The sequence below is a fragment of the Tasmannia lanceolata genome, unplaced genomic scaffold, assembly GCF_043159265.1.
Source record: "Tasmannia lanceolata isolate RefF3 unplaced genomic scaffold, GAP_Taslan_0.1 ptg000012l, whole genome shotgun sequence".
Classification (NCBI taxonomy): domain Eukaryota; kingdom Viridiplantae; phylum Streptophyta; class Magnoliopsida; order Canellales; family Winteraceae; genus Tasmannia; species Tasmannia lanceolata.
Genome location: NW_027518689.1, coordinates 36,529,218 through 36,601,306, shown reverse-complemented (window position 1 = coordinate 36,601,306; position 72,089 = coordinate 36,529,218). Strand labels below are relative to the sequence as shown.

The window sequence follows — 72,089 nt, the reverse complement described above, 5'->3', positions numbered from 1 at the left end:
AATTTAGGATCATTCCCCTGCTAAGTTGAAAACCTGAAAAGGCGGCTTAGGCAAAAGTTAAGGGGTGGCCTGCTGAGTCGAAAACCTAAAAAGACGATTCAGGCAAAAGTTAAGGTTGAGCGGTCCGCCAAGTTGAAAATCTAAAAAGGAAGACTTGGTCGTGGTAAGATTGGGTTCACGCCAGAAGAATTATATCAATCTCTGAACTCACGGTAGGTCAGGCAAAGCTAATAATAATGATTCCTGAAACTAGGGGCATTAATTTCAAAGCAATCCGAAAGTTGATAGAAAGATATATGAAGTATCACTGTCTTAAAAATAAGTGAAGATGTTTATCAATGGAGAAATATTCTTTAAAAGAGGTTAGCCTAACCCAAAAGAAAATACTGATAAGTCAGAAGCATCACGAGATTACTTGAGTAATCTTTCTTATTTTGTCTTTTTATTACGAATGTCTGTGGTTCTGTTTTTTTTTATTTTTTATTTTTTTAGACAAATTTACGTACTCTATTTTTAGAATTGTAGGGTGCAATCACTCTGAAGGCAGGTTTATTAACAGGTTCCGAGAAACTGGAAAAAGGCGAGATTGCCGCGAATGGCGAAAAATCTCTAAAGAATGATCTCTGGTCAATGAATGGAAGAAGGTTAGAATGCCTCAAATTGGGGCAGGCTGCTAATGAAGTGGCATCTCATATTCAAGCCTTGAAAGTCCTTTGCTGCATGGTAGTATTGAATCCTTCGCTTCCAAAGTTGTTAATTGGAGATTTCAATTTCCTTTTTTTGATAATCTCTGTCGAAGCTCAAATTCTCTGAATCCATTGGAAAATGGTCTTTTCTCTTTGAACATCATATGAATATGGTGTCTAATTTCCTTGAAATCCGTATAAATACGTCATTTCATTCTCCCTGAGTCCATTGGAAAATGGTCTTTTCTCTTTGAACATCATATGAATATGGTGTCTAATTTCCTTGAAATCCGTATAAATACGTCATTTCATTCTCCCTGAGTCCATTTGAAAATGGTCTTTTCTCTTTGAACATCATACAAATATGATGTCTCATCTCATTGGAAGCCGTAAAAATGCTGTATTTCATTCTGAGTCCGTTCAAAAATGGTCTCTTATTCCCTTTTGAGCATCATACAAATATGATACCTCATATCCTTGGAACTCCGTAAAAATACGGTATTTCATTCTCTTCAAGTCCATACAACTATGGTCTCTTATTCCCTTTTGAGCATCATACAAATATGATACCTCATATCCTTGGAACTCCGTAAAAATACGGCATTTCATTCTCTTCAAGTCCATACAACTATGGTCTCTTATCCCCTTTGAACATCATACAAATGTAATGTATCATTTTTTTGGAATCCGTATAAATATGGTATTTCATCTTATCCAAGTCCATTAAAAAAAAAAAAAAAAATGATCCCTTAATTTTCTTTGAGCATCATACAAATGTGATGTCTCATTTCCTTGGAATTCATATAAATATGTTGATTCATTCTCTCCAGGTCCATTCGAAAATGGTCTCTTACTCCTTTTTTAGTACCGTATAAATACGGTATCTCATCATTTCTCAGTCTATTCTAAAATAGTCTCTTATTTCTCTTTGGGATCCATACAAATATGGCTGCTCATTCTTTTGGGAGACCGTACAAATACGGTCTCTTAGCCTTTCGACCCCGTACGAATGCAAGGCCTCCTTCTTGTTGAATCCATTCAAAGTGATATCTCGTGTCTAAGCCCGTTCAAAAATGAGGCTTCGTTATTTAAAAAAAAAAAAAAAAAAAAAAAACTTTTTGAAAGTCATTCTCTCTAAGACCATTTGAAGATGGCGTCTTGTTTCATCTGAAACCGTTCAAAAACGGTATTCTTTTCCCTCTGAAAATTCATTTGAAAATGGTATCCCGTTCCTTCGTTGCCCGTTCGAAAACAGCGCCGCATCATAATCATTTTTGTTCTCGATTGCAAGATTTTTGCACCTAGAGTAAATCTGATTCTCCGTTATTCTAAACTGCCATCTCATGGTGTTTAGAGTAAGCGATTGTGATATATGTTCAAATTCTAGGATTTCATCTAGGGTCTTGCATTAAGTTAGGTTGCGTTGTGTCTAGGGAGTCATTTGTCGATCAAAGCTACGCAAAATGGCACTGTCACTTTTGCTTTGAAATTCGATAACTACGTCATCTCTACCAAAGAGGGGCATCTGTAGACACCCCATTTTGCTCCGCTCTGATCAACAAAGAAATTAGGGTTTCGCTGTCAATTTTTCAGAGTTTTCTATTCCGGTGTTCGTCCCTTACGCTTTCTCAAATCTTTCTGGTCATTCCTGCAATGTTCTGATTTTTTTCCGTTGAGTATTGAGAAGGTTTATTCATGAGAATCCGAGCAAAAGAGAATGTGGGACCCGCTGGTGTGGGACCCGTTTGTGTGGGACCTGCTAGTGTGGGACCTGCTAGTGTGGGACCCGTTTGTGTGGGACCCGCTGATGTGGGACCCGTTTGTGTGGGACCCGCTGATGTGGGACCCGCTTGTGTAGGGCCCGCTGATGTGGGACCCGCTTGTGCGGAACCCGCTGATGTGGGACTCACCATTAGCATGACTTAACTTTCTCTACCATTTCCACTAACTTCATTTTTCCCTTTAAAATAACACCATTATCTCCATTACCATTATATATTCCATTATCCCCACCACCATTCCCACCATTACCATTATATATTCCATTATTCCCACCACCATTCCCACCATTACCATTATATATTCCATTATTCCCACCATCATTCCCACAATTACCATTGTTTATTTCCATTATTCTCCACCACACCCACCATTCACATTATATATTCCATTATTCCCCACCACAATTCCCACAATTACCATTATATATTCCATTATTCTCCACCACACCCACCATTCTTATTGTTTATTCCCATTATTCTCCACCACACCCACCATTCTCATTGTTTATTTCCACCTCTCCACTAAGTTTTTCACTATATAAAGAGAGGTGATGAGAGGAAGAAAAAAAAAAAAAAACAACACATTGTTTTTGGATAGTTTTCTCTTTCTCTCCCTCAATATCTCTCACTCTCTCACTCTCACACTATCATTATCTACTTTCTCTCCTTATTTGTTTCTCCCCATCTCTCTCCCTTGTTCCATATAAAAAAAAATATAAAAGAAAATAAAACAAAGAAAAAGAGAAAGAAAGCGGAAGCGGATCAAGCGGCGGTGCGATTTTCGAATTTTTCGGCTCTCGGATTCGGCGAGGATTTCGATCACAGGTAGGTACTTAATTTTTAGATTTTTCTAGAATTATTTGGTATATTTGCATGATTTTTAGTATTTAATTGGATTTAGTTGAAAATTAAATATGTATGCTCAAAATCATGATCTCCATGAGTGTTTCGAAAATAAAATATATACTAAATGAATTCCAAAATTAATGAAATTTCGTGGGAAACTAATATGATACCAGTACATTCTACCATGAAATTTTGAGAATTTTGAGAATTTGTTTGGTATATTATTTTATGCTTTCTTTGAAATTTACCAGCTTTTGGAGGAATTGTTACTGACATCAGATCACAACTAAAATTCTTAAAATTTTTACAGTAGTCTTCAATCTCACATTTCCAGTTACTGTAAAAGTTTCAAGTGATTTGGATCTGTTTTCATATGGGATGTAGGGTTAATTCATAATCTGGTCTGAAAATTAAAAAATCTGAAACTGATAGTAAATGGTTTCCAAAATTCATGAAAATTTCTCAGTATGTTATTTTTACTTATATCTTATTAATGTAGAAATTTCATTGAATGTAGATTCATATTTCTAGTGGTTTCTGTGTTATTTGTGCAATCTGGTCAATCAATTGTTAAATCGAAATTAAATATGAGCTTAATGTAAAAATCTGTAAAACTCTTTCCGTAAGCTACATTTCATCATATCTTGCTGCTGTAGAAATTTCAACTCATTTCGAATTCGTTTGCTACAATTTCACTTGTAAAACCGCTCATATGCTTAAAATTGATAAAATCCATGGAAAATTCGAAATTAATTGAAAATCATATAAAAATTCCTAAAGAACTTTAAAATTCTGTCACATGTTCACTCCTTAATCCATTGAAACAGAAATTTTAGGATCTTTAGATTTTCCTGGAAAAATGGCCAGTGCATCCATAATCGTATCCCAATTGCAACTTGATCTTTGACAATTTGAATATTTAAGTTATAGCATGTTGTTGGCTCCGAGGTTGGTGTCCACGGAAATCCTGAGATTCTGCCAGGCAATAAGATGCTATAACCTAAGTATTAAATTGCACAAGGAAAGAGCGCACGATTCCCTCCTTTGAATGCCATTCAAGGCCGAAATTGGTGAACCCTAGAACCATTGGTAATCCTTAAATGTCTAGAAACTGAAAATCTTCGAAATCTGAAACTCATTAACCTCGAGAACTTAAATCGATTTATCTTGTGTCTTTCGGAACCATTGGATTATGGTTTCCAATCTAAGAACCATTAGAGCCCAATTTAGGAACACTGGTGTCGTGCCGTGTCCTAGGTTTTAGGGAGTCCTAGAGTTAGGAGTCCAGCCTCATCACGGACGCTTGCTATGAATAGCAACCGTACCATAGGTCTAGTTACACTAGTCTGTAGACACCCACATTTTGCTTTACTTTAACCAACAATAACCTAATATATGTTTTAGGTCATTAATATCTTGATCTGACTTTACGGATCATCAATCGGGACAAAATAAGATAGGGTCACTTCATACCCCGAACCCTGATTCCATTCCGAGACCCGATTTCCGTAAATCATTAGATCAATGGCAGATCTTGACCTGGGTCTAACCATCCAAAACCACCTAACCTCTCCTCTCATCCTAACCATCCAAACCTCACCTAACCTCACCTAACCTCTCCTCTCATCCTAACCATCCAAACCTCACCTAACCTCACCTAACCTCACCTAACCACCTAACCTCACCTAACCTTACCTAACCTCACCTAACCTCACCTAACCTCCTATCCCATTCTCCTATAAATACCCTCTCATCCCACCATCCAACAAAAAGAAGAAAAAGAACCCCTCTCTTAGAAAATTCATCACTCTCCCTCATCTCTTCAAGGGTTCGGCCATCCTTGCCGGATCGGGTGATTTTATACGTTGGGTGATATATATCAAAAGCAGTCATTATCAAGCAAGGAATCATCTTCAAGGAATTACCATCAAAGAAAAATCAAACACAAAGTGGGTTTCCAAAGAGGTAGGCATTTATTTCAATTCTATGTAGGGTCTGTTTTCATGCATATCTTTTACTTTAAAAGAAAAACCATGTTAGGAAGCATGTAGGGTCTGTTTTCCCCCTGGTTAGCCTCTGGTTAGACTCTGGTTGCACCCAGGTTCGCTGCTGGTTGCACCCAGGTTCGATGCTGGTTGCACCCTGGTTCCCTACGGATTCGCACCCTGGTTCCCTGCTGGTTGCACCCTGGTTCCCTACTGGTTCGCACCCTGGTTCCCTACTGGTTCGCACCCTGCTTCCCTGCTGGTTGCACCCTGGTTCCCTACTGGTTCGCACCCTGGTTCGATATTGGTTCGCACCCTGGTTCCCTGCTGGTTCGCACTCTGGTTAGACCCTGGTTGCACCCAGGTTCGCTGCTGGTTGCACCCAGGTTCCCTGCTGGTTGCACCCTGGTTCCCCTGCTGGTTCGCACCCTGGTTCCCTGCTGGTTCGCACCCGGGTTCCCTGCTGGTTCGCACCCTGGTGCACCCTGGTCCGCACCCTGGTTTGTACCCTGCTTCCTCCTAGTTAGACCATGGCTAGTCTCGGGTTTGCTCCTAACTTAGACCCGACTCACTTGACCCTAACCATTAACCCAATCCAACCAAGTCATATCCCAACACAATCCGAGTCGCATGTCTGAATCCATTTGGCCGAATCTCATAAGCCCGCCCACTTTGAATTCCGAAAATTCAAACCCTTGATGATTCCAATATGCTCAATTCTTTGATGCAAATTCCCAATTCCAAAATCCCATTGCTATATCAATGTTTTTGAATCTCAAGTCCAATGCTCAAATACAAACCCGATTCCTGATCCAAATACCAAACCTGTTTTCCAAAATCCAAGCAACCTCCCCAGTGGAACTACGTGTGGCTTGATCCCCATCACGGGGTACGTAGGCAATTTGGCACTCCCAAGTTCAGTCGCACCTTTCTCTATCTTTCCCATTCCCTCACACTATTCATCATCTCGATTCATCTCGTGTCTCTCGGAACCATTGGATTATGGTTTCCGTCGTAAGAACCCTTAGAGCCCAATTTAGGAACAATGGTGTCGGGTCGTGTCGTGTCCTAAGTTTTAGGGAGTCTTAGGTTTTAGGGAGTCCTAGAGTTAGGAGTCCAGCCTCATCACGGACGCTTGCTATGTATAGCAACCGTGCCATAGGTCAAGTTACACTAGTCACCCAATCTTTCCCTAGGACAAGCCTAGTAAACTAGGATGTAGGCAAACCTGCATTAGTCTAAGGGACCATTTGCATTTAGATGAGAATCATATAGCATCTTAGATGAAATCTTAAGATAATAAAATCCTCAACTTGAATTAAATAACTTCTCCTAAAACTGTTGAAACAGTCAATCCCGTCTAGGTCGGTGTCCTAGTTGAGTTAGGCATAAGTAGCTTAGCTTAGGTGCACCGAACTACGTCGACTCTGATCCCAGTAAGGCTTGGGTACGTAGGCAGCTTGGATGTCTGATGGCATACCACCCGCGAGTCGGCACCACAAACAAATTGTGGTGTTTTGTATATTAATTTTCTTGTAAATGCTTAATCAAATCACTTAGGACTTTCCATGAAATTAGAATTTTAGGAGAACTTTCACATAGATTGAATCCAGACAAATTAATAAATCAAGATACACATTTAGGATTCACATTGAAATTAGATCATAGGATGCATGTCACTTAGTTCGCACATTAACATAGAGTTGAATGAGCCATTTAAAATAAATTTAAAAGAGTTAGCTTTTGGAATCGAAGACCGATTATCGGGCAAGAATGGTGCATGTGGTGGATAACTCCCCATACCTTCCATTCTCGTAACCAGGTAGCGAGTCTAGATTTCTGGTTAATTACGGGTCCTAGATCCCACATCTAGGTGGCGACTCTGTCAGTCTCTTTCGTGTGGAATTCGGATTGCCTTAGTGATCCCAAGTTCACAGGAAAGATTAATTCAAATCAATAATAAAATGCACACGCCAATCGCGTGGATACGAGAGACCAAGAGAGAGAGAGCGGCGGCTCGCGCCCCACACCCCTCTCGCGGGATCAGGGTACCACAGTTTGGCGACTCTGCTGGGGATCACCTAACTTCATTAAAACTTCAAAAGATAATTCATTTGAATTTAATTTTAAATGGCTCATAAAAACTCTATACTTGTTAGATTAGTTTGTCTTGTTTTATTTTCTCATCACATTTTACTCAAACTTAATTTAACAAAACCTGAAGGCATCATAGATTGCGCAAACATATTGCACACACTTACATCACTTGCATCTAAACCATGCATCTCACGTGCACACACATCCTATTTTAGGAACCCGGAGTGTTATCTAGCATGGTTGACTGGGATTTCATCACCTGGTGCCTCTGTGCTAGAGAAGCATTCCACCCTTAGCCTAGTACCTTTATGGTACGTAAACGGATCCCTTGTTCACGTACTGATACGCCGGACACTGGTACAGTATATCGAACATGGATTCGCGCTAAGGGAACTCTTGGCCTTACCCCTAGATTAACCCACACATGCATGTAATATACGAACACATGTGCATCACGTGTGTGAGCCTAGTTTAGGATATTCTACCTATTTGTGTCTAGATTAGGCCGTAGTCCATCTTCTAATGGCTACGATCGGTCCTTAGATACACGAACAAAGGCATGAGTCGAGATTCTCTCTCCACTCCGATAGATTAGGATTAGGGTTGATGCCTTCAGGTAACACTGATAAAATGTGAAAAAAAAAAAAAAAAAAAAATTTCCCTTTGGGTTAGGATATAAATCCCATAATTTTCAAAGATCTCATAGGATTAGTCATTCATGATCTATCCGTTGAAAGCAATCTTATGCTATCTCATCTAATCTTTTGATCGTGCGTCTTTCGTTCTTCTGTCATACGATTCGATCGTATCTTCATGCCATCCCCTAACTGGCAGATGCAGAATCTCACAATCTTTCGATTATGCGTTCTCATGATCTGATCATGCCTGGTCCAGATAATCCAATCTTGCTTGTACCCCTGGTCTGTTCCTCCTCTAGGGGCTACCTTTTTCAAGATTATTTTGCTAAGTCCTTCAGAGTTCACTCTCAGAATCATTGAGCTAGGGGCATTTCCCTATGCGAATCAGTCATCATTGTCCAAAATTGAAAGTATCAGCCATGATGATGTTCAGAACGAACCAGCCTTCGCCGAGCCTTCAAAGCCAAACAGTTGCAGCAGTTAAAGTTTTAGTCACTTACTATTTTATGTTGAGTCAGTCATCATGGTCAGTATAATTGTTGAGTCCGGTCTTACAGTTAAAGGTCAATGCCTAGTCCAGGCAAGTTATCTTCTGTTTCTCTTTCTTATTTAGAGTTGTGAATCGTGAGCATGTTCAGGATAGGTCGTCTGATGTAATAGCTTTTCTTTAAATAAAATTTCAGTCAGTTCCAAAAAGTTCACTTGTGTCTGTTCTTAAGTGTGCTTCTGATCTTAAAATAAGACTCCCTCCTCAAATGGGGACAAAATTGACGAAACTCCACTTGAGTCACAGCAATTACTTGAACGAGAGGAGGAGCGCCAATCCCAACCTTTCAAAGATGAAATTGAAATGATAAACACTGGCACTGAAACTTTGATTCAGTGAATGCCGATTGAAAATACATTACCCTCTAAAGAGTGTGAAGAATTGATAAAATTATTTCAAGAATAAGAAGATTGTCTAGAAAAGCTACAACCGATACCAGGGGCAAGACATAGATGGAAAGCTCAAAGAAAATGAAGAAAGTGAGAAGATATATGCTATACAAGGGGCATAGAGTGGAAACAACTTTCATATTTCCAATCAATGACCTTGGTTCTCAAATTCATAAAGCCAACAAATTCAAGATGAAAAGTTCAAAAGCAAACAATGAAAAGTGATCATCAGATATCGAGAGTACGAATCCATAGATGGAGGATGTCAAAGAACAAGTTTCGCTCTATGAAAGTCAAAAGCACGTATTAGAATCTTGAAAGAAGAAGATCCATTATCTCTTACCTGGAAATGCCGTCAAACTCCGCGAAAAAAAAAAAAACAAAAGAGAAAAAAAAATAATCAGTACCAGAGGGACTCTAGTAACCTAGATCGATTCCCAATCTGAACATCGAAAGGCCTCCTTTGGCCGATTAAATCCCAAAATCAAAACCCAATGTCAAAAGAATACCGATTTGCAAACCCTTCGAGCCTAAATCAAATTTTCTTGAAAACCCATCAAACTTGGGGCATTCCCCCGAACTACGCGAGACCTGATCCCTATACTGGGGTACGTAGGCAACTCGGTTGAACCGAGTTCGGTCGATTCAAAAAGGAAAAGAAATTCAATCCTTTCAAAAAAAAAAGAGAGGGACAAGTTCCAAAAGAAGAGAAGTTAATTGTTCCAGAAAGAAAAGAAAAAAGGAAAAAAAAATCAAACAATTTATCTTCAAACTAGGGGCATTCGCCCTGAACTACACACGACCTGATTCCTACCTTGGGATATGTAGGCGACATGTTCACAGGTTCGGTCGAAATCTTTGTTGAGCCTTAAGCCATTCTTTGAAAAGCCCTATCCTACCTATAAAAGTCCTTCTGGTGTTCAGAACTAATGAGCTAGGTCCTGAGATACAATAAAAAAATGAAATGATGATGAATAAGAAAAATAACGGAGTTTGAAGATCTGCTAGACTGAAAACCTGAAAGGGCGGTCTAGGCAAAATTTAAGATCATTCACCTGCTAAGTTGAAAACCCGAAAGGGCGGCTTAGGCAAAAGCTAAGGGGATAGCCTGCTGCATCGAAAACCTAGAAAGGTGGTTCAGGCAAAAGTTAAGGCTAGCGCGGTCCGCCAAGTTAAAAACCCTGAAGAGGTGACTTGGTCACGGTAAGAGAATCAGTATAAGAAGGCAACAGCCGGTATCAAGACTGAAGATCAACTGAAGTTCAAGCAAATTCAAGTGATATCCTCAAAACTGGGGGCATTGAAGCTAAGCAATCTTAGGGGTCGTAATTAAATTCTTGAGGCATTACTGTTTCGAGGAAGAAGTCCAGTGTTTACGATTTCAAAAAAAAAAAAAAAAAATTCCTTGAAATGATAGATTTACCAAATAAAACGTTAACTAAGTCAGAAGCATCACTGTGTTTGTCAGTATAGTCAGTCAATCTTTGTTATTCTAAGTTCACTCCTTCAGGGCTGCTCAATCCTTTGAGTAGTGCCTTTCATCTAAGTTTTCTCTTTAGAAAGAGTCAATCGTCGTTCCTATGTCCAAATGATGTAACTGTCTTGGTGAAGGAGGCCCGGCCTAGGCAGCTCCCTGCAATTATACCTGAAAGGGTTCGAGAATCTAGTCAAACAGCTACATTTCAAAGAAGATCAACTCAGAAGAGTTCAGAAGTAGAAACATCAGAAAGCCCAGCTTCCGTAAAAAGATCATACCCCAGGAAGGCACCTTAAGCTTGGAAGAGCCCCAGATGCAATGGTGGTTGAGCCAATTTCTCAGAAAGACGAACCATTAAAATTCGGAATCTCCTTCCAGTTTGTTAAATACTATCCTGGTCAAGAAATATTTATCTAAACACCTGTCAAGAGGCAAATCCCACTTTTCCATGATTATATCCGAGAGAGCCATTGTTCTAAATTACCAATCTCAAATGTCTTGTTCAAGGTTTCAGTTATCAAAATCCCCAGAAGACAAGACCAACAGTCTCATTGAGAAAAATCTTGTTGAAGTTTCATAAAAGTGTTCCTAATCCATCCTTGTTACTAATGGTTCTTCGTTCATAAGGTTGGTCGTCTCATCATTCGTCAAAGTCTTGGTTTCCACTGTCTTTACTGGGCGCGATCTATAATGTCCCCGATTTCATTGAGTTCAAAAAAAAAAAAAAAAAAAAAAAATCCAAAATTCATCAAATCCAATTCTACGTCAAATTCAAATTCATGAAAACCTCTAAATTCTTCGAGCCCGTTTGTGAACGGTGCCTCTTTTCTCGAGGCCATTTGTGAATGGTCTCGTCTTCTCCTTGAGCCCGTTTGCTGACGGTACCTCATTTCCCAAAAATAAAAATTCATCAAATCCAATCCCTGATTCAAACAAATCCAATCTTACGTCAAATTCAAGTTCATGAAAAATCTCATGTCCTCTTTGAGCCCTTTTGTGAAAGGTGCCTCATTTCTCGAGTCCATTTGTGAATAGTCTCGTCTTCTCCCTGAACCCGTTTGTGAACATGTTTCTCATTCTCTGAGTCCATTTGTGAATGGTCTCATGTCCTCTTTGAGCCCGTTTGTGAACGGTGCCTCTTTTCTCGAGGCCATTTGTGAATGGTCTCATCTTCTCCTTGAGCCCATTTGCGGACGGTACCTCATTTTCCAAAAATAAAAAAAATTATCAAATCCAAATCCTTAATTAAATAAAAAATAAAAAATCCAATCCTACGTCAAATTCAAGTTCATAAAAAATCTCTAAATTCTTCGAGCCCGTTTGTGAACGGGGCCGCCTCATTTCTCGAGTCCATTTGTGAATGGTCTCGTCTTCTTCTTGAACCCGTTTGTGAACGGTGTCTCATTTTTTGAGTCCATTTGTGAATGGTCTCATGTCCTCCTTGAGCCCGTTTGTGAATGGTGCCTCATTTCTCTAGTCCATTGGTGAATGGTCTCGTCTTCTCCTTGAACCCGTTTGAGAATGGTGTCTCATTTTCTGAGTCCATTTGTGAATGGTCTCATGTCCTCTTTGAGCCCTCTTGTGAAAGGTGCCTCATTTCTCGAGTCCATTTGTGAATGGTCTCGTCTTCTCCTTGAACCCGTTTGTGAACGGTGCCTCATTTCTCGAATCCATTTGTGAATGGTCTCGTCTTCTCCTTGAGCCCGTTTGTGAACGGTGCCTCATTTCTCGAGTCCATTTGTGAATGGTCTCGTCTTCTCCTTGAGCCCGTTTGTGAACGGTGCCTCATTTTCTGAGTCCATTTGTGAATGGTCTCGTGTCCTCTTTGAGCCCGTTTGTGAACGGTGCCTCATTTCTCGAGTCCATTTGTGAATGGTCTTGTCTTCTCCTTGAGCCCGTTTGTGAACGGTGCCTCATTTCTCGAATCCATTTGTGAATGGTCTCGTCTTCTCCTTGAGCCCGTTTGTGAATGGTGCCTCATTTCTCGAGTCCATTTGTGAATGGTCTTGTCTTATCCTTGAGCCCATTTGTGAATGGCGCCTCTTTTCTCGAATCCATTTGTGAATGGTATCGTCCTCCTTGAGCCCGTTTGTGAATGGTGCCTCATTTCTCGAGTCCATTTGTGAATGGTCTTGTCTTCTCCTTGAGCCCGTTTGTGAACGGTGCCTCTTTTCTTCGAGTCCATACAACTATGGTCTCTTATCCTCTTTGAACATCATACATCTATGATGTCTCATTTCCTTGGAATCCGTACAAATACGGTATTTCATTCTCTTCGAGTCCATACAACTATGGTCTCTTATCCCCTTTGAACATCATACAACTATGATGTCTCATTTCCTTGGAATCCTTACAAATACGGTATTTCATTCTCTTCGAGTCCATACAACTATGGTCTCTTATACCCTTTGAACATCATACAACTATGATGTCTCATTTCCTTGGAATCCGTACAAATACGGTATTTCATTCTCTTCGAGTCCATACAACTATGGTCTCTTATCCCCTTTGAACATCATACAACTATGATGTCTCATTTCCTTGGAATCCGTACAAATACGGTATTTCATTCTCTTCAAGTCCATACAACTATGGTCTCTTATCCTCTTTGAACATCATACAACTATGATGTCTCATTTCCTTGGAATCCGTACAAATACGGTATTTCATTCTCATCGAGTCCATACAACTATGGTCTCTTATCCCCTTTGAACATCATACAACTATGATGTCTCATTTCCTTGGAATCCGTACAAATACGGTATTTCATTCTCTTCAAGTCCATACAACAATGATCTCTTATACCCTTTGAACATCATACAACTATGATGTCTCATTTCCTTGGAATCCGTACAAATACGGTATTTCATTCTCTTCGAGTCCATACAACTATGGTCTCTTATACCCTTTGAACATCATACAACTATGATGTCTCATTTCCTTGGAATCCGTACAAATACGGTATTTCATTCTCTTCGAGTCCATACAACTATGGTCTCTTATCCCCTTTGAACATCATACAACTATGATGTCTCATTTCCTTGGAATCCGTACAAATACGGTATTTCATTCTCTTCAAGTCCATACAACGATAATCTCTTATACCCTTTGAACATCATACAACTATGATGTCTCATTTCCTTGGAATCCGTATAAATACGGTATTTTATCTTGCCCAAGCCCATTCAAAAATGATGCTGCATTTTCATTAAGAATCTTTCAAAAGTCATCCATTATTCTCTCTGAGACCATTTGAAAATGACGTCTCATTTCCTCTGAAGCTGTTCAAAAGCGATATTCCTTTCCCTCCGAAAATCCATTTGAAAATGGTATCCCATTTCTCTCGTTGCCAGCGGCACCGCAGCGGGTTTGTTTTATTGCATTCCAATTCTAGGATTTCATCTAAGGTCTTGCATTATATTAGGTTGCATTGTGTTTAGGGGGTTCCTTTGTCGATTAAAGTTACGCAAAATGGTTCTGTCATTTTAACTTTGGTATTCGATGACTACGTCGTCTCTACCAAAGAGGGGCATCTGTAGACACCCACATTTTGCTTTACTTTAACCAACAATAACCTAATATATGTTTTAGGTCATTAATATCTTGATCTGACTTTACGGATCATCAATCGGGACAAAATAAGATAGGGTCACTTCATACCCCGAACCCTGATTCCATTCCGAGACCCGATTTCCGTAAATCGTTAGATCAATGGCAGATCTTGACCTGGGTCTAACCATCCAAAACCACCTAACCTCTCCTCTCATCCTAACCATCCAAACCTCACCTAACCTCACCTAACCTCTCCTCTCATCCTAACCATCCAAACCTCACCTAACCTCACCTAACCTCACCTAACCACCTAACCTCACCTAACCTTACCTAACCTCACCTAACCTCACCTAACCTCCTATCCCATTCTCCTATAAATACCCTCTCATCCCACCATCCAACAAAAAGAAGAAAAAGAACCCCTCTCTTAGAAAATTCATCACTCTCCCTCATCTCTTCAAGGGTTCGGCCATCCTTGCCGGATCGGGTGATTTTATACGTTGGGTGATATATATCAAAAGCAGTCATTATCAAGCAAGGAATCATCTTCAAGGAATTACCATCAAAGAAAAATCAAACACAAAGTGGGTTTCCAAAGAGGTAGGCATTTATTTCAATTCTATGTAGGGTCTGTTTTCATGCATATCTTTTACTTTAAAAGAAAAACCATGTTAGGAAGCATGTAGGGTCTGTTTTCCCCCTGGTTAGCCTCTGGTTAGACCCTGGTTGCACCCAGGTTCGCTGCTGGTTGCACCCAGGTTCGATGCTGGTTGCACCCTGGTTCCCTACGGATTCGCACCCTGGTTCCCTGCTGGTTGCACCCTGGTTCCCTACTGGTTCGCACCCTGGTTCCCTACTGGTTCGCACCCTGCTTCCCTGCTGGTTGCACCCTGGTTCCCTACTGGTTCGCACCCTGGTTCGATATTGGTTCGCACCCTGGTTCCCTGCTGGTTCGCACTCTGGTTAGACCCTGGTTGCACCCAGGTTCGCTGCTGGTTGCACCCAGGTTCCCTGCTGGTTGCACCCTGGTTCCCCTGCTGGTTCGCACCCTGGTTCCCTGCTGGTTCGCACCCGGGTTCCCTGCTGGTTCGCACCCTGGTGCACCCTGGTCCGCACCCTGGTTTGTACCCTGCTTCCTCCTAGTTAGACCATGGCTAGTCTCGGGTTTGCTCCTAACTTAGACCCGACTCACTTGACCCTAACCATTAACCCAATCCAACCAAGTCATATCCCAACACAATCCGAGTCGCATGTCTGAATCCATTTGGCCGAATCTCATAAGCCCGCCCACTTTGAATTCCGAAAATTCAAACCCTTGATGATTCCAATATGCTCAATTCTTTGATGCAAATTCCCAATTCCAAAATCCCATTGCTATATCAATGTTTTTGAATCTCAAGTCCAATGCTCAAATACAAACCCGATTCCTGATCCAAATACCAAACCTGTTTTCCAAAATCCAAGCAACCTCCCCAGTGGAACTACGTGTGGCTTGATCCCCATCACGGGGTACGTAGGCAATTTGGCACTCCCAAGTTCAGTCGCACCTTTCTCTATCTTTCCCATTCCCTCACACTATTCATCATCTCGATTCATCTCGTGTCTCTCGGAACCATTGGATTATGGTTTCCGTCGTAAGAACCCTTAGAGCCCAATTTAGGAACAATGGTGTCGGGTCGTGTCGTGTCCTAAGTTTTAGGGAGTCTTAGGTTTTAGGGAGTCCTAGAGTTAGGAGTCCAGCCTCATCACGGACGCTTGCTATGTATAGCAACCGTGCCATAGGTCAAGTTACACTAGTCACCCAATCTTTCCCTAGGACAAGCCTAGTAAACTAGGATGTAGGCAAACCTGCATTAGTCTAAGGGACCATTTGCATTTAGATGAGAATCATATAGCATCTTAGATGAAATCTTAAGATAATAAAATCCTCAACTTGAATTAAATAACTTCTCCTAAAACTGTTGAAACAGTCAATCCCGTCTAGGTCGGTGTCCTAGTTGAGTTAGGCATAAGTAGCTTAGCTTAGGTGCACCGAACTACGTCGACTCTGATCCCAGTAAGGCTTGGGTACGTAGGCAGCTTGGATGTCTGATGGCATACCACCCGCGAGTCGGCACCACAAACAAATTGTGGTGTTTTGTATATTAATTTTCTTGTAAATGCTTAATCAAATCACTTAGGACTTTCCATGAAATTAGAATTTTAGGAGAACTTTCACATAGATTGAATCCAGACAAATTAATAAATCAAGATACACATTTAGGATTCACATTGAAATTAGATCATAGGATGCATGTCACTTAGTTCGCACATTAACATAGAGTTAAATGAGCCATTTAAAATAAATTTAAAAGAGTTAGCTTTTGGAATCGAAGACCGATTATCGGGCAAGAATGGTGCATGTGGTGGATAACTCCCCATACCTTCCATTCTCGTAACCAGGTAGCGAGTCTAGATTTCTGGTTAATTACGGGTCCTAGATCCCACATCTAGGTGGCGACTCTGTCAGTCTCTTTCGTGTGGAATTCGGATTGCCTTAGTGATCCCAAGTTCACAGGAAAGATTAATTCAAATCAATAATAAAATGCACACGCCAATCGCGTGGATACGAGAGACCAAGAGAGAGAGAGCGGCGGCTCGCGCCCCACACCCCTCTCGCGGGATCAGGGTACCACATAGTCACCCGATCTTTCCCTAGGACAAGCCTAGTAAACTAGGATGTAGGCAAAACCTGCATTAGTCTAAGGGACAACTTGCATTCAGATAAGAATCATATAGCATCTTAGATGAAATCCTAAGATAATAAAATCCTCAACTTGAATTAAATAATTCCTCTTAAAACTGTTGAAACAGTCAAATCCGTCTAAGTCGGTGTCCTAGTTGAGTTAGGCATATGTAGCTTAGCTTAGGTGCACCGAACTACGTCGACTCTGATCCCAGTGAGGCTTGGGTACGTAGGCAGCTTGGATGTCTGACGGCATACCAACCGCGAGTCGGCACCACAACAAATTGTGGTGTTTTGTATTTTAATTTTATTGTAAATTCTTAATTAAATCACTTAGGATCTTCTATGAGATTAGAATCTTAGGAGAACTTGCACTTAGATTGAATCCAGACAAATCAAGAAATCAAAATACACATTTAGGATTCACATTGAAATTAAATCATATGATGCATGTCCCGTAGATAACATATTAACATAGAGTTGAATGAGCCATTTAAAATAAATTTAAAAGAGTTAGCTTTTGGAATCGAAGACCGATTATCGGGCAGGAATGGTGCATGTGGTGGATAAATCCCCACACCTTCCATTCTTGTAACCAGGTAGCGAGTCTAGATTTCTGGTTAATTACGGGTCCTAGATCCCATATCTAGGTGGCGACTCTGTCAGTCTCTTTTATGTGGAATTCGGATTGCCTTAGTGATCCCAAGTTCACATAAAAGACGAATCTAAATCAACACTAAGAAGCACACGCCAATCGCGTGGGTATTAGAGACCAAGAGAGTGCATGGCGGCTCGCGCCCCACCCCTCTCGCGGGATCGTGTCCCACAATATCACATGCAAATAGGGTTCAAATATCAAAGCATCAGACACAAGTAGAGGACTTCAATATGGATTTTAGAACCTAATAAGTGGCCATGGCAGCACATTCACGATTTTGAATATTGTTGTCATGCAATTAAACTCTTTAGATCTCCATGTAATCTGAAATTGGAATGAGGAGGTTTTATTTTTTACGGCAACTGTTTTCTGTTGCTGCAATTAACACTAGGGATTAGAAGTCTGGCTCTATTTGCAAAAGAAATGATTTGAGGCTAGGTGAGGTTTTTAATGTCACTACCGGAGCTTAAACCCAACGGCTAGTAAATGGGAATCAATTGATTAAGGGAGCTGATATTCTCACCCCTCTGCAGTACGCGTTCGCCCCAATATAACGTGAACAGTGGGCAACTTCAACGCTTTTTGACGTGAATGCGTACTGCAGAGGGGTGAAAATATCATCTCCCTTGATTAACTCTGCTAGAGAAAACACACTAGATTATAGTGGATCTCTTACAGCCTGTTTGTTTCAGATTGTGAGCCCAAAACCTATTATTGGCCTCAAAATTACATTTAAATTTGAGTCCGATAATAGGTTTGGGCTAACAGTAGGTTGTCACAATCTCAAACGAACTGGGTCTTAGACTAACTGATCTAAGGAGTAAATATGTTGAAGCTTGCAGATCAGTTGCTCACATGGCTAATTCACAGCCACATGAAACTGAGATGAAACTCTTCATAGACCTCGGAGAATTCATTCACCGCCTGTTTGGATACCTCATATTTTGTATTTGGATTTGGAATTGAATTTTGAGTACAAAATGAATAGATTTGCCAGCTCATGTTGAGGGAGACAGAGAGGGAAAGGGGTACTTCCTACCGCAGGGGAGAGGTTGAGGGGAAATGAGGGTGAAGGAAACTGCGTGGATTTCCAATTACTTATTTCCACAGCTTATTTGGAAATCTGATTTTTTTTCACTGTCAGTGGCTGAATTGGAAATTCAAGGATTTAATCCGGATCCAAATGTCAACACAAAAAGGGCTGCAAATGTGAGAATTCCAAGTCAAAATCTTCTCCGCATCCAAACGGGCCATCAATTCATTTACAATCCTCCTCCTAAAACATTAAGTCCCTGTTTTTTTTAGATTATGACAACCGAGTCCCCAACCGGTTGTTGGACTGAATGCTGGGAAAAAGCAAAAAAGCATATTCAAACGTTATTCAAAAATTTGAAGTTTCTCAAAATCTCCACAAATGCTGGGAAAATGGGTTTTTAATAGGCCCTAAATGGACTAAAAAGCCAGTATCTAATATAAACGACTAAAATAAGCTCTAAAAATAGGAAAATGACTATGCTACAAAATTACCACTACCACCACATGTGTAAATGAACAAATGCAATAAGCCTATGCTAGGGAAATATAAAAGGCTGATGCAATAACTCCAAGGGGATGCTCTTGCATTAGAAACGTTAGGATGTTCAAGGGTCTAGTAAAGTCTCCTCATTTCCTCTTCACCAAGGTGCTTGAGCTGACCATCTCATGGGTTAGGGCTCTTCCTGGTATCAAATTCATCTTAGCAGATGACATATGACGGGGATGGAAGGAAGTTCGCTAAAACAATTAGCAGATGCGCCGGTGGCTCAATTATGGGTCCTACCTAAGGAGGGATATTTAAAGCTAAACTTCGATGGTTCTAGCTTGGAAAATCATCGGCAAGCAAGAGTAGGTAGTCTCCTTCGTGATGACGGAAGTAGTACGAGTTGGGCGTTCTCATGTCCCATTTGGATTGCAACCTCCAATGAGGCGGAGATTAGGACTTTTCCATCATGGAATAAGGTTGATTAATCTCAATATCCTTAATCGGGTCTTCGTGGAAGGGGATTCACTCAACGCGATAAAATGGTTGGAGGGGTCTCTTCCTCATCCATGCTGGTTTGCACATTGGATTGATGAGATATTGGACCGTGCGAAGGGTTCTTCGATCTCTTTCCACCATGTGAGAAGATCGACGAATAGCAAGGCGAATAGGCTAGCGGGAGGCTCCCTCGAAAGCAAAATCGGAAGTGTTTGATTTTGTCCCTCCTTGTTGAGTTTCATCTTGTGCTTTCGTTTTCTCTTCTTCATTTCACTTGTACATTGATCGTCACGATTCCCTGTTTTTTTTTCTTTTTAATCCAATTCTTTACGATTCAAAGAAAATTCGAAGACTATCTTTATTGCATATGAACAATGAGGAGTCATTTTTGGAGCCATTGAAGCCAAAGGATTCAAGATGCACACGTAACCTTCAGAACCACTCCCTTGGTGCATGGTGTAAGCCATACAATGCTTTCTTAAGTCACAAACAGAAGACATGTGACGACGACATGTGACGGGAGTCAAAAAATTCCAAAAGGGTGGGTCATGAATACCTCTTCATCAACTATGCTGTGTAGAAATTATTTTACATCAAGTTGACGTGTTGAGGACAATAGAAATTGCTAGTCAAATGGTACATGGGTATTACTGTATTAGTACTCAACTTAATGCTCCCCATGGCCCCTCTTTTTTTTTATATGTTTATATTGTATGGGCTTAACATCAAATGTTTAACCGGCCATATCTGGTACTTACATACTTTCAAGTCAATAGAGCACCCAAATTTGACTTTCCTGCAACTTTTCAGGCAATAGAACACCTACCTTCCAATCCTTTCCTTTCTCATTAGCCACGTCACTTTCCTTTCCTTTCCCAGGGTCCTAAAGCCACCGAACACACCCTTTTAGGGTTCTATTTTCAATTCTTTTTTTCGGGACACCCTTATCTATCAGCTCTCATTTGATTTTGAAGGCTATTATAATTCTCAAAATACTCTTAACAACAGCCAATCAGAAATGTATTTTTCCCAATTAAATATGATTACGACCATAGTTAGCAAAATTCCGTTTTAAATGGCTTTTAAAAAAAAAAAACGCGTTTTATTGGTGTGCCGTTTAAAACTTTTACAACAAATAAAACTCCATTTTTTTTTGGCAAACGTTTCAAACACGTTTAAAATACGTTTTAAAAACTTTTTTTGCCAACTTTTCAATTTTACCCTCACCATATTATTTTGTAAATGATAAAATTCTAAACTCATTTTCTTTTGTTTCCGTTTTTTTACTATGTTTTTTTAAACCAGTACCGTATTAAAGTCGAATTTTTGCCGAATCACGTGTTGCTAACTGTGGTTACGAGTAGTGAATGGAAACGTGTACAAAAGACAATATTCGTCGGGGACAATTTAGCCTTTCAAGAATACTAGTTGCAGTTCCGTGCGATGCATGGGGCGTATCCATTGAGATAGAGAGAAAGAGAAGTGCTGTTTGGGTTTTGAATCTTGCTTGGGAATATGAAACATGTTTGAGACGGGGTTGATTTTAGGCTTTTTTTTTAAGTCCAATATACGATTTGTGCAAGCCTTGATTTTAGGAATTTTTTTTGAATCCAATTATATTAATCGTATGGTGAAAAACGAATATAATCAAGACTTGATTTTGGCTATTTAATCCATTAATTTAGGCTATTTAATCTGCAAGCCTTGATTTTAGAAAAAAATTTAATCCAATATATTACTCGTATGGTGAAATGAGTATAATGAAGCCTTGATTTTAGGCCTTTTTTAGTCGGTGAAACGAATATAATGAAGCATTGATTTTAGGCCTTTTTTTTATCCAGTATAGGAATCATATTTATTGATTAAGGCATTAGTCCTTAAAAAGCATACGTTTTTTAAATAAGGGAATGCAAATCGTACGTTTTTTAAATAAGGGAATGCAAGCGTTTTTAAATTTCGGGGTGCCAAGTGGGGACACCCCAGCTTACCACATTCAGCTTTATAGATATAGATAGATTTTCAAAACACCTCCATTTGATAAATAAATTTTCAGAATAAAGAGACCGGGGTCTTCACAGCCCATGCAACTAGTGCCTAGCGAAACGTACGCCGAGAATATTTTTTGCCATTTTGGCATGGAAGATTCTCTAATGCTGAAATCGACGGGCCCATTAGATCCTGTTCTGAGTCGTTAGTAATCCATAGGACCAAATTTTAACTGAGGAATGATAGAGGCAAGGACGCCCTTGCATAAAGAGCTGGAAAAAGTCCCCTTAATTGGATCCATATTATTTTCGGTAATCTTTTATAATCCTCTGAGAAAGTAATTTCAGTCGCACTTAATGACGTGATCCGATCAAGGATTCAAGGGCCCTTTTCCGGCTCTCTATGCAAGGGCGCCCTTGCATTTATCATTCCTCATTTTAACTTAGGTTTTTAGGCTGCTGGTTTGGGGGTCCACTCTTGGAATTCTTCACATTGCCCATTAGCCCTAGTGTGAAGGATTGATAGGCTGACTGTCTGACATTCTCTGAGGTTTCATTTGTAAAAAAAACCACGTTTTCTTCTTGGCCATTGGGATAAGATTGAATCTTCGGAATGCAAATGTCGAGATCACAACGCAAAGACGAAAATAGCGAGAGGCTTCCTTTCTTTCTACAACCCATTACTAGGATAAAAAAGAGGAGGTGGGATTCTTGGTATCTGCCAGAAAGGAAAAGGAAAGATTGCTCATCATCCCAGTGTTGTTTTGGAAGCTTGCAATTATTGTTCTATAGTACGTAACGTAATGGCTCATGGCTTTTGAACCGTTGCGCGTTAATACCGTGTCAAGGTTAAAATTACTAAAAACACCCTGTAGGACTTTGTAGCTAGAGCTACTAAAATGACTAAATAACCCTCTGCATCAAAATGAAGTACAACCCGAGGTTAGATGCGGCAATGTGGAAGAGGACAGAAGTACAAGTGGGTGCTTCAATGATCCAAACCTTTTTATTTTGTATCCCTTCTATGGATGCAGCATAGTGCAAAATTTACTCCACGGGATGTCAATAGACCCGTATGGATAGGACCAAGTCACAGCGGTTGGATCCGTCAAATCTTATTTAGATCCATATCCTAAGGTCTGAAAGATCGGACCAGGGCATATGCATCGGAATCTACCAGATTTGATTAGAGGGTGCTAATGTATGCTTCATATACATTGTATATGAAAGAATATTTATGAAGCATATTTTCACTGTATCATCCCTAATCAAAACTATTTCCTCTCCTTCCCTCTCTTGTTTCTTAATTCCTTATCACCTCTTCCCCTAACCCTAACGCTGAAGCTAAATGCTTGTAAGCAGTTTAGATTAATTCGTTTATTTACTTATTTAATTGAATAAATTGTTTTGATGCATGGTAATAATGAACAAAATAGTTTAATTTTTTTTCAAACTTCTAAATGCATATGCAGATTGGGCCTATGACACTCGGATGGACAGATTTGTAATGGATTATGACCCAAACACGAAGGCCCTGTTCGTTTCAGATTTTGACAACCGATTGTGAGGCCTAACCCTACTATCGGACTAAAATTTAAATGTAATTTTGAGACCAATAATAAGTTTTGGGCTTACAAATCTGTCGTCATACTTTGAAACACCCAGATCCTAACGGTTGGATTCAAAGAATGCTTATCACGTCAATTGAAGTCTGAAAGGATTTGAAAGATTCATGACCCATTAATTTAGAGGGTTGGAATCGTACAATGGATCCCTATCATCTTTCTAATCCATGGTATAATGACCCCACTAATTATGGCAATAACTTGGTGGAGAATAATACAGAGCTCGTGGACAGGGTAGTTTGGTACAAGTGTTATAACAAAAATAGGAGACGTTTGTAATTTGTTCGTAGTGGCCGGATGAGAAGAAGAGCCGCGGAAAAGCGAGAGACGGAGAGAGTGCCCGCATATATATTTGCGGACGCGCGGCAGGGGTGACCCACATTATCCCCCCACTTGCAAGTTGCAATACATTCATCCCTCTAAAACTGTGTTGTCCTCATTATCTTTCTCCCTAATTTCATCCCTCTCTGTTTCTATCCAATCCTTCTCTGTACATATGAAGAAATCTCAGCAGCAGGAGGAACACTCAAGAGATCATATTCCTCAAGATAAGAAAAAAACAATGAGCGTGCCAGGGAGCCGAACGCGCGTGGGGAAGTACGAGATCGGGAAAACCCTAGGTGAAGGAACGTTTGCCAAGGTGAAATACGCGCGGAATGTGGAGACGGACGAGTACGTAGCCATCAAGGTGTTAGATAAGGCCCAGGTCCTCCGCCACAAGATGGTCGAACAGGTCCCCTTCTTATCTCTCTCTTATTTAAAAAAACTCGGTTAGGATTGATTAGAGCTCTATTCGTTTTGTCTTTAGTTTTACGCTGCTTGATTTCTTCTGTTATTGAATGGAATAATGATTTCGCGAATTGGGTTTCTTTCTTGATTTGATTTGCTTCATTTTCTTGATCCCCTTCCTAGTTTAAAGGGAAAACCCAATCAAAATTTGAAAACGTGGAAATAAGTTCTCACCCTGATTTGAATTTGGTTTGGTTTTTTTTTTTTTTTTTTGTTTCATCCTTTCAATTTTTTCCATCTTTTTTCCCTTTTTTATTACTAATAATTTCAATAGAGGGAGAATGTTTCTTGGTCGCTGACTGTCGGGTTTACTTCCAGAATTTTATGTGCGATTTTCAAAATTTGACCTGTAATTTTTATATAACTGGGTCTTGGATTTAGCCCTGGCATTGGAATATTTAAATTTTAAATATATTTCTGGATACTATACACAATTTAGAAGGTTTAAAAAAAAAAAAACTAGACATCTAAGGGCTATAGCTATAAGCTATCCTCTAGAGCGGGCAAAAATACAGGTGGGTCCCACCTGTTTGGTGATCTAAACCGTTCTTCATTCATCAAGTCCACTGTGGATGGACGATGCCGCGAAAATCTCTCCTGGTGGACAATCAGAACCATTTGATATGTGTAGGACTATAGGACTGGTTTCTAGAGTGTTAGGAAATTAATGAGATGGACTGATGGATTAATAATATGAACTGATTTGATAAAAGGTGTGGACTGTTGTGACAAAAGAGTAGAAATGTTGGAATGAATTAGATGGACTGTGGTAACTGATTTGGTGGACTGTTATTATGATCAAATCTCGCTTTTGTCTCTGAAAGAGTAGTTTGGATTTGTATATCTTGAAACCATTTCACAGTTACTGATATGAATCTATTCTAAATCCAAAGCAATCTGCTACGCTAATTAATCAATAGTTATGATTTGTAGTTGCAAGGGAAAACCTGCAAGGACATTGTAAAATGCCCACCAATATCGTCCTTAACTATGATGGCAAAACCTCCATAGGGGGTTTTGGTCTGCCAATTCTCATAAACTTTCTATCATTTAAGGTGTAGTTGCCTATTTATTTTTTTCTATTTATTAATAGTCTAGTAATTCTAACTAGTTTTTTATTTGAGTAATTCCCTCAATCTCCCCTGCATCAGATTTTTTTTTTTTTTTGAATAGTTTACTAGATCATTTGTGGCATACAAGGATAAGCATTAATCATTTTTCTATTCAAACTAAAGTTACTATTACCAAGGGATTGCCTTCTTTGGATATGGAGCATTTGTTCATAATTTGTCTTTAGTAAATATCATGAAACTCTGCAGAGTATCTCAAATTCTTGAGTAGTTCATCTGTTTGTAATGGTTGTGAGTAAACCTAAGGACTATTTTTTTTCGATTACCAGATAAAAAGAGAAATTTCTACCATGAAGCTGATCAAGCATCCAAATGTTGTCAAGCTCCATGAGGTAATTGATAATTAATTTTCCATTTTTCCCTTCTTTCTTAGTTTAATGCAACTGCTACTAGAATCATATTATATACCTTCATAGATGGATTTTAACGCCTTAAAAGCTTTTGATTGTGGCCCAAGCTTTACATTTTATACTATGACTTGATTTTGTAGCATTATAATTTTTTTTTTGAAGTAAACTTTATATTGCCTCAGCTTATGCCTGTTAAATGAACTGTGTGTCCTTACATTTATTTAGATAAAAAAATTCAGTATGTTTTCTTTCTAATAGATTCAATATAACTGCATTCCTATGTTCCTTAATCTACATTTCTTTGTGCCCATTATAGGTCATGGCAAGCAAGACAAAGATATATATTGTGCTTGAATTTGTCAATGGAGGCGAGCTCTTTGACAAAATAGTAAGGATTTATTGCTTGATTTGTATTTTTGAAAACTCTCAAGATTCATTCATGCATCAAACATGGGATATACATGTTAATATATTCATAAATAAATGAGGGTTTGTACATAGACATGCACATCTATGTATGGATTTACCTATGTATGCTAATAGGATGATGGTAACGTATATACATGTACATAACTGATTTGCCTATGTAGGTGTAGTGAGTGCACGTAAGCATGCACTCGTGCATCTACTTAGGTGTGATACTTAGCATTACCTTACCAGATATTTGATTGTTAGGTCAACCATGGGAGGCTTAAGGAGGATGAAGCTAGGAGATATTTTCAGCAGCTTATTAACGCTGTGGATTACTGTCACAGTAGAGGCGTGTACCACAGAGATTTGAAGGTTAAGAAAAATTTTGAGATTTATTTACTAAGTATTTTATATTGGCTTTTGGAAGGTTTCATGCATTCTCTACTCACATATAGCAATTGCATGTTTTGCAGCCGGAAAATTTACTCCTGGATTCGTTTGGTCTTCTTAAAGTTTCAGACTTTGGATTAAGTGCACTTTCACAACAAATACGGGTAAGTATTATGCTTCACTCCAAGCTTCCTTGAGGTGTGCACAATAGAAGCATAAGCTTTTCCAATGCATATTTGCATCAATCGCCAATTGAATTAGTGAAGATGGATAATAGTTCTAAACATAACCAATAGAAGTATATAATTTGCTAACATCATTGATTGGTTCTACATTTTCTTGTATACCCTTTTGATCAATGGAAAACTTTATTCCATCTTTCTGTATGGACTTTTTTTTGAATGGTAGCCAAAAAATATATTGCAAATAAAGGACGACTGAGATTGTCAAAGTACAAAGAGAGATAAAAGAAGGGGGGAGCTGCTAGACTCCCCAAAAATACAAAAATCAAGGAGGCAGACCATCAAATAAAGGTAGCACTTCCCTAGATACTCCATCTCTCGCGAAGCTATCCGCTTCTGAATTTGCGGATCGACATACATGCTGAAACACAATATGATATGATCCAGTCCAATCTAGCCTCATCGAATAGGCTGTCGAATCTCCAAGGATGATTTTGCGATCCTTTTAGCCAACGGATGACATTTAAAGAATCCCCTTCCACAACTACATTAGTCATTTGCTGTCGCGCCAAAAGTTTTACGCCTTGGTGCGGTCCGAACTTCGGCCTCCATTGCATTCGCTACCCCTATAGGCCCTGCAAAGGCTCATAGCACCTCCTCCCTTTCGTTTCTAAGAGCACCTCCTACGCCGGCCGGCCCAAGATTCCGCAAGATGGATCCATCGAAATTCAACTTAAGTAAACCCACGGGAGGAGGAGCCCAATCCTGGACCACTTTTGTTTTGAAGATTTTGCTCTGTTGCTATAGTATACCATTTTGTTTTGTGCAAAATCCTCCGACCTCCTAAATTATTCATATTTCTCTTTCTTCACCTTTTAGATCCATAAACCTTGATTTTTTTAACCTTTTTTTTTTATAATCTAAAAACCAGAAGTGGTAATTAGTCTATAGACCTTTATTTGGTTGGGTGAAATGTTTTGTTTTGGCATGGTTGCCAGACCAGGAAATGTATGTGGGAATTGATTTGAGAAATGGCTGTGGAAACAGGAATTGAAAAAAGCTTTGGTATTTGTGGAGAAACAATTCTCCCGGTAACTACAGATTTGAGAAATACAGTGTGTCAACAGTGGGGAGAGATAAAGAAAAAGAAAGCTCCCTTTCTCTAGAAGTCTCTGAAGTGAAAACTTGGAATGCAGTGATGAAGGGTTTTTACTTTTTAGTCTAAAGGAACAAAAGAACATGGACTTATGCTCTGATGACATGTAAAATTCTAAATCAGATGACATGTAAAATTCTAAATCAGAAGCACATAATAAATTGAGCTATGAAATGATTGGATGGATAATAGCAAAAGTGTGTCACATGATTGCATGGCTAGCTAACGAGGAGTTGTAGTGGTGATATCTTGACTAGGTAAATACTAAAATCTTGCTCCCAACCTTAAGTTTTTGTAAAATTTTATTGTTTATGTGCTGCTTTACTGGTCATTTATGTTTTTGTAAAGTTCTGTTCTGTCTTTTAGACCTGTAGGTAGGCCTAATGAGGGTGAAGAGGCGGAAGGGTTTCTTGTTTCTTCTCCATCAATTTATTTTTTTAATGGAACCGATTCAATAGGCAATGCAACCCATGGCATAGGAAACCTCTAGATTAGGATCTGTCACTGTTGGTCGAAAAGATTCAGTCTGACTGAGAAATGAAAAACTAAATACAATGCTAATCTGATCACCGAGTTCAGCGTAACACCAAAGTATCGTCCCCAAAATGGAGGTGAGACATGGTTGGGGCAGATTCCCCCACAAGAAAAAAACCTTCTACAACCCTTATCCAACCTCATCACATCCTACCAAAAGCCTCCCCCACCATAGTGAAGAGAAATGATGAAAGACGATCTCCTTGTTCGAGACCGCTCGAGATTTTGAAGAAATTAATCACACCACTATTTGCAAAAATAAAGAAATATGGGGTTAAAATGCACGCCATATTCCATTTTGACACCATTGATCAAAGCCCATGTTCCTCAACAAATCATAAGTCTTTTCAATGTTAATTTTGCAAATAATCCCGCTTACCTTCTCTCCTCATTGAGTCAGCAGACTCGTTTTCAATCAAAACCCCGTCATGAATCTGGCTTCGATGAATGCCCCTTGAAATGTGGGAATTAGCTTAACCCCATATTTTTCTCAATTGTCTAGCAAACACGTCTTTTCAATGTTAATTTTGCAAATAACCCCCTTCTTACCTTCCCTTCTCTTGGAGTTAGTGGACCATTATAAATCAAAACTTCATCAAGAATTTGGCAACCTTCGATGAATGCCCCTTGAAATGAGGGAATCACCGAAACCATCATTTTTCCTAAATTTCTAGCGCACAAATTGGCTAGGATCTTGCAAATGCTACCCACAAGTCTGTCTGAGCAAAAATTTTGATCTCCATTGAGATTTGTAAGTGGTATTGACTTCTTTATTGGCAGAACCTTTCTCATAAACTCATTTTGCTGCCTTCAATAAGGTCATCCTTTATTCACTCCTAGTTTCCTTGCTAAAAACCCATAGCAAAAGTAAAAACCCTATGGGCCCAGATCTTTTTCTCCTATCCATTGAGAAGACCACTTATGTTACTCTTCTTTTTCCAACTCATGCTCGACCATCTTTCTTTGTCCAAAGACAGAGAAAATCCCACCCCCATCAAGCGAAAGTCGAAACATCCATTCCTCTGTGTAGCGTAAAGACACCTATAATATCTCAAAGTAAAAACAATAACATAATGGAAAGTTGAAGTACAGATACAAGTCCGACAAATTACTTAAAAACAAGAAAGAAATGGTAGATCTAGGTCATACAACCTTTTTTTTATGTGCAAGGGCGGAGAAAATTTATGTGATAAGCGGTATGGTAGAGGAAGTGGAGATGCCTGTTGTTATCCTTTATAATAGACATCCTCTTTATATGGGTCGCCTAGAAGATTCATAAATGCTACAATAGGTTTACGTCATGGGGACCCCTTTCTCCCTTCCTATTCACTATCTTGGAAGATTCTCGCTGTGGAATGATGAAGAAATCCAGATCCCGAGACATGATTGAAGGATTGGAAATCAGCCAAACTGAGCTGCAAATCTCGCATTTGCAGTACCCTGATGATATGTTAATTTTCAGTAGCCATGAACTTTGGAAATTCAAAAACATGAATGCCACCTGTAGATGTTTTGAGTCTATTACTAGGCAATGAATTAATTTTGCTATTTCTTAGCTTCTTGGAATCTGTCTTATGGACTCGGAGATTGTGGACTTTGCTAGGATTTTTGGTTGCAGAATTGGATCTATCCCCAATTCCAATTCGATTCCACCCCTCAAAGAGCCTCTTGGACCCAGTTACATAGCGACTTTATAAGAGTCTGTCGGTCTGTCTGCTTGGAAGAAAATTCTTTTAAATTCTCATGTTCTTAGGGATAGAATCATGCTTATTAAGGTTGTTTTGTCTAACCTTTCCATTCACTACATATCATTGTTCCATTGCAATGTGTCTGACTAATAAGATTGAGCAACTTCAACATTTTTTGTGGAACGACAAAGAGAGCGGTAGGAATTATCATTTAGTCAATTGGGATGAGGTTTTTATGTTAAAAAGAGGGTGATTTTGTCAGCAGAAGGTTGAGGTTGATGAGTAAGGCTTTGGTAGGGAAATGGCTGTGGAGGTTTGGCTAAGATAGAGAGTGTCTCTGGAAAATGGCTATGGAGGTTTGATGAAGATAGAGTTTCTCTGGGAGACAATTGTTGAGGTTATTTATGGATCTAGTTTTGGGGGCTGGTCTCCAGTCGATGAGTGTAGAGTTAAGGGGATCTTGGTTTTACGTCATATTATGAACGTTAATTCCCCTTTTCCAGAAGGTACCCGTTTTAGAGTTGGAAGAAAGAGAAAAAAAAATGTGTGCATGAGTGTTGTGTTGTATTGTTTGTTTGTGTGTGTGTGTGTGTGTTTGTGTTTTTTTTTGGTGGGGGGGGGGGGGGGGGAGCATATTTTGGTTAGATGAGTGGTGTGGTCACAGACCTCTGAAATTGGAATTCATGGTCCTTTTCAATGTGGCCTCTAATAAAAGTATTAGTGTGGCTGGTTTTTTGCCAAAAAAAAAAAATGGAATGGTGGAGTGGAATGTTAAGTTTCATAGGATTTTTTTTTTGAGTGGGAGGTGTTAGACACATGTAATAAGCCTGAGGGCAGTTTAGTCATTGTATATATAAATATGTATATAAACTAGGGAGATGTCCTCCTCATATTGCAGACATCATAAGTTCTTGTATGGACTAAAACAATCCCCAAGAGCATGGTTTGGACGCTTTAGTGATGCAATTATAAGATTTGGTATGTGATAGTGTGCTGTAGATTACTTTGTGTTCAGCTGCCGTTCAGATGCAGGGCATTTTCTACTCATTGTTTATGTAGACGATATCATCATTACATGGAGTGATACTACTGGCATACAGAGGTTGAAGGTATTCCTACAAAAAGAATTTGCTACAAAGGATCTTGGACTCTTTCGATATTTCCTGGGGATTGAGGTTGCATACTCTGGTACTAGTTTATCTCTCTCACAGAGAAAATATGTACTAGATTTGTTGGAGGAGACTGGTTCCATAGGGATGAAACCAGCTACTGTGCCAATGGAACCTAATACCAAACTTATGACAGAAGAAAGAGACTTGATGGATGATCCTGGTAGATATCACCGACTAGTTGGGAAGTTTATCTATCTTGCTGTTACTCGCCCAGACATTTCGTGTGCAGTTGGGGTGGTTAGTCAGTTTATGAGCACACCACGCACTTGTCACTGGGCAGCGGTAGCTTAGAAGCAGGAACCTTCTCTCGGGGTGTTCGGCGCTCCTTAGGAAGGGAGCTTCCAGGGAGCGCGACCCCAGAGAGATAGGAACTGCTCTAATGACACTCCAATCCTGCTTCTATTACTCTATAGGTCCCACCATCACCAACTTCCTTACATGAAACTCCTCCAACTCTTCATAGTACTTCATTGGAGCAAGCACAAAGGCTTGTCCATCTTCAGAAGGCACGAGGAACGAGTGCACACAAATGAAGATGGTTAGAAATTAGCTTTTAGATGTACTTAAATTTTGAAAGATACATATGAAAATGGTTAGAAACTATTATTTTTTGATGTACTTGAATTTTGAAAGATATATAAAGAAAATATTACATACACGCTCCCATGGCGCTCCCAAACTTAGACTCTTCTAGACCCCACGCTTCCCTGCCCCCGCTCCCGCCTCCGCCTCCACCCCCGCTCCCGCACCCGCTTCGTGCTTCTAAGAGCGGTAGTTCAGAACCTTCGTTATTTAAAGGGGGCACCAGGGAAAGGTCTCCTATTCAAGAAACATGGACATACCCGTGTGGAAGGCTTTTGTGATGCAGATTGGACAGCTTCTCCAGCAGACAGGAGATCGATCCACCACAGGATTTTGTACCTTTGTTGGGGGGGGGGGGGGGGCCTTGTATCATGGCGAAGTAAAAACCAGGATATAGTTTCCACGTCTAGTGCAGAAGCAGAGTATCGAGCTATGTCACACACGAGTGGAGAGCTTCTCTGGCTACGATCTCTCCCATTTGAGATTGGTTTTTCATTATCATTTCTAGCACAACTTTATTGTGATAATAAAGCTGCCATTTACGTTGCTACAAATCCTGTATTTCATGAGAGGACTAAGCATATTGAGGTAGCTGTCATTTCATTCGCCAAAGGATACAGAGGGGCGAAGTTCAAGTTGCCTTCACTCAATCTGTAGATCAACTAGCAGATGTGTTTACTAAGCCCTTAAGCAAAGCTAAACTCAATGACATTTGTAACAAGCTAGAAATGTGTAATATCTACATTTCAACTTGAGGGGAGTGTTAGACATATGTAATAAGCCTGAGGACAGTTTAGTTATTGTATATAATTCTAATATATAAATATGATAGAGAGGGGAAGTTAGTCTCTAACTCTTCTCATTCTCTCATTTCCACTCTAACAGGAGGTTTTTTTATTGGTTCTTTCACGGAGAAAATCAATTCGGTGGTCATAAAGAGATTATGGGTCGATAAAAGGATTTGGAATTGGTCCTTAGAGAGTAAGTTCTCTGTCCATTCTATTTTTTATTGTCAAATGGTTCAATTGTCGAACCCTTCACCAGCTTGGATAGCCTGGGGTTCCTTTTACCCCGTAGAATTATTGTCTTTTGTTGGACAACGTGCCTTGATAAGATCCATATCATGGATAATTTTCACAAGGGATAGAAGATTATTATTAATCACTATGCTTTTTGCTTAGCTGATCACGATTCTGATAATCACCTATTTCTTCATTACAGTTTCATGTGTGAAATCTGACCTTTCATTTTTAGACTAAGTTGAGTAAATCCTGGTCATATTGCATACCTTTTTTTGTTTTGGACCTTTGTCCCGTGGCCTTCTAGAGGTAGAACACTTTGTAACATTTCTTTTGTAGCCTCCCTTTGGCTAGTTTAGAGAAAAAAGGACATGAGAATTTTTTTGGGGCCTCTAGAGTCTAGACATGTTTTTAGCATCCAAAAGAAAATCTTCTCTTTGGTGGTTCATTGGGCAACGACCCTTCCTATCTTTAGTGTTATCTTTGCGAATTCCTTTTGCAAGTCCGGGGAGGATATTCGGGTAAGCAGATTCAGAAAGGAGTGCCCTTGTCCCAGGTGGGGCCCTCCTCCTGCTGGGTTTCTGAAGCTAAATTTTGACTGTTCAAGTCTGGGCTATTCAGAGTTAGTTGGTATTGGGGGTCTGTTCAACGACTCTGAGAGGGAGGTTAGTCTTTGGTCCAATTGGTGAGAAAGATTCAAATGAGGTAGAAGTCCTAGTGATTCTTACTAGAATCCACACTTTAGACCAGACTCTTTTGGACCATGCTAACGTTGAGGGAGACCCTCAATGTCGTTAAGTGGGTGAGAAATGGAGGCAGCTATCGTTGGAGGTTTGCAGGTGCTTTTGAGAAAATTCTTTAGAAGATTGATAGCCATGATATTGGTATCCAGCATGCTTGGCGTTCTGCAAACAGTGATGCCGGTTTTCCAAATCAAGTTGTCAGAGATGTGACTTTTGATAATTTGCCTCCTTCAGGAGCATTATATTGTTGTTTCTCTGTTCTTATTTTTGGGGGTTGATTCTTATTTGTTGCTTCCTTGCTCGTTCTTTTGGACCACCCCCAGTCTCGTTGCTTCTTTTTAATATTATCATCATTAAAAAAAGAGAAAAAACTAGGGATGTTTCTCTCGTTTCTACTTTTTGAGTGCACCATTTATACCTTTATTACTGTCATCTTTGCTTGGAGTACAACCATTAGCAGCTACATGGGTGATTTGGTAACAAATGGTGCAATGCACGCATATGTTCAATTTGATCCAAGGACACCTATGTTTGGTGATGGTTTGTAATTGTTTTCCACTTCTAATTGTCTTTCATATTTTGGAGAATTTTTCGTTCTGGCTTGCTTCCCTTTAATATCTTCATAATTTAGCTCTCTCTCTCTCTCTCTCTCTCTCTCTCTCTCCACACCCAAAAATGCATTTTTGTCATTCTGATTAATATTGAATACCACAGGAGGATGGACTGCTTCACACTGCCTGTGGAACCCCAAATTATGTTGCCCCTGAGGTATCTATTGGTCTCTTACATGGCATTATAACAGCGGCTCAAAGAAGCAACCAAAAAAAGTTTCTTATGTTGCAAGCTTTGTCTTTCAGGTGCTCAATGATAAAGGTTATGATGGTACGGTTGCCGATATATGGTCCTGTGGTGTCATTCTTTTTGTTCTTATGGCCGGATACTTGCCTTTTGATGATTCAAACCTCATGGCTTTGTATAAAAAAGTAAGGATTTGGTTGTTACATTTTCTCTCTCCTCATTCCAAGGATAATCTTGTCCAGATTACGGATGTTTTTTTTAATGTCAACTTTATCCAGATTATTGATGTAGAATTTAGTTTTCATCAATCTGCAGATCTGGAAGGCAGATTTCACTTGTCCTTTGTGGTTTTCTTCCAGTGCCAAGAAATTAATTCAGCGTATTCTTGACCCAAATCCTCTTACCGTAAGTCCCAAAATTTCATTTTCGTAGTTTCACCATTCTTCAATTTAAAGCATGTTTTGTAGACTTCACATCATGCTTGACTCGCTAAAGTATAGAGGATGCATTAGATATCTATTGCTATATACTTTTATGCGTGCATTCTGGAATATGATGTACAATTGTAAGTTTTTTTTGGTTGCAGCGCATAAAAGTTGCCGAAATTTTAGAAAATGAGTGGTTTAAGAAAGGATACAGGCCACCAGATTTCGAGCATGAGGTGGAAGTGAACCTTGACGACGTTGATGCCGTTTTTAATGACTCGGAGGTACTACCTTTCATTCGAATTCTGAAATTGTGCTTTATAATTTGGTGAGGGGTGCAAGTATTGTTATGTCCACTTATGACACGTTTTCATGCACGGTAGGGAGCATCGAAAAGCAAGCTTTGCACATGGATTTGTTATATGTAATTTTTTCCATGGAAAATGATTCGTCTAAAGATATTTTGATGAAATTTATGCTTTGTTTCATTTATAGGAACATCATGTGAAAGAAAAGAAAGAGAAGCCTGAATCAATGAATGCGTTTGAGCTCATTTCAAGGTCGCAGGTTTTCAATCTCGGAAATTTATTTGAGAAGCAGATGGTATGTTAACAGAGCTATTCTCATTTTCATTGTTTTTTTTTAAAGAACCTTCCTTTCTTGTTAAGTAGACTTTGAGTTATTGGCTGAGCATTTAAATTTCCAAATTATAGGGCCTTGTCAAGCGAGAAACACGTTTTACTTCCCAATGCCCTGCAAATGAAATAATATCTCGAATTGAGGAAGCTGCTAAGCCTCTTGGTTTTAATGTACGCAAGCAAAACTACAAGGTAAATTGCAATTTTTTAGGTCTAAAATCTTGATCCGTCTTTGTGAATATTATTTTGGTAAGGGTATTTATCCTTTGCAATATGTTTTTGTTTGTATCCATCAAAACTTACATCTTGAGATGCAATTACATTATTTGTGTATCCCCTATTCCAGATGAAGTTGCAAGGTGACAAGACTGGGAGGAAGGGCCACTTGTCTGTAGCTACAGAGGTACTTGGTCTTTCTTTCGGATTCCTTAATGTTAGATATTTTTAAAATATTCTGAAGTATAAAAATTAAACGGCATTTTGATTCTTCAAAAGACACCAGTTTTGTGAAATGGTGTTTTGATTATTAAAAAGACACTCATTTAGTGAAAGGCTGTTTTGATTATTCAAGAGACCTGTTTCGTGACAAGGTGTTTTGATTATTCAAAAGACACGCACTTGTTTGATAAAAAGTTGTTTTTATTATTTAAAAGACACTTGTTTTATGAAAGGGTGTTTTCTTCTTGTCTCTTTCTTTTCCATATAAGCGCCGGCAAACTGGTTTGCTATTGTACCTGGGGTGCGCCCCTTGATCGATAGTTTTTAGGCATCGTTAGTGGGAAAATAGAGGGCTATAAAGTATTGGGAACAATTGGTATGATGAGTGATCAAATTATGTGCATGACCTAAATAAATACCTCCAAGAGAACCAATCCCCATAATGTATTATGATTGTAGCCTTCCTACGGAAAATTCAAAAGGTGGAGTCAATGGTCAATGTTTAATGTCCTCTTATCATTTGTAGTAGTGGATTCAATTATATTCAATTAGTATGTTGAAAAAAATACAGGATTGTTGGATATTTTCAAAATATTTTAATTTTAAAATATAAAAATGAAAGGATGTTTTTATTCAAAATACACTTTGTGAAAGCATATTTTGATTTTTTAAAAGGCACTTTTTAGTGAATGGGTGTTTTGATTATTCAAAAGACACTTGTTTTGTGAATGGGTGTTTTCATGTCTTTTCATCCTTTCAATTAAAAGAGGCTTAGGCTCTCATTTTCATGCATCCTTTTAGAATTGTCTAGGATTTTTCTGGATTTATGTTCTTTCTGTCTCTTTCCTTTCCATCCAAGTGCGGGCATACTGGTTCTCCATTGAACATGGGGTGCAGCCCTTGATCAATAGTTTGTGGACATTATCAGGACTTTCTTTCCTTGCAGCCACCTGCATAAATGGGGATATAAAAGTCTTAAATTATTAGGGACAATTGGTACGATGAATGATCAAATTATGTGCATGACCTAAGTAAATAGAACACAGGCCACGGAAAATTCAGAAGGTAAGATCAATGTTAAACGTCATCTTATCATTTGAAGCAGTGGGTTCAGTTATATTCAATATACTGATTAGACGTTCTTATATTTTTTTTTTTTGAGAATTGACAATTTTTTTGATACTATGGAAATTACATTGGGGACCAGCGGTCCCAACTTGCAATGCATAGAATCAGTTAAGGATGACCAGGAGCATACTCCTAGACCAGTTAAAGGAAAGGAGAAAATCTACTAATTCATCCGCTACAGTGAGGACCACCCATCCATGCACTGTCCTCCTACCAAGTCTTCATCACTCCCCCAAAACTCCATAGCACTGCCCCAAGGCGTCCATTCGACCGAATCCAACAAAAAATGCCAAACTTGGGGGCTTCTCATGCAAGGCTTTCCTCAAAACAGACTTGTCATCACCATTTAGATAGTCATTTAGTTTGGTGATCTATACAAGCCATCAAAGCCAGAAGAGACTCAGCCATGCTATGTTGAATCTGGGTCTCTAGCAGATATACAATCCCCAAAAACGGGATCAGGACTTCCAAAGGGTCGCTGATCGCCAAAACTTCCTCCACCATACAGCTACCCATCGCCTTAATGTGGAAACGTTTTTGGCTCCCTTCAATACAAAATCTGATTCCCAAGATCCCGGTGAAGTCCCAAAACAAAATAAGGGAGATCTGACTACATAGGGAAGCTAGCCTTCCCGGTTCCTCAAGGAAAGCCATTCCTACTTTGTTAAGGATTCTGTGTTCAAAAACTAGATGGAGAGGGCCTTTTAATAGCAAAGCGAGTATAGAGCCTTGGAACCTCCACTCCTAGGGAGGAGAGCTATGAGTCTGACAATACGCGTCCCTAGCAACCAATAAATACAAAAATCTAAACATGCAGGTATTTTTAATTGTCATAGCCTTTTCCGACCCCAGGAACCCCAGCTATAGACTTAGCTATAGATAGGGCCAAATCCGGGAAGGCCAGCTTCCCTAAGTAGTCAACCCCAGGAACCCCAGCTATAGACGTTCTTATATTATTATTAGTATTTTTTTAAATAGCGAGTGATTGTTGGGTATTTTCAAAATAACTCTTATTTTTAAAATATGAAAACGAAAGGGTGTTTTGATTATTCAAATAGCACTTGTTGTATTTTACCTACCAATGCTAGCATTTCATTTGTTTTTCTCAGGTCTTTGAGGTTGCTCCTTCCCTCCACATGGTGGAGCTTCGTAAGACTGGTGGCGACACATTGGAGTTTCACAAGGCATGTTAAGTTTAAACTCTCAATTCTACCTGGAAATTTCATAGAACATTGTTATTTCTCAAGGAAGACTAACTAATGTCTTTATTCTTCATTTTTTTTTGAATAAATGGCAGTTCTACAAGAACTTCTCATCAGGGTTAAAAGACATTGTCTGGAAATCTGAATCTCTCCCGGAAGAGACAAGGTAGATCAGCTTGTAATTATGCATGAACAAGTTTATGGAAACCATTTGTTTACTGGCTTCAAATATGTTTGCGCAGGTCATAACAGATCCTTTGTCATAGCCACAATGATCGATTCCATTATTTCTCCATTTTTTGTTCTTTGATATTTATGCTGGAGTTTGAACCCATGGCCAAATGTTGGGTCACAGATCACCTTCCAATTGAGCCCTTTATGAATTTTATCAAAGTTATGTCATATAGAACCGTGTCAAAAATGGATATTGTGGGCTTGTGTTCAAGTATGAAGGCTGCAGATGATAGAATGTGATGCCATAAATTGGTATTGAAGGAACACTTAAGATTGAGTATAAACAGGATATGTCTTTCTTTTAGGCCTTCAAAAAGGCTGTTTCTTTGGTATATGATTGTGTTGAATTTCTTATTACAGCTCATGAAACTGGCGAACTTTTCATTTGCACAAATATATGAATTTATTCTCCATATATTTTATCACTTTGATTTGTGTATAATCCATGTACATTTCAGTTGATGTGTTATGTAAGAGTCCATTCCTTTGTTGTCGAGTATGTGTTATGTAAGAGTCTCCATTAGTTGTGTTCTTGCTTTCCATAACTTGGCCTGACTTGCTGTAAGATTTTTTCTTTGGATATAGTGACCGGTGCCCAGATGAAAACATAGTTTGTTTTGATAAGAATGTCAAAAGATCTCTAGTTTGAGAGAAAAGAAAATAATACTGACACTACTAGTGAAAGTTCGGGCAAAGTGGGGGGTTTCATCGCCCAAAAAAAAAAAAAAAAGAAACTGTTTTTTTTTTTTTTTCTTTTTTCTGAAAGGTAACAATTTCAATTCGTAAGTATAAAATTTACATATTAACACACGGGACAAGCTGTGCCTATTATTATTAATAGATCTTAAGAAATCCCCGAATCCTCGATGAAGATATTTCCACACTTGGTCGTCTTACACCATCCTTTGCCAAAGTGTCCGCTATCAAACTATTATTATTTGTTGTTAAGAGAAAGCCTTCAAAAGAACAAAAATAGCTCACCAAGTGAAATTTTAGGCTCTTTATTTTTTAAGCATAAGCTCTTCGATATTTTCAGACTCAATTACACTTAATGAGAAAGAATAAATAAATCGCTTATTAAAAATGGAATAATTATAGGGGACTGATATCCACACTATGGGATTTTTATAATGGCACTATTGAGCTACTGATATCTGCAATTCAACTGCTAGAGAAGAGAGGAGAACTAGGGTGTTAATGTTTTGATAATAGGTGAAACTTTTTTATTATTTAACCAGCTGTCAAAAGCCATTACAGTTCCCAAAAAGCTCTCAGCAGCCAATTAAAACAGAAGCGACAAGACTAGGCCCGACCCGAAAATAATATGGGTCCGGTTTAGAAATCATGGGCCTTGGGTAGGGTTGGCTTTTAAATTGGATAATCTGACTCAATCTTGGGTAGGGCCGGGTTTAAAGAAAAAAACCCGAAACCCGACCCAACTCATATGGGTGTACTGTGACTTTCTTAAATATCGCTTGAATAACATAGCAAATTATGTTCCAATATGTTGATACAATTAGGGAAATGATTTCAGCACAACCATGTTTTGATAAATGCGCTCATGTATCTTGTCTTTTAGCTTTTAACTGTCAGGTAAGTGTTTTTTGGGAACCGTAAAAACTCTTTTACAGCTCTTTAAATACTAAAAGACAAGAAACATGAGCGTCTTGTATCAAAACATGGTTGTGTTGAAATCATTTCCTTACAATTATTTTCATTGAGATGATCATGTCTATTATGTGAAAATATAGTGCCCTTCTTAAACGTATACACTTGATGACATAAATTTAGATATTTAGTGTGAAGATTTGTTTTTGTTTTTGTTTTATTTTTTTGTCCTACAATCTTTAAAATTAGTCACTATCCTACGCTAAAAAATGAAAAGCCGACCCAGCCTAACCCAACCCGAGAAACTATCTTAGGTAGGATCGGGTTTACAAATCTCTGGGTTTCCGCTGAGATAATTCTCGGGTAGCGTAGGGTTTTGGCAAACCCAACTTGCCTGACCCGAGTTGCACTCCTAGACGAGACAATTTTGGCACATTATCAAAGCATGGTAGAGCCAACAGAGGTAGCGTTTTCTAATTAGGTTTTCACGGCTTTTACAATACTCAAGATGGCTGTACTCAACATGTCTAGGAGTTGATCATTTTTTATTTTTTTGAAAGCTTCACAGTCAGTGTTTCATGCAAGTCACGAAGCTAAGATTCATGAAACATTGTCTCAGTCAATGATTCGGCAAGAAAACTTGTGAATGGACCATTGCCCCCCTCCCCAAAAAAAAAAAGAAAAAGAAAAATCTATACCAAATTATCTTGGCATCTTCCGATCATAGCGACCACTTTGGCTTAAAGTCATGGACATGCTTCCCATTGACGCGAGTTCAAATCCGCCGGGCTTACCCATGCGCGTGGTTTATGGGTGATTGCCCACATCCGTAGGGAATAGTCCTGCAATAAAAAATTAGGGATACCTTATGTTATATATAAAAAAAAGAGCTTCCAATCACATCTTACAACTGGTTTTGTTTACAACCAAGTGTGAGTCCAAAACCAATTATTAGTCCAATAATTGGTTCTGGACTCAAAATCGGTTGTCTAACAATTGGCCAGTTATGATATGAGTTGATCATATGTAGGGCCCACCAAATCAATATCACCCTGATCACCGCAGACGTGTTGCTATCGCCGTGGACCAAGTTCCATGAAATCGGCCATTCATGGCTGTAATTTTTTATTTTTTATTTTTTACTTTGCCTAAGCAATAATCTGACTAAGAAGAATCCTTTACAAAACGTGTGCTTCTCATTGCCCTACCCAATTAATCAAATATATGTTTGTATTAAGGTCTTGTTACTTGTATTGTATAACATGTAAATATCAAGGAGAGGACCCTCTTTAATGGGAGAACTTGAAGGCACATGGCTTGTCATGTCTAAGAAGCAGAATTAGGTTAAGGTTCGTTCTCATGGGTGACGTGACGCTAATGTTTTTTTTTTTTGATCGGTAATTTGGGGTTAGGCAGACCCCACCAGCTATATTAAAAAAAGAAAAAAGAAAAATTACAATCTAGGATAAATCATTCCGGATACATCATCAGAAACAATATTTGCAAGTTCCTCTGGAACCAATTCAAGAGTAATTGAGTCTCCTTTACAGATACAGTTGGGTTTGGATAAGAAGTCAGCTGCTCTATTCACCTGCACAAAAAATGACTCATTCTGCTCCCATGAAACCCAGTCACTGTCAGAATGAAAAAGTCATAGCATCCATTTTTACACACATACTTGCATTTTTTTTTACTTTTCTATATCTGCGAAATTATATGATGAAAGGCCTTTTATCATACAATTTCTCCCTATATCTTTCCCTGTAGAAGATTATTTGTAACTTTACCAAGATTTTAATAGTAGTTTTTTTTTTTTTTTTTTTTTTTTTGAGATTTTCACTTCAAATGTTGTCTTTATAAGCTGGAGCTCTCCCAGATTCATGTCGATTTTCTTCTTTAATGAAAACCCCCCTTAATCTTTTAAATAATCACAAATCCATGAATTACTAATAGAGATTGTCTGAGGTGAATGCATTCTCATGACGCTTTTCACAACCAGACAGGATCCATTTTCCCGGGTGCCAAGTGTCTATTTTAATTTTTCCTAATTACATTTCTTGCAATTCCTCTTTACGAGGAAGTCTAAACTGAAGGGAGCCCTTGCAAAAAAGGGGTGAAAGGGCTCCCCCATTGGCTGCAAATCACCATAATGTTAGACTTTTCGGCAGTTATTAATGCATGATGGCGACGTGCAGCCAATGGGAGAGCCCTTTCGCCTCTTTTTTCCAAGGGCTCCCTTCAGTCTAGAATTCCTCTTTACTTTATGTCATTTACTTTCAAAATCTTACTTAGTAAGACTCAAACTTCTATTTAAAAAAAATCCTTGTAGTTGGTTAGGTACAGGTAGGCAAACTATGACATGTTTTAATTGTCTTGAAATGTCAATCTCAATGTTACAAATTTTGGATTCGATCGTCTTTAATTTTGATTTCAATAATCAGTTTTTGACCCAAAATCAATTCGCAAAATTAAAAATGAACTGGGCTTAAGTGAATTAAATGCGGATAGATTTATGGATTTCATAGATTTTGATTTCATAGAGTATAGATTTATGGATTAAATGCGGAAGCATTTAAAGCAACTCGCCAAATGAATTAAAATATAGGTGAACAGATAACTGGATCCTTTAATGTTTGACCTCTACCAAAATACATATGAAAATTTGGGATTTTGAATCTACGGGCAGAAAGGAGTATTGAAGTAACTTAACAAATCTATAGTTCTATTAAGGAGGGGGATAACCCTAATGCATACAATTCGAGGGAAATAGTGGGCCTTTGAAGGGATGGGAAAGGAAGGAATAGTCGAGGATGACCTGATGAGGAATTGAAGAAATTTACATTTATAAGATATTTAATGATTAAAAGAAACTTTGCATTTATATGGTTTTAAATAAGAGTAAATAAAGTATGTGCAGCTACACAGATAAGTTAATCTGTACTTGGCTCATAAACCATGCGGGGGCACATTTTTTGGGAGATCCAAAGCATTTATTTGGAAGGCCCTTCCATGGATAGAGTGTGTACCAAAAATCAGACCTATAGGATCATCCTAACCCTGCCATTTGTGAAGGAAGAAAATGGGCAAAAACAGTGTCTATCCATTTCCCCCTCCACCTTTGATTGGATTAGGATGATCCTATGGACAGACAGACCTATAGGGCTGGTGGATAGACCAATAGGATCATCCTAAGCCAGCCGAAGGTGGAGGGGAAAATGGACAGACACTGTTTTTGCCCATTTTTCCCTCCACAAATGGCAAGGTTAGGATGATCCTATATGACTGATTTTTGGTACACACCTTATCCATGGAAGAGCTTTCCAAATGAATGCTTTGGATCCCCCAAAAAATGTAGCCTCCGCTATGGTTTGTGAGCCATGCACAAATAACTTATCTGTGCAGCTACACATACTTTATTTTCTCTTTAAATAACATTGTACGCTACCCAAGTATTCCCTTATACTATATAGATTTATGGCTTAAATGCGGAAGCATTTAAAGCAGCTCGCTAAATGAATTAAAATATAGGTGAACAGTTATACCCTTCAAAGTTTGACCTCTACCAAAATACTTGGAAAATTTGGGATTTTGAATCTATTGCTAAAAGAGATTGGACACTGCCACTCCCTATTGCTATTGCTGGTATTTACCATAATCACAAAAATTTCAGGGAATTGCTAGGCAATTTTGCTGAAAACCATTTCGTGGCTCACTTTTGCATGAGGGAACAGCCACCCCAGATGAATTAAATGAATAAGACAAAACTGCTAAAAGTGAGCATGAATGGTTGTTCTCTCCTACAAAAGTGAGTAGCGAATCGGATTTCTGCAAAATTACCTAGCAAATCCCAATAGTTCGATGGATTTATTGGAAATAAATATCATTTTAAATTGATTTGTTGGCTATTATTAATGAATGATTCATCGGCAGTTAATTAGGGTTCTTACATGATGGATGTGCATATTTTTAAGAAAAAATATGAGTGGAATAAAGCAAAGGTGGTTCGTGGGATAGAGTAAAGGTGGAACGACTTGCTTAATGATCTAAACCATTTGGGTTCTATTCGTTTTGGATTTCGAGAATTGATTTTGAATCGAAAACTGATTAATGGACTCAAAATCAAACACGACTTTCAGTCCAATAATTGGTTTTGGCCTCAAAATCCAAAACGAACAAGGCCTCACTTTTTACCCTGGCTATGGATGGGCCATTACACTGTGGGTGGATTTTGCTCCATGGCCCGTCCATAGAAAGGCCTGACAAATAAATAGTTTGGATCATTGAGCAAGTGGCACTACTTCTACTTTTGACTGCTCTTATTTATCCCTGGAAAAAAAAAACATGCATGATGAGTTCTTGAAAAATGAATGGGCCTTTTTTCTGTAGATGTATCAGCAGGGCCCAATTATTCAATGATCCAAACCATTAATCTATTAAGTCTTGCTATAGATGGGTATGCATCAAATCCCCACTTTCATCAGACGACTTTTATCATAAATGGACAATGAGAAAACAAAGAAGAAAATGTTAGTATAAATGGAAGAAATTGAAGGGTTAGAATCAAATGGTGGGAGTGAGTTTTGATGCATGTCCCATCCATAGCACATACTTTTCTTGGATCCTTGCAAAAATAGGCTCCACTTGTACTTCTAACCGCTCATCATTTTCCCTTGGAAAATATGTTCATGCACCGTATACATAAGAACACTAGTTAATATATGAGAATTTATATGATGGGTGGCCGTGAAAACACGTGAAGTCTGAAAAAGTAGGTACGGCCCACTCTTTTTTATGATCCGAACCGTTCATCTGTTTGGGCACAACGTAAATAAGTTATGCTCCAAAAAATCATTTCCATAGGATGATTCTAACCCTCTGATCTGAACTGATCTGAAAATGGAGATTTCCAAAAATCATTTATGGAATCTTCTACAGATCGGAGGGTTAGGATCATCATATGGAAATGATTTTTGGGGCACAACCTACTTACGTTGTGCCCAAACAGATGAACGGTTTGGATCATAAAAAAAAGTGGGTCGTACCTACTTTTTTAGACTTCACTTGTTTTCACAGCCACCCATCATATAAATTCTCTATAGTTATTATATAGAGGACTGTTATTTGCGCATTTTATTTTATTTTTGTCTTTATTTCAATTTTGGGAAGGATTCCTTTTTCTATCAACGAGGGCGATGCCACTATCAATTGTATGAAAGGGCAAAATGAAAATGAAAATAAAGGGCAGCTAAAGATATAAATAATTAGATATCACCTCTCGTATAAAACATTAGAAAAGTTACAAGGATGAAGGATCTCTACTTTGATTAAATGTCATAAATGGTTATCCACTTTATCATTAGACTAAATAAGATAGAAAAATATTTGAATATGGAAAGGACGGCATCTAGATCCGGGACGGCCAATCACCGCTCTCCGCGTGTTTGGGGTGACCATTGAGCTATTGACCACCCACATGACATGCAAGGGTTGGTCGTGTCAGAGATCTTCCTATCAGCCCTCCTGGTAGTTTCACGTTCTAAACATTAGAACAGTACGGAATGGAGGCACATGTTTCGAAGAATTACGGATTACGGGCACTTTTAAAACGAGAATGAAACACAGGCAATTCTTCAAAATTGGGTGGTAAAAAGACCCTGATACCCTTCTGACATCGAGAGTCTTCCTTTATCATTACTGCCTATTAAAGTGGTGCACTTCACGAGGCTTCTTTTGGTTTTTTTGAATGTACATTTGAACCGACAGAACCTTGGGTTCGCTTTTATCTTGGCCGTCGGAAATAACTAGAGACGGATTGATGCTTGACATGTGTTGGAAATTTTTTTGGAACATTGACAACCCAAAGTCAAATCATTATCTTTTCTCACTTCTCTTTTGGCTTAGAACGGTAACATTATTGAATACATATTTTTTGGCTTAGAATATTTTCACTTCTCTTTTGCTCCTCACTTCTCTTTTGGCTTATAACGGTAACGTTATTGAATACGTCTCTTTTGGCTTAGAACAACGACATTATTGAATATTTTATTATTTCTCACGTCTCTTTTGGCTGAGAACGCCGCCGGATTCTAGAGTACGCTGCCGGAATATTAAGGGGTACGCTGGCAGAAATATGGTGTAAGCGGAAATAGGGTGTACGCAGGCGGAAATAGGGTGCAAGCGGAAATAGGGTGTACGCCGGCGGAATTCAGGAGTACCAAAAGAGAAGTGAAAAGATTCTAAGTGGTGTTCTAGGATAGTTATTATTGTGTATTGAAAATGGAAGAACTTCCATGTCTGTTTTCAATGGTCCTTTATGTTTAGGATCATCAAAGAGTTTATTAGGAGTTTCTATGATGTTACTAAGGGTTCCTAAAGGACCATGGGGACAATAAATAAGTAATGCGGTTAGCTATTTTAAGAGTGTTTTGTGTCTATAAGTATTGATTCATTTGTGTAGATATTGTAAGCTTCAAGATTAATATAAGTTTGAAAAAGATAAAAAAACAAGTGGAAATGATTTTAGCACTCCAATTTTTTGATATGTGGCGAAAGCTTCTTGTATTTTAGTGTTTAAAGGGTTGTCAACAGGTTATTTACAATTTCCAAGAAGCTCTAACAACCCCAATTAAAAACAAAAGACATTCTACTTCGCCACATAACAAAATAGTAGAGTGTGGAAATCATTTCCCAAAACAAGAGAGAAGAAAATTTCTTTAAAAACTTGGGAAAATTATCAAAAAAATGGGATTTTTAACTGAAAATCTCAAAAAAGGGTTGAGTTGGCTAAATTCTAAAAAATGGGTGAAACACATCCCAAGGCATGTTTTAAGACAAGAATGTCCTTGAGTTGCTTTTCCCTCTACCTTTTTAAGAAACGAATCCCAATGCATTTCACAAACCCTATTCACCTTTTTTAGCTTCTTCTTCCCCACGCCAAGTGTTGAAAGTCCATTGCCTTTAGTAAAACTCCATTGTAAAGCCCCCTTCTAGGATGAATTTAGCCCATATTTTTCAAAATGGACTTTACAGCCCATACCATAGGATGATCCAAACCACCCAATTGATGGGCCACAACGTAAATAGGTTGTGCCCCAAAAATCATTTCCATAGGATGATTCTAACCATCTGATCTAAAGAGGGACTTAGATTATGGAAACTTCTATAGATTGGACAGTTGGGATCATCTATGGATCATCAATTGGGCGGTTTGGATCATCCTATGGTGTGGGCTGTACAGTCCATTTTGAAAAATACGAGGTGAATTTATTACTGCCCTTCTAGAAATTGTGTTCAATTACATAAATACGTTTGGCTTTTGACTTGGTGGTAGGGAAGACCTATTGTTTCTTCATGAGAAAGAGTTTTTATATGGTGTAAACCCATATACTCCAACATTTTTCAAAAAGCATTGTACGGGTCAGGATGATCCAAACTGTCCATTAGATGAGCCACAATGCAAATAGGTTGTGCCTAAAAAATCATTTCCATAGGGTGATCCTAGCCCTCCAATCTATAGAGGAAATTCAGATTATGGAAACCTCTGTAGATTGAAGGGCGAGGATCAGCCTATGGAAAACATACTCAAAACTTTAAACAACATTTCATGTTCTGTATTTTCGTTTGGATAAAAATTCTCCATCCTCTGAGTTTCTTTCCACTTTCTCTTGATCCCTAACTCTAAGCGCTAACTATATATAATATAAGTAGGACTTACGACACTTTGATGGATGATCCCACTCGACTCAAAATAGCTTGTGACCCGGACTCAAAAACTAAGATCCGAAAAACACTCCAAAAAGGATAATGGATCTAATGAAATACTATTATAATGCATGAACCACTATTTATACTGTAGAACCACTATTTATACCTCAGAACCACTACATAGTGGTAAATAGTGGTTCCGAGGTATAAATAGTGGTTCTCATTGTATAATTAGTGATTCTGAGTGTTTAAACCACTATGTATACACTCATTTTCACTTTTATAGTGCTTTTGACTGTAATTGTGGTTCCAAAGAATCTTGAAACCACAATTAGTGCTTGGAAGGATTTAATTGTTGTTCATTTCATCTAAATGTGGTTCTGAGTGTTTAAACCACTGTTTATAAATTCATGACAACTTTGAGACCCAATGAAATACTAATAGAATGTATGAACCAATATTTATACCCGGGAACCACCATTTATACTTCAAAACCACTACATAGTGGTAAATAGTGGTTCATAGGTATAATTAGTGGTTCTGAGTGTTTAAAACTATATAAATACACTCATTCTCTCTTTTTATAGTGGTTTTAAGTGAATAAATTTTTCGATCTCATAATTTAAACTCTCGGAACAAGTATTAAGCCATCTAAACTATCAAACACCATAAGATCTGAGTGTTTAGGCAAATATTTAACCCATTGTTCATAAATTCATTGCAACTTTGACACCCAATGAAATACTAGTAGAATGTGTAAACCTTTATTTATATCTCAGAACCATTATTTATACCTCGGAACCACTATATAGTGGTAAATAGTGGTTCATAGGTATAATTAGTGGTTCTGAGTGTTTAATCCCCTATTTATACATTGATTCTCACTTTTTATACTTGTTTTGGCTACAAAACCATTTATTCTCACTATTTATACTCTTAGAACCACTATATAGTGGTTCAGAGGTCTACATGGTGGTTAGGAAATATAAATAGATTACCTAAGTGTTTAAATAGTGGTTTTGATCTTCTACATAGGGTCCTCATTGTATTTCCACATTCAGAACTGCTATTCAAATCATTTGAACCACTATTTAGTGGTTGGGAGGACTAATTCCCACATATCAACAGTGGTTCCTACATATCAACAGTGGTTCCGAGAACAAAATATTGCTTCTACACATTTAAATAATGGTTTTAATTGTATAGACATGAGTTTCATTCAGGTTTACTCTAAATAGAAACATAGAGGGCAATAGAGAGATGCTGACAATACACCATAGCATTGTAAAGAGGAAGAAGACAATAACAAATGCCTAATAAAACCATAACAAATGCCTAACAAATAAACAAGATGATGACAATACACCATAGCATTGTAATGAACATGTTAAACCTAAGAATATGTATGACAATGGACCTACCAGAGAACCTTAGGTTTCATAGCCAAAGAAAATAAAGAAATCCAATAAAATCTAGATGTTCTCAAGGAGAGTTTCGCTGGTCTACAATGGAATTTCAATGGAGTTTTACAATAGGCAATGGAGTTTCAACAGTTGACTTGAGGAAGAAGAATGTAAAAAGGTAGAAAGGGTAGGTGAAATGCATTGGGATCCGTTTCTTACTTTCTTTGAGGGAAAAACAACTCAAGCGCATTTTTGTTTTAAAACATGCCATGGGATGCGTTTCACCTCTTTTTGAAAATTTAGCCAACTCAACTCTTTTTTGAGATTTTCATTTAAAAATCCCATTTTTTCGAGAATTTTCCCTAAAAACTTCTCACCTCCAAGTTTTGCCAATTAAATTGACACCTTTTTCCTAAATGTGTTTATTTTACCAAAAAAAAAAAAAAAAAAAAAAAGAAAGAAAAAAAGAAAAGAAAAGGAAAACACTTCCAAGACTGGATTTTGGGACAAAAGTATTTTTTTCATCTAGTGGGAGATTTGACCTCACTTCCTAGTCTTCTTGAGCATGCGTCACGTCACAACCTATGTTTTCGTCATTATTTTCCAAAGGAAATCCCATTATTTTGAAATCCTGTTTTGCTAACAGCTCTCGGAAAAAAAAAAAAAAAAAAGGAAAAATAAAGATCAATCAATTACTTTTCCTAGGTGGTGGAAATATCATTTCCATAAAATAAACCTGGCTTGATTTCCCATGGAGAACCCCGCAACCGCTATAGTATTAACACATTTCCCAAATTTAGAGATCTTGATTTAAAAAGAGAGAGACTATTAGTTTTCCCTTTCCCTTTCCGAAAGAAAGGGAAAAGCCTACGACAAAACTAGATTTCAAAATTAGTACACATACACACGATTGGTTAAACGTAGAAACATCAATGATGTAAGTTTGGCATCCTAACCCTCACACTCACATCCATTTGCCCCCTTTATTTACAAATATTACCCTCCAATGTCACAATTTTCCCTATAATCTAGCTCAACTGCCCTATCTCTCTCTCTCTCTGATTCAGTCATATACATCGCGGGCACACCAATAGAAGACCCATTTAGGCTTGGTCAATTTCACACCCACCCACCGTCAACAACACAGCAACAACAACATCAACACAGACGAGTGACACTTCATTTGTCCTTGGGTAGTTGAGCCATCTCCCCTTCTCAGAACTACTCCCATTAATTCCCGACCCTCCATCGTCTTACACTCTTCTCCTCTATTATTTTACTCACAACCAGAAAAACTCCCCTTTGACCTCACATTTATACCCCCCTCTGCCTAAACCGAACTACAAAAAAGCGTGTTTACACTCCAGCTATTTATAGTGAGCCCCACCTCACATTTCTCGCTTACATATTATAAATACACCCTCCCTCTTCCTTCTCCCTAGTCCACCCTTCCAATCAGTTTCCATGGGGAGTATAGAGATGGATAAGGAGCGATTAACAGCAGAAATGGCATTTACCGACTCTTCGTCGGTCGTCATAAAAATCCGGCGAAGGCTACCGGATTTTTTACAGTCTGTGAAACTCAAGTACGTGAAGTTAGGTTACCGTTACACCAGCAATCACGCTGTTTATGTGAACGTTGTGGCCTTAGCTTTGTTTATAGCGGTGGCTGTTCGGTTGACCGGAATCCGGTTCGATGGGTTTTCTTCATTTTTCTGGAGCTGTATCTGCCCTGACCCGGCCACTAGTTTGGCCTGTTCAGCTCTCGGAGCCTTACTTCTAGCAATTTACATTTTCAAACGCCCTCGCCCGGTTTACCTCGTCGATTTCTCGTGTTATAAACCGGAAGATGGCCGGAAAATCTCGACGGAGGGGTTTTTGGATATGACGGAGAGTACGGGAGTTTTTGAAGAAGAAACGGTTCAGTTTCATAAACGGATTACGAAACGGTCCGGTTTAGGAGATGAGACTTACCTTCCGGCCGGGATCCATTCACGGCCGCCGAACTTGAATATGAAAGAGGCGAGGCTCGAGGCGGAGACGGTTATGTTTGGAGCCTTGGATGCTCTCTTTGAGAAGACCGGAGTCCGGCCGAGAGATGTTGGAGTTCTGATCGTGAACTGTAGCTTGTTTAATCCGACTCCGTCGCTCTCTTCCATGATTGTAAACCATTATAAGATGAGAGGTGATGTTCGGAGTTTTAATCTCGGCGGGATGGGCTGCAGTGCTGGTTTGATTTCAGTCGACCTTGCGAAAGACCTCCTCCAGGCTAACCCTAATACTTATGCCGTAGTGGTCAGCACGGAGAACATAACCCTCAACTGGTATTGTGAAACAACTGATTACTCGTTTTTAAGGCGCTGTTTGTTTTGGATTTTTAGAACCGATTGTGAGTCCAAAACTGATTATTGGTTCTCAAAACCCAAAGCAAAAAAGGTGTAAAAGTAAATTTGAGTCAATAATCAATTTTGGACTTACATTCCATTCTCAAAATCCAAAACAAACAAGACCTCTGAAAGCTTACTCTAAAAGCTTATGTTGCTGTATGATGTTTAATCATTTATTATTCAGCACTCCCCCTGGCCTCTCTATTTTGTTCTTGGTTCGTCATACACATGGAATTTTTAATATCAGGAGTTGTTGGGTTTTGAACAGTGACGAATATCTATAATATATGTTAAGCAAAAGCTTAAGCATTTAATTATTCTTAATTCTACAGGTATTTCGGCAACGACCGGTCGATGCTTCTCTGCAACTGCATCTTCCGAATGGGAGGCGCGGCCGTGCTTTTATCAAACAAGCGAAAGGATAAAAGAAGATCCAAATACCAACTAATCCATACAGTAAGAACCCACAAAGGAGCAGACAACAAAAGCTACAACTGCGTCTTCCAAAAAGAAGACGATAAAGGAACGGTAGGGGTTTCATTAGACAGAGATTTAATGGCAGTGGCCGGGGACGCTCTGAAAACCAACATCACCACATTGGGTCCATTAGTCTTGCCATTTTCCGAGCAATTCAAGTTTCTAGTAACTCTAGTAAGGAGAAAGTTCTTTCAGATGAAGGTGAAACCTTACATTCCAGATTTTAAACTAGCATTTGAGCATTTCTGTATACACGCTGGGGGTAGGGCTGTGCTTGATGAGTTACAGAAGAACCTAGACTTAGCTGATTGGCACATGGAGCCTTCGAGAATGACATTACATAGGTTTGGTAACACTTCGAGTAGTTCACTTTGGTATGAACTCGCTTATACAGAGGCTAAAGGGAGGGTTTTGAAGGGTGATAGGGTTTGGCAAATCGCGTTTGGCTCTGGTTTTAAGTGTAATAGTGCTGTTTGGAGATCTCTCAAGGGTATCCCTGAAATTTCTGTTGGGTGTGAAACTGAAGAGTTGGATTCTAACCCTTGGGCTGACTGTATCCACAGGTACCCCGTTAAGCTTCCCGTTGGTTAGACCAGAAATGAAGAAATCTCCTCTAGTTTTTTCTTTTTTATTTGGAAAAATATCCATCTTAAGACCTTTTTCCTTTTGTTTATTTGTTAGCATGGGATGTAGGTTGGTACACGTTATACATGTGTGCATAATCCGATTTGTTGGTTGGGTGAATGCTAACCAAAGATGTGACCTATCCAACGATTGTAATCGTCCGAAATGATATTAAGTTTCAAAATTCGAAGGTTACATCTCTTCTCATTGTCCAATCACTAATCAATATGGTTTTGGGTTCTGATTTATCCGTAGTGTCACGTGATCCGCATGTACTGTATTAAATTCCTTATTTTAAGATAAATGATATTTCCACTCCCTGTTCTAGCATTTACACCCTCTGGACTTTTCCTAAAAATTGGCTGCATTTCCAGCTACCTTTGTTTGTATGAAATTATGAAAAGACTTATATTAGGGCAATGCTCTGCTGCTTAGAAAGTAACGTGTCAAGACTGTCTCTGATTCGTCGGACTCCATCCCTGGAAATGACAGTGAAAAAGGCCAAAAAGACAGATTGGTCTTTTTTCCACTTTCTTTCTCCTCGGAAGGCAACCAAACGGAGCTATCAATACGAAAGAAAAGAGTTACGCAAGCATGAGTTTTTTTATACGGTGTTAGCCACTATAGTCCGTCCAGTATTTTTCAAAAGGTAATGTGCGGCCTATGATGATCCAAACCGTCCATTTGATGGGCACCAAAGCAAGTAGGATATGATATGCCCTAAAAACTACTTCCATTGGATGATCTTAACCCTCCTACCAATAGAGGTTTCCATAATTCATATATAGGTAGTATATCTATTTCGTAATTTGACCATGAAAACCCGTTCTTCTTGAACGAGGAAGAATCATTTCGGTGAAAGAGACTGCGGGAGAAGAAACAACTCATCGATCGACCTTTTTCAAGAAGAATTGGTTTTAGTCGATCAATCTAGGGGGCGCCAGTTTATGGATTGAATAAGAATTGTACGACTTCAGACCGGGCTGGATGGAACAAGTACGGGTCTAACCCAATCTTCTTTCTCCTCGGAAGGCAATCAAACGGAGCTATCAATACGAAAGAAAAGAAATACGTAATCATAAGTTTTTATATGGTGTAAGCCATTATAGTCCGTCTAGTATTTTTCAAAGTATTGTGCGGCCTACAACCATAAGATGATCCAAACCGTCCATCTGATGGACGCTATATAGTAAATAGGATGTGCCCAAACAATTATTACATAGGATGATCCTAGCCCTCTGATATATAGTGGAACCGCCGCTAATTATGGAAATATATATATAGATCGGAGAGTTGGGATCATCCTGTGGAAGTTATTTTTGCAGCACAACTTATCTATGTTGTGGCCCATCAAATGGACGGTTTGGATACCCTAAGGTGTCAGTCGTACAGTACTTTTTCGATATATAGTACTTTTTCGATATATAGAAGTTTATATAATTCCTATACATTTAGTATATCTATTTTGTAATTTGATCATGAAAACCCTTCTTCTTGAACGAGGAAGAATCATTGCAATGAAGGGGACTGCGGGAGAAGAAACGACTCGTTGATCAACCTTTTCCAAGAAGAATTAGTTTTAATCAATCGGTTGAATTTATGGATTGAACAAGAATTGTACGACTTCGCGTTGGGCTGGATGGGATAAGTGCGGGTCTAGCCTAATCTTTATACACAGCAGCCCACATATGCAGAGAGCAACCAAAGGCGAGTTTGCTATTATGGACGAACGAAAAAACTGTAAGAAGGCAGGTGTGCTGTCCCACTACAGATCGGAGGGCCAGGATCATCCTATAGAAGTGATTTTTAGGGCACATCCTATTTATGTCGGGGCCCAATTATCTTTGAAAACTGGAAACTTTTCAATTTTTGGAAGAAGAAGTTTCAATAGAAAATAACAAATAGATTTGCAATTTTCTTTGAAAACTGGAAATTTTCCAATTTTGGAAAAAAAAGTTTCATTTGAAAATAAAAATTACGAAATACTGAAAATTAATATAAAAATGAAGATAATTTCCCATACATAAAAAAAACTAGCCCCTAAGCCCTGTTTCGATAGCTTGAAAAATCTTTAGTGGAAATTTTCTTTCGTCCCCAGAATTTAGAAGGAAGTCATATAGTTATGGCTTATTAAGAGGGATGCCATTATAAAATGAAGGTCTCGCTTGAGATGCTATGGTTCATGTTATTTTTCTCATTCGTAATTAAACAACCTAAAAATAGAAAAATTTGAAAAATTTTTATCTTGGGAAGTGATATTTTCTCCCCCTTTGACGGATAAAATCCCCCTCTTTAACGTTATCCGTTAAGTTTTAAAGGCAAAGAGAAACACTAAAGCAGGTGAATTTATCCTCAAACAGTAAACCAGTAAACCATTCTCATATTTAAAAGACTAACGTATTTTGTTGCCTTAAAACAATTGTAAAATACCCGTTACAGCCTATTTTGTCTTTTTTTTTTTTTGTTTGAGCCCTTGATTTCCGGTGAATAGGGGGATGCACGACTTCCGACTCTGATTTCTCATACCATGGAAAATAGAAAAGGAATGAATAAGAGGGAAGTGATCCTGAGCCCTCGATCTCATATAAGCTATCTGAGCTCAAGCTCAAAAACACATTTTTTTTTCACCTCCAATCTTTAGAGGACAAAAAGGATATATGACAATCACCGTATGCAACCTGTGGAAGAATCCAAAGCTCGTGAGCTTGGAAACCCTAGAAATAGAGGAGAGAATTGCAGACGATGAAAAGGAACCCTATTTTTCCATCACAAGTGTTGGTATTTGTTAATACTTACGCAGACCACATGGGGTTTATATATGGAAGTTCGATTTTGTCTTGTTTCCATGTTTCTATGCTTATTCCGGCAAGATAAGAAGGAGGGGAGAGAGAGAGAGACCTTTACCTGAGCTTCTCTTCCTATTTCGAAGAGATTTTTAAGGTGTGTTTGGTTGCCCAAAAGCCACGATTGTTTCGAGGTTTTGCTTTGCATTTGGGTGACATGTCAACAAAATCTCTTGTTTGGTTGTCAAGCATGGAAATTCTTAGAGACTACAAGACAATTTTCTTAGGTAATTATTGCATGTCTGGTGATGCGGCATATATGACCCTTTCCTTATGACTTTCAAACCAAATTTCTCAAAAATGGTGGAATTTGTCTCAGATTATGATGCCTCTCTCTCTCTCTCTCTATATATATATATATATATATATATATATATATATATATATATGAGAGAACATTTCCTACACACTTATGTAGGTAAGTTACCTACACACTAGCTTAAAATACAGTGGAGGCCCACATTGTTTGGGTGATTCAAACAATTCATTTGAATGATCCTCACATAGATAGGGTGTCCACAAAAAATCAGATCCATAGGATCATCCTAACCATTCAAACTATGGAGGCAAAAAATGGACTAATTTGTGAAGGTTTATACACGTCCATTTTACCTCCACAAATCGTAGAGTTGGGATGATCCTATGGATCTAATTTTTTGTGAACACCCTATCTATGTGAGGACCATTCAAATGAATTGTTTGTATCACCCAAACAATGTGGGCTCCCACTGTATTTTAAGCTAGTGTGTAGGTAACTTACCTACACAAGTGTGTGGGAAATGTTCTCTCTCTCTCTCTCTCTCTCTCTCTCTCTCTCTCTCTCTATATATATATATATATATATATATATATATATATATATATATATAAAAGGACACCCGCTCCCACTACTTTACAAGGTTGGCAACCAAACATTACTTATCACTATTATACGTGGTGAATTCTAGGTAAATCAAATGTTTGTCTCCTCCCTACTGACTACTTATACCACTAATCTACACGGTATCTACCTACAACCAAAGGGCTGCCACCTCAGCCAACAGCCCTTGACATCCAACTATCTCTTTGCTATGGTGGGCCCTGCATCAAAATCCAATTCCATTGGACGATTCCAACCCTCCAATTTATTGTCATGTATACAGACCATTATTTCTTTGTTTCCTCACCTTCCATTTAACGAGGGTTAGAATTTTCCAATCAGAGATATTGTATAAGAAGACAATGAAAGGAGGGGTGCAAATATCATCTCCAGATCAGTAGACAGGACCGAACAACCTCTTTACTTTGCTGCTTTTATTATTTTACAACCTCACTAAGACGGGAGGTTGTGTCGACAGACATTGCTCCCCAAGTCATTTTCACTCCACTCTATCTCTCTCCAGAGAAATTCCAGCCGAGCTTTTTTTTTTTTCTTCTCTCTTTCCTTATGTGTGATGCATAAGCCACTACTTGAGATTTTGTACGAACCTCAACCAATAATTTCTCCTTTACTATAAATGAAACCAATTAAGGACCTCAACCAATAATAAATAACAATGAAAAGTGATATGGGCTGCCCATTATATTGATAAAGACAGCCTTCTTCCTCATCTTAAACTTCTCTCCTTAGCAATTACAACTTGCAATTTGCTGTCTACACTCAAAAGCTTCTTCTGTATTACAAGTTTCCAAACAAATTGCACTCAAAATGCACTGGATGCAGATGTGGAAACCAGCTCTTGTAACAAGGACACTGCTGGTCTAGACCCACTTGAAATTAGGCACGACATCTCTGTCAATTCATCTATCTTGTGTGCAAAAAGGAAAATCAAATAAGACAAGTCGACATTGAAATGGTTAAATATATGGGTGTCCATGTCAATTCCAACAACATAATAATAGTACTAAATATTAAAGCAGTTAAACGTCAATAGGCTCACAGATGCAATTACTCTATTAAAGTTTATACGCGTTAGCCTTAAAACAACAAGTTGGGCATCGTTTTCAACCTGAGAATTGTACAGAGGCTCCAAGACATGTGATGCATGGTGCACCCTCTTAAATCCAACCTATTTAGAAAAGGGTTCGTCCCCACATGCCCTTCGGTTGCTTGTGTTGGTACAAATAGAGGAAACTATAAAATGAAAACTGGAATAATATGATCTTAGAGAAAAGTGAAAAGACCAAACTGTGAATAGATAATCCTCTTTAACTGTAGAGCTGTTGTATGTCATCCAATGCTTCGTTTAAGACGTTATTCGGCCCTATTTCGGGTGCAAGGATCTGACAACAGAACCGTCTCCAGGAGCAGCTACTAAGTGTTGGTGTGCACCTACCTAACACTTTAAAGGCAAAGCTTCGAGTCTCTCTAGTTAAGCAAATCGAGCTCTACACAACACTTTGAGGCTTCTTGTGCGGACCTTAATCTCACACCAAAAATATGGGACACACCCTTAGTTGGCTTTTCCTTTCTCACACCACAACAATGGTAGAGAACCTTTTCTTCTCTCTTTTCTCACACATACTAGAAAAGCTGTACTATTTCTCTCTTAATAGAAGCTATGCAAGAGACTCTTCATTTTCTGGAATCACCATTAATTTTTTTTTAAAAGGGCAACAGAATATATATATATATATATATATATATATATATATATATATATATATATATATATATATATATATATGTAAAAACAGAACCGAGGTGGTCCGGAAGGAACAAAGATAATACAAAGATAGCAGTACAATAATTCAAGGAGGTAGATAGTCAAAGCACTCAAACGCGGCCCGAAAGACTCCTTTCTTAGCAAGGGTGTCTGCTTCCGCATTGGCTGATCTCCTGACATGGCGAAAAACTATTGAGGAGCCCTTAGCTCTGTCCTCTATTTCCTCTAAGAGAGGCAAAAATCGCCAAGGGGGAGAAGCGTTACCCGAAAGCCAGCGAATAACATTTAAGGAATCCCCTTCGACGATAATTTTGTCGCACTCTAGACGAGGCATCGAGAGAAGCCCGCTATGAACTGCTCGGATCTCTGCCTCGTTTGAGTCTGCCACTCCGATAGGCCCCGAGTAGGCCCAGAGGACTTCCCCTTTGTGGTTTCTACATAACCCCCCTACTCCTGCCATTCCTGGATTGCCGATAGACGATCCGTCAAAGTTAAGTTTCAGGGACCCCGAAGGAGGAGGAATCCAGGAGGGGAGGATTTTCACTTTGGTAGCCGATTCCAAGCATATGATTGACCATCCTTCCCAGAGGTCGAAAGCTGAAACAAAACGAAACAGAGGAAGGCTTCGAGCCCAGGATATGACCGCAGCTATCAACTGAATATAAATCCAATAGGGAGATCTAGCCTTCCCTTCAAAGATACGAGCATTCCTCTCTTTCCACAAGAACCACCATGAGGCCAGGAGACACATCTTCCACAGCGTTCTGCCTTTCCTTTTCCAAGGAGTCCAGGCCCAACTCTGAATGAATTCGGCCATAGAGTTGGAGGGGACCCAACTGATTCCAAAACGAGAAAAAATAAGACCCCAAATATGGCGAGCAACCTTACAGTGTATGAAAAGGTGATCAATGGATTCCCCATCGGATAAACATAGAGGACAGTGATCTACCAACCACATTCCTCGTTTCCTCAAAAAATCCATAGTTTGAATGCGGCCCCAGCTAACCGACCACCCAAAGAAAGCAACTCTCGGAGGGCAAGATTGTCTCCAAACCGAGGAGGACACATGCTCCACTAAAGAAGGGATCAGATGGTTATAAAAAGATTTGACTGAAAATATCCCCGAAGGATTCCAAATCCAAATCCGACGATCTACGCCCGAAGACTTGATGAAGCAAGAATCCAATAAGGAGAGGAGGGCGCTGTAAGAGTTTAACTCCCTAACAAAGAAGTCTCTGCGAAACTTAGGAGACCAAGCCACCTTCCCATGTTCCCTTGCAAAACATTCCGATACCCAGGCCTCTTTCTGAGATGAAACGATGAATAAGTCAGGAAACATCACTTGAAGAGGATCGTCCGAACACCAAGGATCCTGCCAGAACCGAATCCGATCCCCCCTATATACTCTGAATCGGACGCCAGGAGCAAATAACGACTTCAACTTGAAGATGTCCCTCCAAACCGTGAGACCTTTGAGTTTAAAATTATCAACAGAGTCCCAATGCCCATGATCTGAACCATACTTACTTCCAATGACCCGGACCCACAAAGAGGATTGTTCTTCGCCAAATCTCCACAGCCACTTGCCCATAAGGGCCTGGTTAAAACTCTGAACCCTCCTGATACCCAAACCTCCATTTTTAGTAGGCAAGCAGACCATACTCCATTTAATCAGGGAGACCCCCTTGGAAGACCCTGATCCGCCCCACAGGAAGCGTCTCTGAATTTGTTCGATGCGTTTAGCAACCGAGGCGGGACATTGAAAAAGAGATAGAAAATATATCGGCATATTGGATAGAACGGCCTTTATAAGCACTAATCTACCTCCTTTGGAAACCAACCGGCGCTTCCAGGTGGCCAAACGTCGCTCAATCCTTTGAATAATAGGAGCCCATAGGTTGTGTTTCGGTCGACCCACACCAAGAGGAAGACCCAGATAGGTTGCTGGAAAGACATCTAAACCACACCCCATAATTCCGGCAAAAAGGATGCATCGCTCTCAGAAACGTTGATCGCGAACAACCGAAATTTTGCGAAATTAGATCTTTGACCCGAAACCATCTCATAACAACGAAGCATAGCTTTAAGGTTAAGAATCTGAGATATGACCGGAGAACAGAACAGAAGAGTGTCATCCGCAAACTGAAGAAGCGATACTTCCACCTTACTCTCGCCAATAAGGAACCCTTGATATAGCCCCAACTCACTTCCTTTTTTCAGCAGTCTGCACAGTGATTCGGCCACAATTAGGAAAAGAAAAGGAGAGAGAGGATCGCCCTGCCGCAATCCTCTAGAAGATTTGAAGAATCCTTTTGCTGATCCGTTGATGAGGACAGAAAACCAGGCGGACGATAAGCAGTTCCGGATCCACCCTCTCCACCGACCCCCAAAGCCCATACGACCCATGAGAAAATCTAATGCCGCCCAATCCACTCGGTCATATGCCTTCTCCATGTCCAGCTTGCATAGAATGCCACCTTCCCCCTTCCTCCGATAATAGTCAATAGCTTCATTGGCTGTTAAAGAACAATCAAGAATTTGCCGGTTGCTTATAAAGGCACTTTGACAGACCGATATAATTGAAGGAAGAACCACTTTGATACGATCCGCCAGAACCTTTGCGAGGACTTTGTAAAGGCTGCCCACCAAGCTAATCGGGCGAAAATCCGAGCATTTTGTTGCTCCTTCAATTTTTGGAATGAGGACGAGAAAAGTTGCACCTGTCCCTTTGTCAAGGATGGCTCCCTCAAAAAATTCTATGAAGAATCGAAGAATATCCGATTTTACTATTTCCCAGCAAGTTTGAAAGAAAGCCAAACAAAAACCATCGGGTCCAGGGGCTTTATCTTTTGCCAGAGAAAATAGTGCTGATCGGATTTCCACCTCAGAGAAAGGGATTTCCAATCCGGCTGAGGCTTCCAGGCTTAAGCTAGCAAAACAAATGTCTTGAGGAATTGGGCGTAACATCCCATCAGCTGAGTATAAAGATCTGTAGAATTCAATAATTTCTTCAATAATTCGCTCCTTGTCAGATACAATCTCCCCCTCCACTTCTAAGGATTCAATTCTGTTCCTTCTTCTGCGAGCACTAGCCATGGCATGGAAGAAAGCTGTGTTTTTATCTCCCTCCAACAACCACTTGACTCGAGATCTTTGGCGCCAAGAGATTTCTTTAAGCATCAACAAGTCTTTATGCTCTTGAATTAATCTTCCTTGTTGCTCATAATCCTCCGCCGAGGCCAAACCACTCTCTGCCAATGTATTTATCTCCATCAATCTGTCCTCAAGAATCCTCTTCCTGCCTTGGTCCACTTCTTTTTGCTCCTTATCCCACTCTTTTAATTTTCCCTTAATGAAGCGTAATTTTTTGCCTATAACTACGTCCCCTGGACCTTCAAAGACGCTTTCAGACCACCATCGGACTAAGAGAGCCTCCATTTGGGGATTTTCCAGCCAAGCTAATTCAAATCTGAAGGGGGGCGGGCCCCAGAACTCCATTTTAGGAGATAAAAGGAGAGGGCAATGGTCGGAAACTGAATGGGGTAAAGCCTGCTGATAGACTTCAGAAAGAATTGCCAACCAGTCACCCGAGAGAAGAAATCGGTCAAGCCGACTCCGGTTCGAACCTTTGGCCCAGGTGAAAGAGGAGCCACCCAAAGGTAAATCTGCGAGCTCGTTGATTGCGATGAAATCAGCGAAAGATCTCATGCCCGCAGTGACTCGCTGACCCCCAAGTCGATCTCTTGATCCTAGAACTTCATTGAAATCCCCCCCGATACACCAAGGAGCGGAACATAGGCGTCGCGTCTGATTTAATTCTTCCCAAAAAAGACACTTCTCAGAGGATGACAAAGGACCATAGACGCCTGAGAAGAACCAGACTGAATTATCATTGCATTTTCGGAAAGCAACGGAGAGAGAGAAAACTCCACACCAAACATCCGTGCTGTCCCACAAGACTGAATCCCAAGCCACCAAGATGCCCCCTGAAGCTCCTTTGGATGGTAAGAAAGCAAAATTCCAGTCAGTATTGAACCCCATGCTTCTCATATCTATGTTACGGATTTGCTCCATCTTTGTTTCCTGAAGACAAACAACCTCAGGGCGCCGATGTTTAACTAATGCTTTGATTTGAATTCTTTTCTCCCGAGAGCCCAAGCCGTTTATATTCCAAGATAAAATCTTCATTAACAACTGTATTCCGATGAATTCCTCCCCGCCCTGATACCAGACTTTCTTCCTTTTTTCTGGGATGTGGGACCTTTGCTATGCGATCCAGAATCATAATTGATATCCGATTGAAGTCTCACCAATTCGTGCTCCGTGCGTTTCAGGTTTACTTCGGATATGGAGACTGGAGATGACACTCCAGCGACCTCCCGTAGTTCTGCCGCCTTTATGCTAGACCTATATTCCTCAACGGGACCCGGAAATATTAGACCCAGATGAGAACTAATGTGCATGGTATGATCCACCATCAATTCAAGCACCTGTTGGGAAGCAAATCCGTAACATAGATATGAGAAGCATGGATAACTCAAACAACCTCAGGGCGCCGATAAGGTAAACCAACCATATTCAATTTTTCAGTTAAGGACCTTCGGTTTATGATGTTATCCATCTAAATTAATCAGACATAATTTCTCAATGAAAAAAAAAATCCATAGAAATAATTTTCCATCAGAGATATTTTCTTGCAATCCAACCAAGATAGGAATTTCTTAGAAAAGTTAGAAACGAAAAATATTCCTAAAATTTCTTATTTTATTTATCTATGAAGAAAAGATAACTCAAACCAACCCAATTTAATTTATTTTAGAGGGATTTTCAATTTATTTAATTCCTAAAATGATTTTTTGTTGAAGGTTTTTTGACGAGAATATTGGAAGAGATAATATTGTTCCTTATTTCTTAGTTTTTTTTCAAAAATATTGGAAGGGAAATAAAAAAACGCTAAAACTAATTAAATGGGTTGGGGGGGTAACTTTGCCATTTTAAAATTTTAAATGGAAAAAATTGAAGTTCGTGAGTTTTAGGGACCTTTTACCAAATATTTTCTAAAAGTATGATCGTTCAGCTAATATGCTTTTCTTAGGGACTAATAAGCAATTATTTTGCCATGTAGGGACTAATTAGCAAAAATCCCTATAATATAAAACCTCGAAACAGAAACCCAACAATCTGCCCATCTTGCAGCTAGACCTGGCAAACGGGTTGACCGGGCCGGGTTTCACCCGACCTGCACGGGGCGAGGTCATACGGGCCGGGTAAAAAATGACCCGGAATTTTACGAGTCACTACTTGGTGGACCCGGACCCCACCTGCATAGGCCGGGTTCACCCGCGGGTCACCCTTTCCACCATCATAGTGTCCACGGCTATAAACTTTCTTTTCGGTGAAAGTGTCCACAACGATAACTCTAAACTTTCTTTTTGGTGAAAGTCACCGAAAAACCTTTAATTTTAGATATTTGTGAAGCCGTTAGGATATAGGGATTTATAATACAGGATTGTAAACCTGGATTTTACAAGCTAAGACCTGAATTCTATAAGCTAAAATCTAGTTTGTTCATTTTTAGGATTGTAAAATCCAAGTTTTAGCTTGTAGAATCCAGGTTTTAGCTTGCAAAATCTTGGATTTTACAATCTGGAATATAAAATCCTTATAACCAAACGTTCACCAACTGTTTTCAATACTAAAAAGCAACAAAACTAAGGAATTTAACCTAGATGCAATTTTACAATGATTCTAATAGATCGCCATTATGATCAACGCTAGCGATCTGTATATGCCTATAATGAGGACCGTTGATTGGGTGGACCATCATGACGCGACCAACATGGCCATTGGCTCATGTCAATCGAACATCCCATCCATAAGATTAATGACTATAAGAATAAATGCTTCAAATTCCCTTGACAAAACCCTAAACAACGCCTAATAGATGAAGATGTTAGGATTATCCAATCAAGGTGGGGCCTATTTCACGGGATCAGATTCGTTTTCATCCGTTAGACCAAACATCCAAATGCATCCACATGTCACACTTGGGTCCGAAAGATAATTGTCAGAAAAGAACCTAACAGTTAACTTCCTCTTACCATTTTTCTGGGGAAATGATAAATTCATCCTTTTATTTGCCAGGGTCACCCTTTCTAGTGGCTACATAACTACGGAAAGATGTCACAAAAAAGCTAGTGAGTGTTGCAGTGGTTAAAATATGTGTCACATTTATCACCATATTCCTTGTAGTTTGGCCATATGAACGAATGATCTAAGCCTTTCAATTTTTTGGTCCAAGTCGTAGATAGACCATGCCCCAAAAACGAAGCTATATAGGATGATACTAAACCATCAATTAATTTACGCCATCTTTATACCGTGTTAAATTTCGACCGAAATCCAAAATAAATCACCGAAACCGAAATTTCCCGAAATTCCATTTTTTGCTGTTTACCAAATTTCAGAAAATTCGGTCCGGAATTTCGAACCAAATTACGAAATTTCGGATTTCGCCAAAATTTCGGTTTTCGGTCATCCATTCTTGTGTAGCCTGCTGTTCAACTTGGGCTGAATGATTGGTTCAAAGTGTTTTCTGGATATATTTCTAGAAGGGAAACTATAAGAAAAAACAGTTTTTGGTCATGTAATGATGATAGAGCGCTGGAATATACATGTTAAAACCACCACTTTGCATAAAATATATAAAAAACGAGTTTTTATATGGTGTAAGCCCCTATGGGCCCTTATCCTCCCAAAAAGTACTGTACGGACCATACTGCAGTCTAATTGAATAATATCAGTTGTTTAATAGCTAATTAGAATTGTGTAAATAAATAAAGAATGATTTAGTGGGCCACATCAAACCAAGGTTTTAAATTTCAGTTTCGGTGTTTCCAGCAACTGAAATTTCGGCCGAAATCACAAAATTTCGGTCGAAATTGGGTACTGGCCCACAAAATACCGGTTTTTTCAGCCGAAATTTGGTAAAGTAATAAAATAATCAAATTAAGCATTTATTTCGCCGAAATTTTGTAATTTCTGAAATTTCGGTTTTGTACCCATTTCGTTTCGGTCCCGACCGAAATCCGAAAAGTCGAAATTTAAAACCATGCTTCAAACTATAATAAGATCGTATTTGTTTTGGATTTGGATAACAGATTGGGAGTCTGAAACTTTAATTTTGAGTCTGATAATCAGTTTTGGACTCGCAGTTAGGTTCTCAGAATCCAAAAGAAACAGGCCTAAGAATGATGATATAGAGAGAGGAATGACACTAGACTGCTGAAATCATCATATGGAAATGATTTTCAGGGTTGGCCTAATCACATTGGGCCTAACTAATGAATGGTTTGGATCATCGAATAATGTGGGCTCCACTGTATTTTTAAATAAATTACTTGTGGACATTGAGTAAAACTCGAGATTAGGGTTATCGATCCCCGACCCCTCACCTTAACCGTAAAATTATGTATCAAAATAATGATATATTTTTTTGTCATTTTGTCATGTGTACAAATTAGGATCATCTCTAAATCACATAATTCTTCCTAGATCGCAAAAAAACGTGACATTATTATAACAAGGAGTTGGGATATCATTTTCCTTTCTAAACTATGAAGGAATGATTAGAAATCCTTACCTAACACTAAAACAAAGTACTTAACTAGTGATATGTTACTTATATACCTCTCCTTCCATATTATAAAAGGAAAGGACGCCAAGGATGGGGCGGCTACGGCTTCATGCCATCTCAACACTAATACTTGTAATTAATAAAGAGTGTTGCGATGGAAACCGGTTGCCTAACCGTGAACAGCACTAAGCAAAATCCCTACACCCCACATAGCATAGGAGAGTAGTTTTGTCATTATAAGAAAAAAGCAAGAAAAATGGAATTAAGATAAAGCTGAATAGTAGTTGTTAACATGTGAAGAGGCTATTTGCTGGTTCCATACTCAACTTGGTTACCATATCATTATTCTTCTAAAAAATGGGCACTATTAACCTCAAAACCATTATTTACAAATAATTATATTGACCTCAAAACCATTATCTTGTCGCATAGTATTTAAAGGGCTTGTAAGAAATTTTTTAAAACTTTAATATCCTTCTGATAGCCCTTTAAATGCTACACGATAAGATGGCTTTTGCGCATCTTATAAAAATGTTGGAGTGTTGATATCATTTACCTAATTATATGCAAGAATTCTCAGTAGTATCCCAAGAGACCCAAAAATAGAAGATGCAAAAAATCAAGGTTTGAAGGCCCCGATATAATCATATCGGCCATATCGACCCCCCCTGTCGATATACTGGAAATATTCCACAATATTCCCAATATATCAGCATATCGTGGGGTGCTGGTACCAATATATGGGCCTATAGATAACCACATTTAAAAACCATGCCAGAAATGCAAAAGTAGATAAGACTCTCCTTTGCCGAATCTCATGACTTCACCTGTGGAAGAAGTTGCGTGTCGGCTTCATCATCGTTATCTACTCCCTATATAAACTCTAAGGTGTTTAGGTCGTAACCATACTCAAACGACCATCGACCATCACCAATCAATCTAATAAAGGGTGATGATATTTTCAACCGCCCTGCAGTACTTGCACACCCTCTTATAACGTGACTTGACATAAAGTTGCCCAAAGTTGCCCATTTTTCACATCAAATCCGTAATGAGGGGGGGGGGGGGGGGGGGGGGGGGTTGGGAGGTGGGGTTTGAAAATATCATCTCCCATCTAATAATTGCTTCATAAGAAAGAATTAAGTTATTTAAAAAAAATAAAAATTGAGGGTGCCATTACCATTTCATTTTGTCAAAAGATGAGAAATAAAAGAGGAGAATATGGTGGCCGACCGTCAAACAAATGGATCAGAGAGAAAAAAACTCTCCCTCTTGATTTTTGTGTTAGATTTTGAGTCAAAATAAGTATTTGGAAAATATTTTCTAAGTGTGTTTTAGAAAAGAAATAGTTTTTTTTTTAAAAAAGTTATTTTTTGCAAGAAAGAGAAGAGTGCAAAAGTAGTGAAGGAAAGACAGTCCTGTATTGCTTTGGAGAAAACTTGAAAAGTAGCTTATAAAGCTTTTACTCTTTTCTTTTCTTTGTTATGATGCACAATGGGTCGCCATGGGTGGAACCGCGGGACGGTGCAACGCACGCGGCGTGGGCAATGGGCTATAGGGCGCATAATGGCTCTTTTTCAGGTCAACGGATGATGACCGTTGAGTTGTGTGTCCCTTCTACACAACGGTCAAGAGCCAAAAGTTGCAATCTGCACCATGGATGGACAATCTCACGGTTACGGAGTTGGAGGGGTTTTACACAAGGGTCACTCCAGGATTGATCTGGACCATAGAGTCGTGATGGGACGCGATCTAATGGTCTGAATTCAAATTCGCTAAAATGATGTCCAAAAATGGTGTTTTTCAACGGAAAAAGCCACCAAAAGCTCTATAAACACAGTAGAAATTCTGTAATAGTACTTTGGCACACCCAAACTACTTATTCCAGAAGCAATTTCACTCTCTTAACACTCTCATTTAATCCCCTACAAAGTTACTGTTTTTATCATTTTAGAAATCCTATCAAGTATTCTGTTTTCTGTAGAAGCAGAACACTTGGGTCTCAAATATTTGCAAAATTCAAAGGTGATTCAGGGTTTGATTCCGTTCAATGCAGAGCATCGTCAAGCAATCGGTATGGAACCGGGCTTCATTGTATCTTGGAGGCGAGTTCGTGGTCTCCTTTGCATACTGCCGGTGGGGGCGAATATCATCTTAAGGAAAGCGTTTACGCGCCTAGAAGCATCTTCCTACCTTATTCTCTATCATTACACCATTTATCTCCAACATTTTGATCCAGGTCAAACTCCAATTTTTTACTTTCCCCTTATCAAAATCAAGGGGGTTAATATTTTCTCTCTCCGCCCTTTATATGTAAGGGGCGGCCACCATATAATTTCTTATAAAATATTAATTGAGGAAGAGAATTGCTATCTCCCTTCTTTGAATGTGGCAGCTGTGTTATGAAACTACTTTAGAAATTTGAATCAAAGGCTGCCACCACCAAAACGTACGGCAAACTAATAAAGGAGAAAGGGAGCAGTTGGTGCAATAAGTCCCCATACCACCCGTTCCTACTCAGTATGTCATGGTAGAATCAGTCAATAATCTCTTAGACACCGCCCATAAGCAATATGGTCATGAAAATCTTTAGGGTGATGATAAATTTGCACCCCGTTTATGATGGTCCTTTCAATGTCAATTCACCTTAAAGTGGTGCGAATAATCCTATAAGGGGGTGCGAATTTATCATCTCCCAATCCTTATCGTGAATTTATCGTCAACATGCTATACTATTATAAATTGATTTATTGGCTATGTATTGATATCAATTGATTTATTGGCTATATATCAATAATACATACGATAATATATGGGAAGTGATATATCCGCCCCTTCTGATTAATTGGGACACCCAGCAGCACTGTATCAATGACAAAAAAAATACCACAAATAAAATGACAAAAATAAGAGATATATAATAAAAGATTTGATCCACGCCGCACGTTCTATATCATTATACTTATATTAACATATAATATTATCAATAATACATACGATAATATATGGGAAGTGATACATCCGCCCCTTTTGATTAATTGGGACACCCAACATCACTGTATCAATGACTCCGGTCATTATTAAAAGTTGAACAAGTATATTAACATATAATATTATTAACATGTATTAGTACTCAATATTAAAAGTTGAACAAGTATATTAACAGATAATAATATTATTAAAAGAGAAAACGGTTCCTACACACATGTGTAGATAAGTTATCTACACACTAGCTTAAAATACAGTGGGGGCCCACATTGTTTGGGTGATCCAAACCATTCATTTTTAAGGCCCTCACATAGATAGGGTGTCCACAAAAAATCAGATCTATAGGATCATCCTAACCATTCGAACTGTAGAGGCAAAAGATGGAGTAATTTGTGAAGGTTTAAAGACATCCATTTTACATCCACAAATCGTAGGGTTGGGATGATCCTATGGATTTGATTTTTTGTAGACACCCTATCTATGTGAGGGCATTTAAAAGGGATGGCTTGGATCACCCAAACAATGTGGGCCCCCACTGTATTTTAAGCTAGTGTGTAGAGAACTCTCTACACATATGTGTATGAACCGTTTTTTCTTATTAAAAATGAAGAATAATTTTAGAAAAACAAAGTTAATATTAAATGATAAAGAAATGTTGTAGCATAATAATATTGAAAATAAATAATTTTTAGTAAAACAAAGAACTTGAAATGGGCAAAATATTTTGATAAAGGGAAATGATAAATGCGCCCCTTTTCATTACTTCGGACACTCAGATGCAGTATACGTGGCAATCAGGTCGGTTGAATCCTTCCCATGTGAAGTACATCAGCCCCTTTGCAGTCACAAATACACTGCAGCAGCTGGTGTCCCAAGTAATGAATAGGGGCGCATTTATCACTTCCCTTGATAAATTAGTGATATAGGGAAGTGATATACTCACCCACTTTTCTCACTTGGGACAGCCCTCTCTAGTGTATTCATGACTACTCTTTAACGCTAGAGGGGCTGTCCCAAGTAAAAAAAGGGAGAATATATCATTTCCCATAAATAAAATGTCTATGTAGACTATATAGTGCGACGATTAATTAAAAAAAATGACATTTTTATCAGCAGTCATATTGTCGTATAATCAGGAAATATCGGCTATATATCAGAAACCTTGTGATACTGTCATAAGTGCAGTGCTCATTCTTGTACAGTGGCTGCTGAGAGGTTGATGGAAATAAGGTGTGCTCGGCCAAAGTATCACAGAGATGAAGACATCCAACTAAACAGACGACTCTAGCAGACGACTCTAGCCACACAACCATGGCCAAAGATACCTAGATTTCTTTGATGTGTCTTCACTCTTCACCACCTATCTCTACACTAAATGCAAATAACCAACCAAGGATGACACGACATGGCTTTATGACTTCGATAAGGAACTGTTAAACCACAGGTAAAAGACCCTGAGCATAATGTTTTTCTCCTAGGGCGTGTTTGATTCACTGGGAGATTAGTAGTAGTCAACAGGGAGGTGACAAGGATGAGAGATGTGTAGAGTTGTCTAGAGGAGATTAGAGGAAGAGTGATAGTTGTTTGGTTGGATGTAAAAGCATGTGGAGAATATAGGGGTATCATTAACAAAATAAATAGTAGAAGAGAGAGAAAGGGAAGAGAGAGATCGAGAACGAGAGAAAAAAGTAACGATTACACAAGACAAGACATATTCTACTCTTCTTCCTTCTAAAATCCACCAAAACGGAGGTTTTGCATTGGAAGATTAGTAGAGGGGACAATCCCGCCACATAGGCCCCACTTACGAAAAAAGCTAATAATAATGTCTCTTCCATGTCTAGTAGTCTAATGGAATTTGAGCTAAAATTTCACAACCAAACAACATTTAGCGTTTCATATTTCAGAAAATGCCCAGCCATCTTCCATGTCTTTTGCAACCAAACAGGGCCTAGAGGGTTTGCATCTAGTGGGAAAGAGCTATAGCAATGGAGGGGTCATTATATGATGGATGTGCTTGGGACATTTAGGCCCTGTTTGGTTGCTCAAAGGTGACTAGGAGAGTAGTCGAATAAGAAGTCAAAAGGGAGTAGAGAAGACTAGAAGATGTCTAGAAGAGTAGTGGAAGGGTGGTAAGTATTGTTTAGTTGCGGGGCAATCTTCTAGAAGAGTCGAGGCTTTTAGGGATGCAACTCGGGTTAATTTTTGGGAACTCAGAGTTGAGCTTTTACCAAAAATCGGGTCAGTTCGGTTTTTTTCTTTTGTTCTTTTTCCTTTTTGAAATAGTTAGATATTATTAAAGCAGCTGGCCCAAGAAAGGAGAAAGTTGAGGCGACCGACAATACAAGAGAAGAAGAACGAAAGAACACAAACAAAAGAATAGGGTTACAGAGGGGAAGAAAAATAAAAAAAATCTCTAAATTAAAGCCGTTCTAGACACACTCGATCGGGCACTCTATTCATTGATCTCCTTTGATCTCCTGACATGTTGAAAATGGACTATCCGGCCTTCCACTAGATCGAGGATCTTGTCGATAAACTCTAAAATTCAACGATGAGTGGATTTCCTACCCAACCATCTAATAACATTGAGGGAATCTCCCTCTACAGTAAGGTTGTCTAAGTCTATGTCCACCATTAGCCTATTACCTTGAGGAACCCCTGTGACTTCTGCCTCGTTTGAGTCGTGGATGGCGATCGGCCCTGAAAGGGGCCACTTGATGGATCTATACTCATCTCTAGAATTCATCCAATACCTGCTAGCTCCGGATTACCCAAGCTGGATCCATCAACATTTAATATTATTTATCTAGGGTAAGGGGGCTTCCATCTTTGGGAGACTATCTGCTGACACTCTCTGCTAAGACAAATCTCCTTCTAGCATCGCTTGACGTCTGACGCTATGTACAAGCTAAAACATGGGAGGACTTTAGCTCAATATATGACTAAAGTAAGGATTTATGGGTACAATGAAGTTGCACTTCTAACTTCATTCTCAAGCATGGGAGCTTTTCTCTCATTCTAGAGTACCCAAATTAAGGCCATCAACACAAGCTTCCATAAGATCCTTCCCTTAGTGGGCAACAGCGACCTGTAAAACTAGCTGGCTAAGAGCTCTATGATATGGACCGGGAAGACCCACGAGATCCTTGGCAGGTTCACGGTTCGGATTGATTCCAATTCATTATTTTGCAAAAGCTCAACCTGACTTGACCTGTTAAAGTATAAAAGATAAATAATGCCTTTCTCCAAAAGCTTAAGCTATTGGAGAAGTTGGTAAGTTAACATGGTATCAGAGCAAAGGTCTCGAGTTCAAACCTCCCAGATAGCAAATATCCACATGCGATGGTCAACCCAAAGTGGGACCACATGTGCCACGTGTTTGCCAAGTAGGCCACACGTGCGGGAGAGTGTTAAAGTATAAAAGATAAATAACGCCTTTCTCCAAAAGCTTAAGCTATTGGAGAAGTTGGTAAATTAACAAGTTGCACCAGTAGGAAAAGCTCAATCTGACCCGACCCAAGTTGTATCCCTAGGAAAAATATGAGCAGGCAAAAGGACAAAGAACAATTACTTGTTCAATTATCAAAACCATTAGTCCGCTAGGCCTCGCTATGGATAGGCCATGCACCAAAAATTACGTTAGTCAAGCTATTCTAACCTTTGATTTGTGGAGGCTTTCCTGATGAATATAGATAATTGCTGTTTAATTTTCTAAGGTCTACTTAAGACCAGAAATTAGAGGCTTGGAATTGCC

At 39.0% G+C, this 72,089-nt stretch overlaps 2 protein-coding genes across 2 annotated transcripts; both read left to right on the top strand.

Annotated features, from left to right (window-relative positions):
- Nucleotides 1–23,278: 23,278 nt before the first annotated feature.
- On the top strand, nucleotides 23,279–38,442 carry CIPK9 (CBL-interacting protein kinase 9). The gene is made up of 15 exons (XM_077392329.1): nucleotides 23,279–23,741; nucleotides 25,197–25,259; nucleotides 25,594–25,665; nucleotides 25,953–26,060; nucleotides 26,162–26,242; nucleotides 33,869–33,922; nucleotides 34,012–34,137; nucleotides 34,268–34,357; nucleotides 34,539–34,661; nucleotides 34,873–34,980; nucleotides 35,091–35,207; nucleotides 35,362–35,418; nucleotides 37,691–37,765; nucleotides 37,879–37,949; nucleotides 38,026–38,442. The coding sequence occupies exons 1-15, from the start codon at nucleotides 23,505–23,507 to the stop codon at nucleotides 38,030–38,032; spliced, it is 1,389 nt and encodes a 462-aa protein (XP_077248444.1). The 5' UTR covers nucleotides 23,279–23,504; the 3' UTR covers nucleotides 38,033–38,442.
- Nucleotides 38,443–50,085: 11,643 nt separating this feature from the next.
- Nucleotides 50,086–52,415, top strand: KCS1 (3-ketoacyl-CoA synthase 1). Its single transcript, XM_077392328.1, has 2 exons — nucleotides 50,086–51,056; nucleotides 51,452–52,415. Exons 1-2 carry the CDS (start codon nucleotides 50,197–50,199, stop codon nucleotides 52,185–52,187), a joined length of 1,596 nt encoding a protein of 531 aa, XP_077248443.1. The 5' UTR covers nucleotides 50,086–50,196; the 3' UTR covers nucleotides 52,188–52,415.
- Nucleotides 52,416–72,089: the final 19,674 nt, after the last annotated feature.

Bases quoted from the DNA above. Each gene is read 5' to 3' on its own strand.
- CIPK9 (XM_077392329.1), top strand. From the start codon at position 23,505: ATGAAGAAATCTCAGCAGCAGGAGGAACACTCAAGAGATCATATTCCT. The intron at 26,243-33,868 runs GTAAGTATTATG...TGAATACCACAG, and splicing joins CACTTTCACAACAAATACGG to GAGGATGGACTGCTTCACAC. The intron at 34,662-34,872 runs GTACTACCTTTC...TTTCATTTATAG, and splicing joins CCGTTTTTAATGACTCGGAG to GAACATCATGTGAAAGAAAA.
- KCS1 (XM_077392328.1), top strand. From the start codon at position 50,197: ATGGGGAGTATAGAGATGGATAAGGAGCGATTAACAGCAGAAATGGCA. The intron at 51,057-51,451 runs GTATTGTGAAAC...TTAATTCTACAG, and splicing joins GAGAACATAACCCTCAACTG to GTATTTCGGCAACGACCGGT.